Raw genomic sequence first — 72,089 nt, 5'->3', positions numbered from 1 at the left:
TCGAAGCGAACAGCGCTTCGACATAGGTAAGAGTGCACTTCAGCAATTGTGAAAGAATACGTCTACTTACACAGGCAGTAATCGCAGAGCCTAATCATGAGATATTGAAGTAACTAGATGAATATAAATGGGGTGGAGCACATTTGACAAGCATTCTCAAGTATTTAATAGTAGATTGCCACTATCACTCAAGTGTAACGTGCACAACCCTGGCATCTTACCGGTAATTACCTGGGAGCAGATAGTTCGAGGATTATAAATAGGGCTCAAGTTTATGTGACGACGACGCAGCAAGGAATGGAAAGGAAAATATGAGGTGCAATTTTAAAGAACAAGAACAAAACAGAGTATATCAGGACACGAACGCAAGTTAATGACATTATGTTCGAAATAAAAGAGAATTGATCCTTCGCATGGCACGTAGAGAAAGGCAAGATAAGCGCTATTTATTATGGATCACGGACTCGATTAAAAGAGAAGCAAGCTGGTGAAGGGGAGACTGAAAGTTAGGCAGGCAGGTGAAACAATAAAGTTTGCGGGTATAAAGTGGCAGCAGAAAGTACAGGACCGAGTTCACTGGCGGAATATGCAACGCTACACTGGCGACGATCATTCTACGGCGGTAGCTTCAAATGAAGCGATTCACTGGGGAGCTAATGTTCATCGAGAACCTTCCGCACCCGTTCACCTAGAGATCTTCATGGGAATGCACGTGAAAACATTTGTTTAGTAAAGTTGAGAAACAAGGAAATTCTTTGTGTGATCTCTTTCTGAACCAAGTATGTCGTTTCTTGCTACTAAAAAGCGAGACAGATGATTTTTTGTGTTGTTTATTTCAAGCAACGTTAATTTAATACATGCCTAACTTTTTTTTGCATATACAGAGTAAGGGGAACGACAGTCCTTGTCGCCGTTCTTCCATGAAGTTCCGTTGTCCTATTGATTCCTGAAGGCAGGGCGATCTATTAATTTCTTGTAACGTGAAAAGAAAACGCCTTTGGAAAGATCCAGTTGACATCGTCTTGCCAGTGCCCCTGTAGAGGTTTATGTTTAGAAAAAGCACTTGGCAAATACATTCTAAAACGAATAGAAAACATGAGAATACCGTCTAACAGAAAGACCTTGGTTCTCAAAATACATACAGCAACCGTGTCAGTGTAATTGTGGCAGGAAGACAGATGCGAAAATATACTACGGGTAAATATGTGTTTTTTGTAACAAACAAAAAAATATTGAATATGCATTCATGGATTGTTAGAGTACTACTTTTTCCGGGGCATAATAAAGAAGACTTGAAAAATAGATTTACTTTTTCATCCGCACGGAATACGTTTTTTTGCCCTTTGAAAGTTCTGTTTGCAGCTGGATGCCATCTTTTTATTTCGTAGCCGCTCGGTATGACACCGCTTGCGTGCTTATAGACACTGTAATAATAGAGTGCCATCTGTTCATGAGCGTTCTGTGTAATTGATAGTCGAAGTGCGTGGTGTCTACAGGACGGCTGAATGTCAAAAAGATCTGATATATTTGGATGACGTATTAACGCATATAAAACGGGTATGATGTATATTGTTACACTGTCTTGAGTTTAGGTTAAGAAGGCGATTAAGAAAAAAAAACAAAGTAGCTCGGTGGCAGAGTACTGTGCTGCCGCGCAGACGGCTGGGGTTCGGTTCGCAATCTGTCCTCAGTATAAGTAACATTTGTTCAATTTTTTTACAGCGAAAGCTGTTATGAGATCAGAACATGGTCCACGCGCGGCGCCTTCGTTATCCGCTGCCACTATTGCCACTGCCGTGGGTGTCAGCAACCAGTGTCACAAAAAATAAAAAAAAGTAACTCGGTAAATAAAAACAAAAATAGAGACACAGTTAAACTAGAACATGGGTGCACTGTATTCCAGCGCAGTATTCTACCACTGCGCCACGCTTTTTTTTCTTGGTAGTAAAGTATTTGCGTAATTAAGAGAACATCACCCAAAACAAATGTACAATCACATGGCGACAATAAGCGCTCAGGCGTTACTGCTAAGCACTCAGTGGCTAACACAGCATGCGTTCTTCACACCGAGAGTTCATCACCTCGTGTTATACAAACAAGGAAAGGGTGATGCCAAACACCTCTTCACATACACTAAATTTCGTATAATCATGACACGGAAGTCAAGTGCGGCATCATTTACCTCAACCTCGTAACGTTGTGCTGATTTTAAAGTGGCATATCTACATTTCTCATTCGTGCTTCGCATATCATCGAATCTCAACGTACGTGGCATCTGCCTTTCTTTTTTTGCACTGTTAGCTCGTTCATAAAAGGGTATCGCCAGAGCTCGGGAAGATCCCGAGTTTTGCGAACTCGGGTGAAACTCCGCCGATCCTGCATAGCGCCCCTGGTAGAAAATCGACGACAAGTGCACTCACCAGCATCGCTACCAGGAAAGAACGTGAACCGGATCAAACCAAATCTAATGAAATCCCACCGTTGCCAACCAGTTCATGAGACCGAGGAGCGTGTACAGGTTTTCATTCAGGTGCCAAGGAATAATGAACCGTAAATGATATGACCCCAGCATTGATAAAATGCGAAGCATTTCTTAGTGAACTTTAGCGAGTTTGATCGTATCTATCTATCTATCTATCTATCTATCTATCTATCTATCTATCTATCTATCTATCTATCTATCTATCTATCTATCTATCTATCTATCTATCTATCTATCTATCTATCTATCTATCCATTCGCCTATAACTTTTAGCTTCCTGGCCGGTTGGATAATGGAATCTATACCAATATTGTGTGGCATAACATCACTGTATGAGGAGCAAAAAGGTTACTAGTCATAACATAATAATCACATGTTCTGAATGTCTTGTTTCAGACGTCAAGGTCTTGGTGTTCCTACGATGGTTCCGTTCACATGATATATCGTAAAACTGGTACAGTATGATATTACCAAGGCTAAGCATAAGTGACGGGCCCATGCGAGGGAAATCATGTCATGCCTGTCATCTAAGAACATGACTACATGACACGCTCATGATGCGCCCGCGGTCCTTTCGCTAGCTTCACATACATTCAATTTAGTTCTACGTGACATTAATGGAAAATGATGGTATATGGCTCGTGCGAACATGATATACATGACATGCATGTCATGTCAGAACATGACTACATGCCATGCTCATGATGTGCTCGATGTAGTTTCGATAGCTTTACATATACTAAATTTGGTATTACGTGATGTGAATGGATGCTTAAGGTTATGACGGGGCAAACATGACAATCGTCACATGTGGGTCATGCGAGAACATAACTACATGCCATGCTCTTGATGCCTTCGCGGTCATTTCGCTAGCTTCAGATATGTGAAATTTGATATTGCGGGACGCGAATAGACTTCAAAAATATGTGACATGTCCAAACGTGATAATTATGGCATGCGTGTCCCGTTAAACCTCACTACATGCTACGTTATAGCACGCTCATGGCCGTTTCGCTATCTTCACATATTCTATATTGTGTATCACGTGACGTGAGTGTACGACGATCACAAACCCCAGGTAGAAACATGATAATGAAAATATGAAAGTCATGTTTGGGATAATTTACGTCCGCCTCGTCAAGTTGCGCCGATTTTGATAAGGCGTTTCAAGCTTCCTCATTTACGAATTTTTCACACAATTGCTGAGTGAAGAAGCCGGGCGTGCAACCGCGCCAAGCGTTACTAGATGCTATGTGCGCCTTTAGACAAAAGACGACGGAGCCAGACGAAGGTCCAAGAGGGAGCAGCTGGCGCACACGTGACGGTCCTTTTATATCCACCGGTCCATGCATGCACTTCTTGTCAAACGCCGACTGCGTGTCCCAGCGACAACGATGCGCGTTACTTGCAGGACACACCGACAACGCTCACGTTTCTGCGGGACGCGAACCACGTTTGGACGGTACGCCGATGACCGTCTGTTGTGGGCCAGATCTTTGGATTGCCAGTAATAACGATTCCCAGACAAGGCAAACGGACGGCGAGGAGAAAGTTAAGTGGGCCAATAAAAGTAAAAAATGGCATGTGTATCGCGGCATCAATAAGCAAAAGAGCAAAAAATAGGGTTGTTAGGCCCATCATGGGGAAGACTTTGCCCCGCAGTGGGTGGTTGTGATGGCAAAAACATTTATTCAACAACAACAACAAAAACTGGCAGAACGCACGTACAGTGGCAATCGATGATATGCGAAGCAACGTTACTAGGTAGAGGTAAATGATGCCCTACATGACTTCCGTGTTCTGGTTATCATGTTTGGATGTGTCGTTTACTTTTGTCTTCTTTTCACGTCACGCGATACCCAATTTAGTATATGTAAAGCTAGAGAAACGGCCACGAGCACGCTAAGGGCGTGGTATGTTGTCATTTTATTACATGACACGCGTGTCAAGATTATCGTGTTTGCACTAGTCATATATTGAATGCGAAGCATTTCTTGGCGAACTTCGGCGACTTTGAGCGTGTCTATCTATTGATGTAGCCGCCCACGACTTTTAGTTCTGCTGGCTCTTTCGATAATTGTATCAATACCAAACTTGGTATAGCATAACATGACTGTATGATAACATACTTGAGTAGTCATAACATGAAAATCATGATATGTGTGTCATGAATGTCATGGTCTTGTAGCTCTTGCGGTGGTTTCATTCACATGGCGTGTTGCAAAACTGGTATTGCATGACATCATTGTATGGAGAACACTAGCGAAAGACCCAAACATAAAAATCATAACATGCGTGTCATGTAACAACATGACTACATAACACGCTCATGATGCGCTCGCGGCCGTTTCGCTAGCGTCACATATACCTAATTTAGTATTATGGGACGTAAATGCATGACGAAGGTATGACACCGGTGACAAACATGATGAACATGACATGCGTGTCATGTAAGAACATGAGTACATGCTACGCTCATGATGCGCTCGCGGTCGTTTCACTAGCTTCGCATGTACTAAACTCGGTATTACGCACTGCGAAAGGACAACATAATTTAATGACACCTCCAAACATAAAAATCACGAAATGCGTGTTACGTAACAACATCACTACGTGCCACACTGATGACGAACACGTGGCCGTTTCGCTAGCTTCGCATTTGCCAAATTTGGTATCACGCGACGTCAAAGGATAATGAAGCTATGGGACTGGTGCAAACATGATAATCGTGAGATGCGTGCCGTGTGAGAACATGACTACATTCCAAAGTCAAGGTGCCAATACATTCCGACTTGACGCGGTGCGCGTTCTCACCGGAGTTCGTTTCGTTGCGTCACGCCGGTGGGTCCACACCAGGTGCCATTCCTGCCATACATTACCAGGAGCGTGCCGCGCTGCGTTTCTTCGACGCATACGCGTTTCAGTGCATCCGGCGTCCCACCCTCATTGAAAGAGGGAGACGCAGTGTTGTCTGGGTAACGCATCAGCACTAAATGCAGCATCTCGCATTTTCCGCCGGTTGCTGTCGGGTCGTGCTGGTCGCGCGTGGCGTCAAACTATAGAGTGCTCGCGTGTTGCTAACGTAGCGTTGCTGTGCCCAGCATGGCTGCGCGTCAACGCTACATGGGAGTATCATGGGCCTTTTATGATGCGCTCGCAGCTGCTTTGCTAGCTCTACATATACCAAACTTGGTAATACGTGACGTCAATGCATGACAAAGTATATGACTGGTGCAAACATGATAATTCAGACAAGGGTGACATGTAAGAACATGAAAACATATTACGCTTATAGCGTGCTAGCAGGCGTTTCGCTAGCACCACATATACTAAATTTGGTGTCACACGACATGAACAGATGACGAAGGTAAGCGACCAATCCAAACATGATAATGTTGACAATGAAGTCTTGTACGGCATCATTTACCTCAACCTCTTTATGTTGAGCTTATTTTAAAGTGACATATCAATATTTCTTGTGGTGTCTATTTGTTCGTGAAGATACAAGGAGTTCAACCGGTACAAATATTCCTATTACGAACAAAAATTTCAAATTTTAGGAGCGCAAAACAGTGAGAATCTGTGAAAACAACAACCTTCGGACCACGGGGTTTGTTTTTTTTAAGAGGTATCTTGCAATCAAAATTAAACCTAATCACTGGAAAAGTAAATTTGTAATATCATCTGCGATATGTGTTTCTGAATTGTGGAAAGTTTTTTTTAATGTCTCTGATTATTAAAGCCTGGGTCTGCAATATATTTCATATTTACTTTATTCCGAAATGTCTTAGGCCACTGCATAGTTTGCATTAGCAAGGTAGTCAAGCTCATGTACTGCTAGTGAAATCAAGCTTGATGCTAAGCTAACCATTTTTACACTTGAATTAATTGAGGAATCACTTGTTGTTAATTCAAAATTATGAAATGATATACAGGGTTTTTTTTTAACAAAAAGGTTAAAGGCAAGCTCATATGCATTGAAGAGGTGTTTTTAAGACTTGGTACGCCATTTACTGCAGTGAAACTGCCTTTACAGGGGGTTACATGTGATTATGACATCACCTGCATTGCAGTCATCCTCGTACAAAGTGCGGACTTGGGCTAAATAAGATAGACTGAAGCTTGGAATTGCTGCGATAATAATAATAATATAGTTATCAATATGGTAGCGAGCTTTCAATTGCAGGGTCCTTATTGATTCCATGTTGCAATATCAAACTTTGATGTGCTTTTGGGAGCAAGAAGATTTCTAAACTTGGATAGTTACAAATAAATAAGCCTATCATAAAAATTTGGACTAATAACTATAAAGTCAACTGAACACCGATGTTATCACATCCCCTTGAAGTAAAGTTGTAATAAACATCCATGAACAAATTTTAATTTTATGCGGGAAGTTCGCCTACAATGTTCAACAGTCAATAACTTTAGTTTAGTCATGTTTAAACATACCGCAGGGGTGCCTGCGCAAGTAGGCGTTTGGTGTGTAGCGACACCACGAACCCGCTCTAACGGGGGAGTTTCGACTCTCTCCTACGCCTAGCCGTGCGTGGCTTTGCCGTGTCCGAGGAAAAGGGGATCCTGGGGGTTGAGCCGACGCTGGGTGAATGGACCGTTAAGGCCCCCCGGCAGAGGCAACACACCCCTTTGGCCCCGGCTTCACGTAGACGGCACCCCTGAGCTGACCCACCCAGGGGAATCGGCAGTCGCCTTTTCCTATCTCTCTCTCCCTACATCTTCGTCTTTATCTCTTACTATTTATCTGTCCTGTCTTCTACTCTCTTCCGTTTACTTGCAAACTTCCTGGCGGCTAGGGTTAACCCTGTGCAAATAGCCTACCTTGGTCTAGGCGCATTGGGTTATAGTGGCGTTGTACGGCTGGCGTCTGCAGGTTTCAGCATTTGTAAACTTGTAGCGTCCCCTCGTTGGGCTCCGTGGTGGGTGGCCGCCAACGCTGCTGAACAACAATAAGGAAGACATGCATGGAGCATTCCCACTACTCTCTGATCGTACCGGCTTAAAGCCGGTACGCACCGATGATCTCACCAGAGAAGGATTGGCCACCCTGGTGCAGTATCTGGCCACCCCCTCCCGTAGGCATTCGTCAATTAACTCACGGCCCTCAGTCCCCACCAGCTGCGGAGCAACTGACCACGGCGGCGGTCAGATCTGCAAAGCAGCAGAGGGTGCTAGGAATCTCTGGATACGGACAGGCCACCATTAGAACTTGAACTTAGCAACGTTTAAAGTTGGAACGTTATCTAGTGAGGGAAGTCTAGCTGTATTATTCGAGGAGCTAGAAGGCATTAAATTGGATATAATAGGGCTGAGTGAGGTTAGGAGGACAGATGAGGCCTATACTGTGCTACAGAATGGGCACGTCATTTGCTATCGGGGCTTGGCAGACAGAAGAGAACTGGAAGTAGGGTTTCTAATTCACAGAAACATAGCTGGCAACATAGAGGATTACTACAGCATTAATGAAAGGGTGGTAGGCATTGTAATTAAACTGAATAAAAGATACAAAATGAAGGTAGTACAGGCTTACGCGCCTACATCCAGCCATGATGACGCTTCAGTTGAAAGCTTTTATGAAGACGTGGAATCGGCAATGAGCAAGGTGAAAACACAGTACACTATATTAATGGGCGACTTTAATGCAAAGGTAGGGAAGAAGCAGGCTGGAGACCAGGCAGTAGGAGATTATGGCATCGGCACTAGAAACGCCAGAGGAGAGCTACTAGTAGAATTCGCAGAACGCAATAATCTGCGTATTTTGAATACTTTCTACCGAAAACGAGAAAACCGCAAGTGGACATGGAGGAGCCCTAATGGCGTAAATAAGAACGAAATAGACTTTATAATGACTGCACACCCAGGAGTCGTGCAGGATGTGGAAGTAGTTGGCAAGGTAAGATGCAGTGACCATAGAATGGTACGGGCTCGAATCCGCCTAGACTTGATGAAGGAACGACAGAAACTGATACGCAAGAAGCCAATCAATGAGCTAGCACTGAGAGGGAAAGTACAGAAATTCAGAGTGTCACTGCAGAACAGGTACTCTGCTCTTAGCGAGGAAACCAATCTTAGCGTAGATACAATGAATGATAATCTGACGAGTATCATCACGGAGTGTGCAGTGGAAGTTGGAGGCAGGGTAGCTAGACAGGACACCGGAAAGCTTTCCCAGGAAACGAAGAACGTAATTAAGAAGCGTCAAATCATGAAAGTGTCAAGTACAACAGACAAAATAGAACTGGCAGAGCTTTCGAAGTTGATTAATAGACGTAAAGTATGCGATGTAAGAAGGTATAACATGGAGAGAATTGAGAACGCTCTGAAAAACGGAGGAAGCGTCAAAGCAGTGAAGAGGAAACTTGGGATAGGCAAAAGGCGGATATATGCACTAAGGGACAAAAAAGGCAAAATAACTACCAATATGGATAGGATGGTTAAAATAGCGGAGGAGTTTTACAGAGATCTGTAGAGTAGCAGAGACAACCACAACCTTAATACTATAAGAACTAGCAGTAACCCAGATGACACCCCACCAGTAATGATAGAAGAAGTCAGAAAAGCTTTGGAGAGCATGCACAGAGGCAAAGCTGCTGGTGAGGATCGGATAACATCAGATCTGCTGAAAGATGCAGGACAGATTGTGTTAGAAAAACTATCCACTCTATTTACGAGGTGTCTCCTGACGGGAAAAGTACCAGAGTCTTCGAAGAACGCTAATATCATCTTAATACATAAGAAAGGAGATGACAAAGACTTGAAGAATTACAGGCCGATCAGCTTGCTCTCTGTAGTATACAAGCTATTTACAAAGGTAATTGCTAGCAGAGTAAAGAAAACATTAGAGTTCAATCAACCAAAGGAACAAGCAGGATTTAGAACAGGCTACTCAACAATTGACCACATTCATACTATCAATCAGGTAATAGAGAAATGCTCAGAGTATAACCAACCACTATACATAGCCTTCATAGATTACGAGAAGGCGTTTGATTCAGTAGAAGTATCAGCCGTCATGCAGAAACTGCGGAATCAGGGCGTAGATGAAATATATATATAAACATTCTGGAAGAAATCTACAGGGGATCAACTTCTACCATAGTGCTTCATAAAGAAAGCAACAGAATACCAATAAAGAAGGGTGTAAAGCAGGGGGACACAATCTCCCCAATGCTATTCACTGCGTGCTTACAGGACGTTTTCAGAAGCCTAGAATGGAAACAGTTAGGGATAAGAGTTAATGGAGAGTACCTCAGTAACCTGCGCTTCGCCGATGACATTGCATTGCTGAGTAACTCATGGGACAAATTGGAACTCATGATTACGGAATTAGACAAGGAGAGCAGAAAGGTGGGTCTTAAAATTAATCTGCAGAAAACGAAAGTAATGTACAAAAACCTCGGAAAGGAGCAGCGCTTTGCGATAGGTAATAGTGCACTTGAAGTTGTAAAAGACTATGTCTACTTACGGCAGGTAATAACCGCAGAGCCTAACCACGAGATTTAAGTAACTGGAAGAATAAGAATGGGGTGGAGCACATTCGGCAGGCACTCTCAGATTATGACAAGTAGATTGCCACTGTCCCTCAAGAGGAAGGTATATAACAGCTGTATCTTGCCGGTACTTAGCTACGGAGCAGAAACCTGAAGACTCACAAAGAGGGTTCAACTTAAATTGAGGACCACGCAGCGAGCAATGGAAAGAAAAATGGTAGGTGTAACCTTAAGAGACAAAAAGAGAGCAGAGTGGATTAGGGGACAAACGGGAGTTAAGGATATCATAGCTGCAATAAAGAAGAGTAAATGGACATGGGCCGGGCATGTAGCACGTAGACAGGATAACCGCTGGTCATTAAGGGTCACCAACTGGATTCCCAGAGAAGAAAAGCGGGGTAGGGGGAGACAGAAGGTTAGGTGGGCAGATGAGATTAAGAAGTTTGCGGTGTCACGCAGAAGGCCGAGGAACGCCAGAAGAGCGAGGAACGCCAACAGGCGGAAAATAGAAAACAAACGCAAGCTCGGGTCGCGCGTGCATCAACGCCGTGGCTTGCCGTTTCATGCTGCTTCGTCGTCGTTCGCATAGTTCCCTACATTGGCCCCCGGTGAATAGCGTAGCCAACCTGGCGACTTAAGGCGTAGTCACTATAGCGGGGTCGTAATACGGCTTCAGACGACTCACATGCACAATTTCTCGGCCACGACGGCGTAAGTCATGAGACTGTGTCAATGGCTCAATCTCATAATTGACGGGTGACGTACGGGCGAGAATGCGGTAGGGCCCGTGGTATCGTGCCAGTAATTTCGACGAAAGGCCAGGAAGGCTCGGTGGAACCCAGAGCCAAACGAGAGCACCAGTCTTGAAAGTAGAGAGATGTCGGCCGGTGTCAAGCCGTAGCTTCTGGTGGCCTTGGTCCTCGGTTGTCAGAGAACGGGCCAATCGTCTGCAATCTTCTGCGTACCTGGCAACATCAGAAATTGCAGTGTACTCAGAGGAGTCGGGCGTGTATGGGAGGATAGTGTCCAGCGTGAACGATGGTTTGCGTCCGTACAACAGAAAGAAAGGGGAGAATCCTGTTGTCGCGTGCGTAGCGGTGTTATATGCATACGTGACGAATGGAAGGGCAGTGTCCCAATTAGTCTGGTCTGAAGCTGTGTACGTCGTCAACATATCACCGAGAGTGCGATTAAATCGTTCTGTGAGGCCATTCGTCTGCGGGTGATATGCTGTCGTCAGGCGATGAACCATCTTGCACTGAGCGAGCAACGCTTGAATGGCGTCAGACAAGAAAACACGCCCCCGGTCGCTCAAAAGTTCGCGGGGAGCACCATGGCGAAGAACAAAGTTGCGCAAGATGAAAAACGCAACTTCCCTCGCGGTTGCTGCGGGTAGTGCTGCTGTCTCCCCGTAACGCGTGTGGTGGTCCACGCCGACAATTATCCAACAATTTCCAGAAGACGACGTGGGAAGTGGTCCGTATAAGTCGATACCGACGCGGTCAAACGGACACGCTGGACAAGGCAGAGGCTGAAGTGTACCGGTAGGGCGTTGAGGTGGAACTTTACGTCGCTGGCATGCAGTACAAGCACGTACGTACTTGCTGACAAATGTGTACATGCCGCGCCAGTAGTACCGCTGACGTAGACGGTTGTACGTTTTGAGAGCGCCAGCGTGAGCGCTTTGCGGGTCGTTGTGGAAAGCAGTACAGATCTCCGAGCGCATGTAGTTGGGTATCACTAACAGCCACTTCCTACCTTCAGACGTGTAATTCCGCCGATAGAGTAGGTCGTCTCGAATAGCGAAATGTGTGGCTTGACGGCGGATAGTTCTTGACACTAAATTAGCTAACGGATCAGTCAAAAAGGCGAGGAGTTGGGAAATCCACACATCTTTGCGTTGTTCCGATGCCATGTCTGTGAAGTCGATTGGTGTTATGACAGCTGAAGAAGGTGACTAGGAGGCTGGGTCAGCCGGTAGCGGCGAGCGGGATAGCGCATCAGCGTCGGAGTGGTTGCGGCCGGATCGGTATACAACACGAATGTCGTATTCCTGTAGGCGAAGCGCCCAACGACCAAGGCGCCCCGACGGGTCTTTGAGCGATGATAGCCAGCATAGAGCGTGGTGGTCCGTAACGACTTCGAAAGGGCGGCCATAAAGATATGGGCGGAACTTCGTCAAAGCCCAGACAATTGCGAGGCACTCTTTCTCCGTGATGGAATAATTACACTCGGCTTTCTTGAGGGTTCGACTCGCGTAAGCGACCACGTATTCTTGGTGCCCTGGTTTTCGTTGAGCCAACACAGCATCAAGACCCTGTCACCAAGACCCTGTCAGCAGTGACAGCTGGTGCGCTACCTCTTCGCGGACGAAATCCTTGATTGTCGAAAGCAGCGGCTGCTGGTCGATAAGAGGGCAGCTAGGTGCAAGCTTGCGAGCGTGTCTGGCGTCGTGATGGCTTGACGAGCAATTGCGCGCTGCCAACGCAATTCATCGAAGCTTTGACAGAGGGAAACGAGGACATCAATGGTGGGGGGATTTCTCGCGAGCAACATCTGAAAGGCGCCGTCGTCAATGCCTTTCAATATGTGCCTGATTTTTTCTTCCTCAGGCATGGTAGAGTTGATGCGGTTGCATAGATGCAACACATCTTCAATGTAGCCCGTGTAGGTCTCGCCTGGTTGCTGCGCACGGTGACGTAAACGGTGCTCGGCTTGAAGCTTGCGTGCCGCAGGTCGTCCAAAGACGTCCGTAATAGCCGTCTTGAATGCAGACCACGTAGTAATGTCAGCTGCGTGGTTATTAAACCACAGTTGCGCGGTGTCCGCAAGGTAGAATGTGACGTAGCCAAGCTTACTTGGGTTGTCCCATTTGTTACTTGCGCCGACTTTGTCGTACTTCGCCAACCAATCTTCGACGTCCGACTCAGTGGAGCCCGTGAAGATAGGAGGGTCTCGTTGAGGATACACGGCACCGCAAGTGACATGGACGGTCGAAGGTCCCACCTGGAGAGGCGTCTCGGTGGCCATGTTCGTGTCACGTAGAGGGGGAAGCTTACGGGAGCGAAGTTCCAGGTTTGTACGGGAGTCCACACACCTCCATCAGATGTCACGCAGTTTATTCACGTACAGACCTACTGGAAGGCCGAGGAACGCCAAAAGAGCGAGAAACGCCAACAGGCCGAAAATACAAAACAAACGCAAGCTCGGGTCGCGCGTGCACCAACGCCGTGGCTTGCCGTTTCATGCTGCTTCGTCGTCGTTCGCATAGTTCCCTACAGCGGGTATAAATTGGCAACAGCAAGCACAGGACCGGGTTAACTGGCGGAACATGGGAGAGGCCTTTGTCCTGCAGTGGACGTAGACAGGCTGATGATGATGATGATGATCAATATTTTTTATTCGTGCTTCGCATGTCATCGATTCCCACTGTACGTTGGATCTGCCAATTATTTTTCCTTCCTCTCCTCGCGTTTATTATATACCCGGCGGACCATGCGGACCACCTTGTCGCCCACCTTCTGGAGCGTAGCCGATGGGGTGTCTGACCGTTTGTTTTGATTGATAAAAATTCTCAGCACCTGGACTTCTTTTTGTTCAGAAATTAAAGCGGTCTGCAGTGAGAGTTCAATTATGGCCTTGCACTTGGGAGAGGGGCGTATGTGCACGAATACTGATTTGAATGGCGTGTACTGAAGTCCGCACTGGCGGCATAGCTGTCGACTACGCTTGCGGCTTGCTGCAGGTTCGCCTAAATATCTCTGAGTGCACCCTGCGTGGCCGAGATGTTTATATCAACAGCACACAAAGCATGTGGTATACCGGGAACGTCAGCCATGTGAGCCAGCATGTGAATCATGGCCAGATTGAATAAATAAGGAGACAGCACCCCATCTTGTGGTGTACCCTGATTTACTAAAAGAAAACGGCCATGTTCCTTGTTCTGTATGCGAAAATACGATTGTATGTCGGTTAAAACTGCCGAATGCATTTGAATGCTCCCAAGCCACAACGAATTTGCGAAAGGCTTGTTAAAATTACCTCATGCGTTACATATGAAACGCCTCTTTCAAGTCCAAGATGAGTACAACCTGGTCGTTGCGAGGGCGTTCTACAGGGTTTGGGGTATCCCAATTTAGTTAAATCAGAATGGCTTGCGCAGACCTGTACGGGCGAAATCTGCGCATCAAGCCTGCGAAAATGCGTTGATTTTTTATGAAACCAGCCAAATGATCTCGCATCATCATCTCTATTTGCGCGTACATGAAGTTAGAGAAATGGTGCAGAGGTTGTCTGTGTTCACGGCCTTTCCAAGTTTCGGTAAAAATGTGACCAAAGCAGTCTTTCACTGCATGGAGAGTAGCACTTCTTTGACTAAATTAAGTGAAAATATTCTAAGCGATTCATGAGCTGGGTTCGGAACGTTAGCTAATATTTTCACAGTACTTTAGTCCCGACGTGGAGTGGTGCCACGTTTCATCTTAGTCAGGGCTTTCCGAAGTTCGAAAAGCTTGAATGGGCCATACAGTTCAACGTTCTCAAGTGTGGAGCACAGATATTGGTCCCTGAATTCACGCGCCAGGTTGGTCATATTACCTTCAATGATATGGATTGACATTTCTAAGTGTTTCTAAGTTTCGGTGCGGGTCTGCGTTGGGTCTACTAGTGCGCGAAACAGCCTCCAAGTGTTTTCGCCAGACATCCGGCTGCTGGCGTGGCGTAGTCAGGCTGATAATGATGATGATGTCATCCCCCAGTAAGAACATCTAACTATTCAAGGGATCCCTAAACTTTGCAATACTAAATGGGCTGTACAGTATGTTTCTATTGTGTTGGTCGCCAAGTTATTTGGTTTTGCTATTTCTTCGAGTTTAAAAGCCTCACTGACCAGTTGGTTGAACTCGATAGCAGAGGATAATAAATTATTTATTCAAGCTCATGTGCGTATAGCCTGCAATGCTCTTCTTCTCGTCGTCTTCAGTCACTCTTGATGTCGCAAACTTCATGTCACACAAGCAATAAAACTACCATGGGTAATAGAGTGTTTAAACAAATACTTCTGTGAAATGTATTGTCTCTTCAATTAGAGCCACATTTAAGCAAAATATATTACAAAGCACACGTAGGTACCGTCATCTGTCCTCATGTAGGTATAAATAAGGCAAGGAGCTTTTGCAAAGAGTAGAGTCTTGATTGCTGACAAAATAGTCAAGCTCAATCACAAAGTCGAATGATGGGGTTGCTTACACTGCACGTTATAGTACTCAGTATTTGCAGTTTTTCTAACAACGTTGAACGTTCTTCATGTAGTTCTATGGGACTGAAGACCCCTACCTTGGAAGATCTGACGAAGGTAAAATGCTTCATGAGCGAAACACTGTTTATTTTCTTTTCTGGTGCCGTGGCACCTCTTCTCGAAATGAGGGTCAGAGAAATTGTTTGATATGCAGTCGTCTATGATCCTTTGGCCATTTTCCAATAACACGCTGCGAAACGGCAATCTCATTCGCGGTTTCACTTTCTAAGTCGTTTAGTGTTGTTAAACAAAACAAGTTTCATTGCCATTATATTTACACTACAAGGAAGGAAACTTCCTTGCCTGCTCCAAAGTTCATTGAAAGTTCCATGTGATTTTGATGACAGAGTTAGATCTCTGTTCTCCGTTGGTATTTAAGAGCGTTAAACAGACAAGATACAAGAGACAGATTACGCAAATGAGGACATTATTTTGAAAATACGTTTAGCACTTGTAAATGTCATTATAGATCTGTACACGCACCTAAATATTGGTGCTTCTAAAGCTAGCTCTCATGAAAAAGCCGCCGATATAAATGTGTAAGACAACGCCGGCACCTCTACTAAGCGTGTGGTAATGTGCATGGCATATTCGACTAGTTTGTTTCCTTAAAAACTTGGAGCTACTACTGGTAAAATAACGACGTTTGTGAGTGGGTTTGTTCGAAGCCGTATAACAAATAAGATAAGCCGGCTCATAGTAAATGCTCTATATTCAGCCACATTTCATTACGACAATTTTATTGCACGGGGAGTCCAGAGCGGACACAGCTCCATGCAATCCGTACCAAAGGGTGATGAAACGGGTTAATGAAATATAGGGCCAAGCTATATAGGTTTGCACCCCACCTCCTTTCTAGTTCTCTTACATAGATTGAGGAGAAGGTACATAGTTTGTCATCTGGATAGCGTGGACGACCCCACCGCGATGTTCTAGTGGCTAAGGTACTGGGCTGCTGACCCGCAGGTCACGCGATCGAATCCCGGCTGCGGCGGCTGCATTTCTGATGGAGGCGGAAATGTTGTAGGCCCGTGTGCTCATATTTGGGCGCACGTTCGATTAGGTGGTCAAAATTTCCGGAGCCCCCTACAACAGCGTCTCTCAATCGTATGGTGGTTTCGGGACGTTAAACCCCACATATCAATCAATCAATGGATAGCGTGGACGCTGTCGGTCGGTAAGCATCTAGGGTAAGAATCACCATGCATCTCCTGGAGGTAAAACTAAACAGTCGACCTTACCCGAAAATCCTTTTTAGTCTGCGTCTACACCGGAACACACTGGAAGTGTCTGTTGATGGCACTTTTGCCCAAGCTTTGATCGACACAGGCAATCACGTTTCTTTTATGAGTGCGAAATTTAGTGGTCGCTGAAAGTCGCTAAAACAGATCCTTATGCCACCCTTGACGAGTGCATTACAGGTCGCTGACTGAGGTACCTTTCCCTTCACATAAATGCCCACGGCAGAACTTACCGTTACAGACCATCAAGTCGTCCTCCTGCTTGATATTTCTCTATCTAGCCTCCATGACCTCATATTGGACTGCATTTTGACGCAGCCAACTCTGCGCCTATTGATTGCTCCACCGGTGTGATCCACCTTCATCTGCCCCAGTGACCCGCTCTGCCAGCCTTCATGCTGAATAAATTCCAGCTACTTTATCCCTCTAGCCCCGAAAAAATTCAAGTAATTCAATACGTTATACTTACCAGTTTTATACGGCAAATACTGCTCGGCGTTCCCTCCCGTCTTGCTGCTCACACATTGTATTGCTCCTCTCTATACGCTTCTCAGCATCATGACTATTGCAACCTGGCTATGCGATGTACATTTTTGCTTAACATATATAGACGCCCTACTAGGCTCATCTGTAGGTCACCTCTGTACCTTCTGGATTCTGTGCTCGAACCTTTCTCTCTGAATGCCGTGCCTATGCAATAGCACGAACCACCGAAAACCAACTGTGACAGCGTAAATTTCAAACATGATGATTGCTCCAGACCTTCTACCTAACTGAACATGTTGAGGCCCTCCAGAGTGTTGCTGGGTTCTAGCAGGACATATTCGATTTTCGTGACCGACCTTTAGAGCAGACCTCTATTGTCCAGCATCACAAACACTGGTGAAGCCAACTCTATTCATTACCCCCTATACAGGGATTGTACGTCAGAAGAAGCGCCATCCAGCAAGAGTAAACTTGATCCAATTCAAGCTCATTATAGAGCTGTCTACTAGTTGCTGGGTGTCTCCGGTAGGGTTTTTTTAAAAGGAAGGACGGATAATGGCACTTCAGTGTGCTATATTGCCACCTGAATCAAATTACAAGAAAAAATGCCTACCTTCTACTGTGAAGTCAAATAGCGCTTGATTGTCTGCATAGTGCTGCGTACTTTTCTTCCGTCGACTCTCATTGCGTATATTGGCCGATTGCTGTGCGCATCAACGACCGAGAAAACGTGGCCACTGTAGCACTTGACGGCCCGTACAAGTTCAAGGTCATGCCTCTAGCCCCATGTTACGTATGTCCTAGACACAATCGAACGAATCATGGGCTCTCTGCAACACGGATTTAGTTGGTCCACGTGTTTATCTTATTTATATGACGACATTTTTTAGCCCACGTTCTATACTCCCTTTGAGAGACTCACAGTTATGCTTGATGTGTTCCGTCTTGCCGGAGTTCACCTGAATTTTTCTGAATGCCGTTTCAGCGGGAGCCGCTTTACGATCCCTGGACATATTGTTTGTGCTTCCAACATTCAGCGTCATTCAGAAAAGATTCGAGCCGAGAAGGACTTCCATTCACCGACAACCGCCAAGGACTCTTGCAGCTTTGTTGGGTTCTGCACCTACTTTCAAAGGTTTGCGATAGATTTCGCCGAAAAACAGGACTTGTCACTGACCTGCTCATACAAGGCACCTCCTTTACCTGGGGTCCTCATAAAGAAGCCCCTTTCTCGAAGGTTGTCACTGTGCTCACGTTTTTCCTGCGTTAGCCCATGTTGACTGTTCAGCACCGATTAACGTCCACACTGACGCCTGTGGCTGCGTAATTGGAACTGTGCTGCCCCATTGGCAATGGAGGAGAAATCTGATGATCGCTTGGTACTTGCGAAATTTCGCCCTTACTTATATGTCCGACTATTCACAGTGCTCACCCATTCTTACAGCCCTTTTGTTGGCTCTTCTCTTTGATCTTTGAAAGATCCTACAGGCCGTCTCGCGCATCTGGCACTGCGCGTGCAGGATTCTGCCTACACCGTAATGTATAAAAGTGAAAGACTCCGGTGAGATGTCAATACACTGAAGATTGGCGGCAAAATGTCCCGATGGGTTTCTGCAGTGCCAAAAAACTTCGCAAGCTCTAGGAGCACGGAATCCCTCGAGCGCATGTACTTTATTCTCTACCTGCTTCGCCTTGGCGACGAGCTACGTCCGCATCCGCACCTAAGCGAAATAGTGCAAGGAACGCAACTTTTGCCGCACGTTGCCTCCGTTTGCATGTTTTCACCAATTGATAACGCCTTCTAGTTCCGTAATTTTTCTTCAACTGGTCCCGATCTACTGCTGGCCATACCTGCACTGTTGGCTGCGTTGCCATACATAAATATAGGTGGGGATAAAAAAGTAACACACGAATCGAAAACAGGAGGGCATATAAGTGAAACTCTACTGTAAACAATAGCTCTTGAACAAAGTGGCCTATACGCGTAAATTTTTGGAAGTAACCTCATGACGACATTTGTACAACAGCGTCGGAAATTCATTCTATTTGTTGACTGCTATCTCCTGGAGAAAAAGTGGTTTCATTACAATTGAAATTGGAATACAAGTCGGAAAATAAACATACAGAAGAGGTGCATATATCATGCCGCTGACAATCTCAGGCCGGAAGGCGACGACCAATGGCGTGTTTTCCAGGCGGATGTGGTGTCGAGTGTTGGCTTCAAAGATGTCGTCTTGCAGGGTGGGAAAGCTTCTTGAGCTTTCAAGGGCGGATATTTTAGTGTGTTTAGGGAGCGCCGTAATGGTACGGAGAGTATCCCGATGAAGGCGTCCCAAATTTTGGTTGTCCGTTTGAGTGAACGTGTATATGGGTGCGCCGTACAAAATCTTTCCAACAGCCGCAGCTCTTGCGAGAGTGCGACTGGCTTGTTGTCATGCACCTCCGTATTTGTTGGACAGGCAACGTACCATTTATAGCGTGGCTGGCCATGCCTGCCACAGTCCACGTACTCACTTTTGTGGGCTGTCGCAGCTGGCTGTAGCTAAACCTAAAGCTTTGAATTGTCCGTTTTTGATTGTGTAATGTGTGATCCAATATGGTGTGAGATGCACATTTTCGGGTTGGTGCGATTCTTGCGGTCTATACTTATGAGTTCTGTTTTGTGTGGAGCCAGCTGCAGGCCAACTTCTTTAAAAGTTAACTCCAAACAAGGAGGGCTGCCTGCAGCTCTGTCTGCATTGATTATTTGTCAGAATAATCCACTGCATCTGTCCATATAGTAATATCATCGGCGTAGATGGCGAATCTAGCCGTGGTGTCCCGTTCAAGGTTTTCTGCTACCCTGCTCATGGCAAGATTAAACAGCGTCGGTCCTAAAATAGATCCCTGTGGAACACCTCTGTCCAATTCGTAGTCTTTGGGCTCCATCTAGGTGATGCACCGCTTAAGCGAATGGGCTGAGCGGCAAGAAATTTCGAATCCATGTCTGCACATGCTGACTTGGGTAGCGCTTAGCTAGTTCTTCAAGAATAGTGTTATGGTGAACATTATCGAACGCTTTCTGCATGTCAACGGCCAGCAAGTAGTCAGGTAAGATCTTTCTTGAGGTACGATTGATAACGCGCCGTAGCAGCCAAAGGCAGTCATGGGTGCCGAGGTTAGGGCGAAAACCCACCTGGGCTGAAAGGTGTCCCGGTCAGGTTATCTCGAGGTAATGGGACATGCGTGTGTGAATCATGCGTTCAATGAGCTTACATAAAGTAGACGTTAAAGATGTTGGCCGGAGGTTCTCGCAGAGGGTCTTCTGCTTTCAACGTTTCGGAATAGAATAAATGAGACACAGCTTGAGGTTCTCAGGAATGTTTCCTGTGGCCCAGAGGTCATTCATTACCGCCAAAGTGCGTCCTGGGCTTCATCTCCGAGGTTTCGGAGTTCTTGCCATGTGATTCCGTCATGGCCAGGCGCCGATCGAGGACGCTTGTGTTTGATGGCTGGTAGCATTTCTCCCATGCTAAATAGGCGATCGAGATTCAGCTCAGGTTGCGTTAAGGTGCAGGCTTTCGGAGATGTAGGCGGAGTGAGTGAAGCGCGAGGAAAGAAAGTGGTAATAACTTCGTCTTCCACAACTGACGGATCTGCTTTGAGGAACAGCTCGACCAGAGGAGAGTTGCCCTTTTTTTCCCTCTGAGGCTACGAAAAATGTGCCATAGATCCTGCAGGCCCGATACACGGCCAAGGCGTTCGCAAGTAGGTTGCCAGGCTTCACTTTGTAGTTGGAGCTGATATTCATTGATAAGCTGAAATTGTCGCTTAATTTTCATGAGTTCATAGTGTCGTTTGTCGTGCGAGCGGTATCTTTTGACTAAATAGTCTGCTTTTTTCCATGAAGTGCCTTAGTGGTTATCCTTCGGTGGAGCATGGTCTTCGCATGGCACTGTTTCGCGTGCCTGTTCACGGACCTGTTGAACAATGTCCAGAAGACCCTCAACTGTCGAGAAGGATCCAGTAACAATACTACGAAAAGTATTCCAATTAGCCATCGTTGTTTTGTTTTCATCTGGAGGTGTTTTTGATGAAAGGCCATGAATATCGGGAGATGAACACTGCCCCAAGACTGCCTGGAGACTGTCCAGTGCGGTACAAATTGGGGTCTGGAAAGGGTGATATTTGGCATCGTATCTCTCTGCACTCTATGTAGTATTATTCTTGTAGGGGTGTCGGGGGCATTACGAATTTCTACAGAAGAGAGTTTAGTAGCGTCATAAAAATATTTTCCACGTTTATTCGGGCACTCCAGGCAGGGTGATGAGCATTAAACGCACCTCCAATGAGCAGAGGTAGGTTCTTAGATGATTGCTTTAACGTCTCCAGCCATGTGTATGGGCCAATTGAAATATTTCCTGGGCGAAAATACGCAGACACGGCCACGAATGCCTTTTTCCTGGAGGATAAATTTTAACAGCTACTACTTCGCGAGCATTAGAACTGAGATGAGGGATATCTAATTGAGTGGCATGGCAGTCATTACGCACCAAAAGCGCTGCCTGGTCTTTGGGAAGCTGCCGCTTATGTTTTGTGGTTGGTGTCTGAAAAGCACGGTAACTCGAAAACGAGCACGTGCCACGCGTCTCCTGGACAAGAAGGAACAAAGGGCGATGCTTTTGAACATAATTACGTATAGTGGATTACGTTTGGCTAAAACTACGACAATTCCACTGCACCCCTTGAGCGAAAGAGCTCATAGGGAAGGCTGTAGTTTGCGGCGCTTACTGTCATCAGCGAGGACATTGCGCTGCAGTTCATCAAACATATATTGAAACCGAGTTTGCATGATATCAAGGGCTTGTGTTAGAGTGTTAAGCATCTCCGACCAAGTCCCATTCTCCAGCAATTCTTGAGCCCATTCTTGTCGCAGGAGCCCAATTATGTGAGAATATGCGGAATCATTGTGTGTGACTGGTCGTGTTGGAGAACGGCTTTTTCTTTTATTCCGAGACTGACTGCGGCTTGGCGTTAGTGACCAATCCCCCTTTTTTTGGTCCAGCATGAGGTCACGAAGTCGCTGATTTTCCTGCCGTAATTTCTGTACTACTGAGTGAAGGCTGTTGATAAGTTGGGTAGGATCGCAAGACGCGGCTGTTTGAGCTTAGGTTACTTTCGGAGGTGTCGGACGGGTAGGCTGTGTGGCAGATGTCGTAGATGATGAACCATTAGTGTTTTCAAGGAAGCGATGATTCAGATATATTTCGTTCAGGACAATGAGGGCTGCATGAAAGGTGTAGGGACGCTCCGCAAGCCACGCAATGAGGAAACTGCTTACAGTTTGGGTCGACCTCATGCGAAGCTTTGCCACAATCCCGGCGTACTGGCGGGAAGGAAGAGTATTTGGCAACATGGCCCAAACGATGACAGTTGTAGCATGCGACCAGGCGAGGCCGATATTCGTGAACACGGATGACTTCATATTCAAACACTAAGCGTTTCAGTAAGGAGTTTCTATCAAATGTCAAAAGCAGCAGCTGTGTTTTACCGAGCATGCACACATCGGTGATTGTTGCCTGTTCACAGTGCAGATGCACTTTGATGTACTCGCTTGTTAGGTCGGGTCTGATCTTTATTACACCACGAGAGCTGCCAACTGCGTGTGGCTGAAGAGGCGATGTGTCGACATCAATTACTCGCACGCTACCATTGACTGTTGCCAATAAGCGCGAGAGCGTACATAGTTTGCGAAATGACTTTCGTAATGAAGTGTGATCCGTACGCAGTTACTGGTTATGTCAAAGCGGAGAATCGGCCTTTCTGCGATAAAGGTTGACGGAGCGCTTTGCTATACGGCATCTGTAAGGGCTTGTGGGCTGATCAAAACAGTATAGCGGGGCCGACTCACCCGTTAGGCGTGCAGTCTGTTCAGTGACACTTGGCGTCAGTAGTACACGGCGTTATTCTTTTGTACCCCGTTGTCGAGAAGTCCGGTGGTGCCGGTAGAAGAGCCCGCTGCCATAACGTGGACACGAGGTCTGGTAGACGATTCTGATGACAACGTAGACTGCGTTGCATCCATCGTCTCGTTTTCGTCAGATAGCGTTGGGAAATCGCTTGAGTTCACTGGAACGCTTGTGAATGCCGTGGTCGCTTTCATAGTAGGCGTCTTGAGATTCGGAGTGAAACGCGCCTGGCGTAACAGGTTCACCAGGCACGACAAGGCCGCGCGGACGCGGTGCGAAGGCGGTGCGAACCCGACCGCCGGCAGCTGTGCCCTAGGCCAGTCTAAAGCTGCTCATTAGGCTTAGGGTGGTCAGTTCACAAAACACAGTGAAAAAGGTTCTGCAAAAACGCTGTATGTGCGACACAGGCTCACCGTGTAACTGGCATTCACTTCTGCAGTAACGAACCATCGTCTATCAGCGGAAAAAACTAGTCAAACTCACAAGAAAACAAGGAGCCAAGGTCAGGCACGTCTGCCATCGTGGGCGCTCAGTAGCGCCCCCCCCCCCCTTTTTGAAGAGAGGCACTTTTTACAAATACGACACAGCGCTGGTCATGACATGGACAATGTCTCAATCTAATCACGTACCTTGTAGAACACTTTCCAACAAGCAGTGGCGCATAGATACCCAGGGACGAGTATTCGCCACTGCTGGTAGGTGCCACAGGTGAGAGATTCTTTATATCTACCCAGGAAAGGCGTGAACACACATGCGAAACTTTAACGCTGGAGCGTTAGGAAAAAGCTGCCATAGGCGGCGTTGACCAGACAAATGCAAGCAAGAAATGTCACTGTTGAAGCAGAAATCAAACCATAGCAATCTGTGTGGCAATGAAGTACTCTACCACAAAGCCACGCTAGGCCTAGAATATATTTTTTCAAAAAAAAACCCCTAATGTTCTTGTAACGTGAATCGCGGTTGCAGTACTAGCTATGGAACTTTATAAATATTACATATGTACTCCTATGATACAGCCGTCGTGTTAGGTCAACGTGAATTGTAGTTTTTTTTTATTTTGAATGTCTGCCCCTTGGCATAATAGTTTTTGATTCAAAAATACACATACAAGTTTCCTTCATGTATAAAGTCTAGTAGAGAACGGTGGTGTGATCCACGAAGCCAGTGGTCAAAGCCGGGTAGTTGGCCAGGCCAGAGGCCTGTTGCATGGAGGTGACGGCGAGGACTTAGTTGTGAACCAGTACAGGTGCACAGTAAGTGTGAGGCAGTTACATCTTAAATTGGAGCGTCTCGAAATGGGCGTGATGTGCCACAGGGGCCTCGGTACTTTTCACCCGAAGGGTGGTCACGGGTGGGGTAAGCGCAACCCCAACCCGAAGTCTTCGCAGCGTAACCTCCTCTCGGCGGGTTAAAGCACCAGGGAGGCCTGATCCACACGGACCTATTAGAGCTCGTGTGGCACGTCGCAGGTCAGGGGCTTTCTTTTTTCCGGAGCATCCGGCCTTGAGCGTGAGCGTCCTCAGAAAAATGCGGTTGCGGTTATGGATTAACTTGAAGGTGGGTTGCCAAATCAGCCTTTACAAATATGTCAAAACAGCCCTTGGAATGCACTGAACACATATTCGCACAGATGCGGATGCAGCAAGAACACGAATAGTATTCGAGAAGGACGTAGAGTGATGTACTCGTCGGATATCGTCACTAGCTTGCGTCGAGTTCGTACGAATGATGAGCTGGGAGCATTTGCCTGGTTATGGAAAAGGTAGCAGCACTGCTAGCCCTTCACGTATGGGGGCAAGCTCAGCAAGGTAAGCCGGTGGTGCAGGATCCGCAAAATATCAGCAAGTCTGGCCAGCCTCAGGTAATAATGAACACACAAGCGCGGAACGAATAGTGGTGCCACTCACACTGGCATCCGTATAAGCGACGACAGCAGCAGCATATAGGTTATCTGTACAAAGCAGGCGGGATACTTGGGTGCTAGCCTGGCGTGGAATTGTGCTGTAAAGGCGACCAGGGTTTTTTTTTTTCAGTCAGTAGCACTTTCTTTAATGGGGCAATAGTGGTCGTCTCTGAAGGTGTGTGGAGAACTTCCTTGCCTATGTACTACGCATATGCAGCAGCCGAACAGAACGTTGATGGCTTTAGGTTGCGCGCACAGCGACGCTGATGTGAGATCCTCATCAATTGTGTTGTGTTTCATCAATTGTCACTCATCAATTGTGTTTATTTGAGACTCTTGTTGAAGTACTGTTATCGGAGTGATGCCTGGCATTCTAGTTATAGCGCGCATTGCATCGTTGTAGATCACCTCTAGACGTGCCTACTCTGCCAGCGTGAGGTGATAAAACTGAGAACAGTTAACGAGCCTTGGCTGGAATATCGCACGGACAATGAGGCGAGCCATGTTGGAAGTTGCACTACCAGATTTCTTAGCTATTTTTCGCATGAGATGTATTGTTTCTAATGCCTGCTGCTTCGCACGCTTGACCCAAGGTCCTGCTGATCTGGTGGCTTGAATTTTCAGGCCAAGCACGCGGAGATCTGAGGCTTCGAGTTGTGGCTGCTGATTCAAAATTAACTGCAGAGGCCCGACTTCCGGTTTACGACGTCCATACGTGTTCGATACCGACATGAACATTGTTTTCTCTTTGAAAAATTCAAACCAATCTGGGTCCAGCAGTTGTGGATTAGGTCGAGTTCCTCTTGCAATGATTGTTCTTGACAGCGGATTTCTGGGTGCACTGTCCAAAGAGAAATGTAGTTTGCATGCATTAGATATTTTGCGTAGTGTATTACCGCCAGCTCCCATGCCAGTCGGAGGAGGGCTACGTTAAAAAGAACCGGTGTGAGCACGGATTCTTTTGGGACAGCTCAATTTGAAACAAACTTTCCAACTTGCTGACTAGCTAGGCGATTAAAGAAGATGCGATCGTGAAGAAAGGCTTTAACGAACACGCACGCTTTACTGAGAAACTTCACCTAGTGGAGAATTTCCACAATAGCATCATGACTCATATTATCATACGCTATACAGATGTCCATAGACAGAATGGTGCGCATGCGTCGAAATCGACCTTCAACGAGAACCATAGATGAGAGGTAGGCAAGGTCATCCTCAGTGCCCAGATGCGAAAGGGACCCATTTGGCCAGGATGATACCAGGAGTATCTGTCGAGCCACCACGTAATGCGTGTCGCGAGCATACGTTTTGTCAGTCTGCTCATTGTTGACGTGGGAGCTATCGGACGCATCTGTGGGATATTTCGTGTAGGTTTTCCAGCTTTAGGAATGGCAACCATTTCTGCATGCAGCCAAGAGTCAGTAATAGTTTCAGTAGCCCAACCATTGTTTATGACCTCTAACAGGACAAGTAGAACCCTGCCTTCTGTGTTTTTGTAAAGTTCATAAGGTATGCCATCTAGTCTCGGTGCTTTGCTCGGTTTTGATATGTCTAATGCTGACGAGAATTCGGTCATAGTGAAATCAGCCTGTATTTCCTCTACATTCGTAAGCTTGGGAAGCATACTTGCATACGCTGGCAGGCAGTTCTGAGCCGCGAATAAATTTTGAGCCATATATAACGCAGGAAAGAATGTGTTGGTGATACTGTTGGCGAATAAGGCTGGAGTCTGGCCAGAGGCTAATAGGGCGCACGCTGCGGGGTTAGAATGCACCATCCGCGAAGTTGATTTGTGTAGAAGTGTAGAGCCATAACCGCATGCACGCGATTCCCTCGCGACAGCGAGAAACGACAGCGACGAGCGACAAAATTTTTCTTTGCGGAGGGCCATCCTTCACCGCCCCTTGTCTCGTCGTGGGCTTCTGGAAAGCTAGAAAACGGGTGTAATACTCACCGTGGACGGCTAAATAGACACCTAAATGAATGGCGGATATCTAAAGTACCATTCGAATTTTTACGTATCCGGCAAAAGAGACAGCTCCGAGAAGACCGCATCGTGGACAAATACGATGCAGGGTACTTTGTTGTTTAAACAAGATGGCGGCTCAACGAATCGCTCAGATAGATCGGATCTCGCCGTAATGGTAGTCTGCACACAAGCTGACGCTTTCCCAGAAGCTCAATATGAGTAACGTTCCATTTTTTCATATTTTAACACGAAATGAGCCAGCTATAATTTTCAACTCACCTGATCATCGTGATGATCAGGTGAAGTTGAGTAATTCAATAAACAAAATAGCTCAGTGGTGCGCTGATTGGCAAATGACTATAAACATTGACAAAACTGTATTATTGTCTATTACCAACAAGGTGTTTACCTTAATTTTTAATACCATTTTAATATTGTGCCAATACGAAGGGTTGACCAGTACAATCACCTTGGTATCACAATTTCATCTGACCTTAGTTGGACAGAGCACGTGCGTCAAGTGTCCAAAAAAGCGATGAGCAAATTATTTTTTATTAAACGGGCCCTGTCATTCGCCACACATGAAACGAAGCTTCTTGCTTACGTCACATTTTTCTGCCCAGGCTTAGAATATGCTAATATTGTGTGGTTCACTCACACTGTGAATAATATCGCTATACTGGAAAGGGTTCGGCGGAAAGCAGTGCGCTTTATCTTCAACAGATGCGGGCGCAACGACTCACCCACTGCTCTACTACATCGCGCTGGTCTAGCCACCCTTGAAAGTCGTGCAAAGGTTTCCGGCTCAAATTTCTTTATCTACTTCTACACAGATCATTCCGCAGAAACCCAGATCTTGACTTGAGTTTTCGAGATACAAGACCGACGAGGCGAAGCCATGCATAGGATCTCGAAGAATATCACTTTAGTAATAATACTTTTTCCTATTCGTTCTTCTCGCGCGTAATTCGAGAATGGAACACACTGAATCTATTCTTTACACAGCAGCCAACATAAGAAAACTTTATGGAACTAATTAAAGGCATTGATCTATTCTACCCTACTTAGCATGTACAGTGATCACCTGTTTTTTTCGCGCAGTCCTTTCTGTTTCCAATTGTCATAATAAAACACTTGTCTGCATGTATTTATTGTTTATTAGGGTTCCTTGATAACAATACTCGATCTGCGCTTTCTTCTTTCTGTGCTTCGTTCAATCTTGACTCCAGTTTTTTGTTGGTGCATCATTGGTGCACTTCGTACTTGGTTATCGTTCAAATAACTATGTATGATTGTTTTATGCCGTACTGCTGTGTTCAGTGATTATGTGTTCTTTATTATTCCGTTTTTTCTTGTTTCAAACGTCAGAAGTTGTGACAGTGATGCTCAACCCTGTTATAATCCCCATAGGGGATTGACAGTATTCTGCAAATAAATAAATAAATAACTGTCACGTTTGTTTTGTTTTTTTTGCTTTCCTTTCTCGACGCAAGGTGGCGCATTGTCGCGTAAAAGCACTGGGGTTTAGGGACAGTGAGGGTAAAATAGTCTTCAAGCGGGTAGAATTAGGTAGAAGGAGGTTATCTGATTGGTGGTTAAAGTCATGGCATGAGTGAAAATCGAACCCTTCACTGCAAAGTATGAATCCTCAACCTCGTTATTTAAGGGGAAAAAATAAATCTAGTTTTGGTTCATCAAGTATTACGGCTTGGTGGCGCTAGGCACCGCGCGATATAAAGGGTACAGCCATATCCATCCATCCATCCATCCAGTCGTCCAGACGTGTTCCGGTTCCCAAAAAGCATGAGCTCAGTGCTGAATTCTAAGCAGTCTACGTAGACTGTCTAGGTATTGTATAAGAATTGGAACACAGCCAAGACCGCTTGTCGCCAGGAAGCCAGCGTGTCATTTCTGGCAACATGGCTGCGCCCTTCGTCCCCACTTCGGTTGCAATTCGCTCTCGATGCTTGTTATCCACGCTTACTTCGTAGAGCGCAAGGTATCGACTACCTTTTTTGCGTTCTCATTGCACGCGGAGAGTGAGAGAGCAACGGTATTTCGTTTTAAATCACGTTACCGAAGGTTTGTTTTGATGTCTTGACGCATAGTAGTAAGCGGCAATTTGGTCGCTTGCCACCATACAAATTTGTCGAGCGAAGTGCATTGATTGATTGATTTGTGGTGTTTAACGTCCCAAAACTACCATATGATTATGAGAGACGCCGTAGTGGAGGGCTCCGGAAATTTTGACCACCTGGGGTTCTTTAACGTGCACCCAAATCTGAGCACACGGGCCTCGACATTTCCGCCTCTATCGGAAATGCAGCCGCCGCAGCCGGGATTTGAACCCGCGACCTGCGGGTCAGCAGCCGAGTACCTTAGCCACTAGACCACCGCGGCGGGGCGAAGTGCATTGTAGCTGTCATAGCGTACGCTTCAGAACAGCCAGCCGTGGTTAAACCAAAGATTGCGAAAAATAGAAGGTCGTGAAAAGCTTTTGTGGTTTCCTTATGTCACACGAAACAGTAATAAATTTTGCCTGTTGTCATTGACGAATTTTAAGAATTCTATTCGCACTTGATGGGTATGCACGTGATAGTTTTCATTCAAGCAACAATGACACTTTGTCTGCCACATGCGGTAGCAGCCGTCGCGACGCAACGCTGCGAATATGCAAGTTTGTCACTGGCGCTAGGAAATCGCGTGCATGCGCTTAGGGCTTTAAAGGTTACCATCCTCGCACGGACCAGCGCAAACACCAGCGCTTCATAGCAGCTTACTGCTTCGGGTGTTGCTAATATCCACAATGCTGTTGACAGCATTGCGCAACTGTAAACTACTGCTAATATAAATCTTACGCAACTGTTAAGCGTAGGTGTGTGCGCAATTTGAACATATATTTAGCGCCGCTTGATACCATCTAGCTAAAGCGTTGAACACATTCACCCTCCATTCACATGCTTACATGCTTGGCGTAACAGCGATACCTAAGGTACGTTGGTTCTGCCGAATATTTATTATACAGGACACAAGCATGTGCTCACAATTGTCTAGGTGCTGTAATATTGTAGGGCATATCGTTATTGAAAACTCGAAAAGCAGCGTAGCTGACACACTACCTCCCGATAGCACCTTTGAAGGATAACAACAAAGTGTGCAAGCGAAACATCCTGTTCTTTTTTTTTAGTTGAACAATGAAAAACGATTTAGTAACCAACTGGTTTTTTCAATTTTATCGATCTGGAGAAGCAGTTCTGGGTGGAAAACTATATCAAAAGCTTTGGCAAAGTCAAGGAATATTATGTCTACTTTCATTTGTCTTCGTTTGAGGCACTTTAAAGATCATGTGTTAACTCAACCAACTGAGTTACTGTCGAGTTTTGCTAGTGAAAACCATGCTGACAGCATTAGAAGATATTGAAATGATGCAGGCTTAGCAAGAACTGCTTTTTGCAATGTTTTCAAGCAATTGGGAACATATACTAATTAAGAAAATAACTCTAGTTACTAACAGTACACTTATTGACACTTAATAATACACCTTAATAGTACACTTATTAATAGAAATAGTATTAGTACACTTATTAATAGAAAGAGGCACAATTTTCGCCCTTTTCTAAGGCAATGAAAGCAACGGGAAGCATATGAAGTCTGCTTTATCACGTTAAGGTGTTTAGGTGGCCACTCTGCATTTATGTATTAAAAAACGTTAGGAGAGCTATCGGCACTAGAACTCTTTATGCTATCAATTTCCACTAAGAGAGTAAATACCCGTGTTCATTTAGCCCACTATTATTCATGGGAGGTTGATTCATTAAAATTACGTCAACCTTAGGTGCGGAACCACCATCTTAGTATAAAGTATAGTAAAAAATAGTTGAGTGCCTTGTCCAATATTCTTGATAATGCTAAAGTATGTTGCCTAATACGTCTCTAATGACTATAAACTGATAATTCGGGGCACCGTCAATATTTTTGTACTGTATCAGGTAATTTGGAATATCACAATTCCTATAAAGAGCCGCCAAAACCAAAAAGACGCTCACGCAACTGCCACAACGTCCCACATTTTCTGATCCCACTACACCAGTTGCTTCTTTCTTATGTGCGCTCATGAATTTTTGCTTTTTCTGCACATACAGGTGATGAGCACTCGAGAAAAAATCTGGTTGACGATGCGCACATACGAAGATCCATGGCGGGACTGCGTCTACTGGGTGAACAACGGGCTTAACAGCACTGATTACGACTTCTTTTACTGGGAGCGAAGGAAGCCGAGAGCAGGTCGCTCGAGCAGAGGAGTAATGTAAGTGGCATGCAGCATTAATGAAATCAAAATGATGCAGCACAGCTTATAAATTCAGTCGGAATTTTTTAAATGCTGGCGACACTGGAACGTTATGCCACGCTCGATTTACGTCATTAGAACAAACATGATGCCTAAAACCTGGGGTCAGATTCAGTTTTGAAAACAATACACTTAACAAGGCCATGACGCCTAATTTCTATTCATATACTCTGTCATGTGGTTTGATCTTTGCGTGTTCACAAACAAGCTTGCGAAACAACAGCGCGACAGAATCGACACTTTGACTGGTTGGTTGACGTACATGGTATAACCATTGTTTTAGCACACTAAGAGACACAAACACACGACAAGCTCTTGGCCGGTGTCCCTTCGTGTCTCTTCGTGTGCTGAAACCACATTGCCCCTGAAATATCAGCGCATTTTGTCGAGTAGTTATTCCGTAACCAATATTTTTGTAAAGTTGCGAGCAGCACGAGTGTCTGACCACACTGGTGCTCTCGCGACCCGTGATGGAAGAAGCCACTTGGCTGTGCGAGCGTCTGTGTTTTGCCCACCGATTTTGTTTCGTGGTCCAGTGCGCGTACCACGGCGACATTTTGGCTATCTTCAACTTGGTATTGAGAACTGAAAGATGATGAGGTGTCTGAAACTGAAGTGGCAAACTCCAAGGCTTACACTCCAAGGATACAATGACTTCACACGCGCCATGGCGACATGACGATTGCCGGCAGTGAGCGGAGCTTATTGGCGGCGACTTCTAGTGAACTCAGTGTGATGCAATATCCTTGTCGTTGTCGAGTTTTATGTGTGTACAGGCAGAATAAACGTTGCGCTCCTATGTTTCGCTGAAAACCACAATTTCTTCGGTGACTGTGCAATCGCTCCTTTGACAATTGATATACGCTAGATATAGTCTAATACACCTAGGCCCCACAATACTAAAAAAAGAGTTCCTTAACAGTTGGTGAACACATGTATTTACTTGTTTCTCGTTTATTTTACTGTTGTTACATGCTTGCTGCGGCCCGCCGGCTTAAAGGCTCCCAGAGGCAGTGCTCGGAGCCAGACTTCCTGAAATCTGCCGCACGACTGGCCTGAAGTAACGTGTAGAATGTGTTTCGCGTCGTGCTATAGGCACGCGACAGTTCCCCAGAGGGCGCAACGAAGCTCCTCGGGCCACCTCAGCATCATTGGTACCGGCGGCCAAGGATACTAAAAAAATGGAACGCTTGGTGGACACAGTGACACGCTGAAGAGTCCGCGCCCTTTTTGGCACATTTGCGAAGAATGCCTCCTGGGCGCCTACATAATCAGCCGTGACCGCTTTCTCACAACTAAAAAAGAAAATGATATGCACGTGCAAGTTCAGTTTTGCTGCGTCTACTCGCTAGGCTGTGCATTGCGAGACTCGGTTGTGCGGCGCCTACCCGCTAGGCTGTGTGTTCTGGCGCTACCATCAGATCTCGTAAACTGCATTGCCGGGTGCCTGAGCTCTCGCCTTCATGCTGGCCTTTTTCCAAGAAACACTAGAGACGTTTCAGAGAGACGCTGAACGCATCTCAACGGCAGTGGTACACCCTCCTCTTCGAGCATCTCGGTGCCTATAAAAGGCTAGTGGGCCTGGCGTCCGCTGTTTATTTGTTCACACTTTGTACATATGTTGTAGGCACAACGCCTGATCGTTGGTCGGTTCTTTTATTATCTGCCTTTATCTTCCCCTGCTTCACAGTCTAGCTTCACTAGCGCACCCGAGCTCCAGCGGTGGTCTCATCTTCACACTCAGCCATGACTGTGACGAAACGTTCCTGGTGGGCGGTACACCCTGTGCCTGGGAGGTCGCTGTTTTAAACGCCATGATGTCCCTTAAATAAGTGCGAAGGACGCAGTGGCCGGAACTTACAGCCCCGTTCTGGCCGCAGGTCTCGCCCATGCGGCGATTTGGTCCGGGTATCTGCCAGAAATAGATGTGGAGGTCGATACTGACTACATCTTGAAGGTCGGCCTCACCTCGCTGCAAGTGGCTGCCGGAGTCTGCCACAAGCCTATCAGGAGGTCGAGACTGGCTACATCGTTGTGGTTGGTCTGAGCCATGCAGAGACTCTTTGTGGGCAGCTGCTAAGCATGCACCTGACAGCGGGCTTCGGACGGGCCGTGAAATTAGCGGCAGACGTAAAACGTCAGGGGAGGAGAGTTCCTGAAACAGTGACCCAAAGGGCGCACTGGGTGTCTTAGCTGGTGTCGAGAGTGTGCACGCAACTTGTGCGACGTTTGGCAGAGGATATAATTCACAGCCGGCCTTCGCATCTGCAGCGGGACGTTCTGTGAAGCTGTTGTCATATTATTTGTTGTTTTTACCTTGAGCACCAAGTTTCTCCTCATGAACAGGGTTAGTGAGAGAAGCAGATGGAACCTTGGGCTCTACCAGCGCCATCACTATAGGCGGTATCAAGCTTAGGCGATGCTGGTGTCTCCACTTGTCTTAATAAAGATGATGATGTGACTGGCTTCATTAATTGAGCCGTATGGAGAAACGTCGCAGCCGCTTCCACTGACGTAATGGCGTCGGGTACTGCCGTGGGTACTTAGAGCAGCAGTGGAGTGTCGCAGCTGTGTTTGACGTCATTTGTAGGCCAGTGGAGAAGCTTTCTGTCACAGGGCTGGAGGGCTCCGAAGAACGTTCGAGCTGTTGGTCCACATCAGCTCGCTGTCCAAAAGTGGGCGCGTTTTCTATGGGCAGTGCAGGACAGTCAAGATTAATGTCTGCGGCTGTATTGTTGGAGCAACGCCCTTCACGAGGTCTGTCTTTGGTAGCGGCCTCTGGCCGCAGTGAGCTTACTTCAAGTATCGACGACGTGTAATTGCTCGAGTAGTAAACTGCAGTGCACAGCTGCAGCCTCGAGGTGGAAAGCCTCTGGAGCTTCCTCCTTGATACTGGCCAGGTTAAACTGAGGGCGGCACAGTGTCGAGGAGCCACGTCTACGTTCTGCGGCTTTCCTTGCTCATCAACGGTGTGAGCAAGTTGGCGTTGGGGGCAGCACTGGCATGAGGAAGTGGTCGAAAAACTACAGTCAGCCTAGAATATTACTGAGGCCATGATTGTTGTTGCACACCTTCATTGTTCTGCCAGGCTTTGGGAGCACCTCGAAGGCGGTTGATGGCCACGTGCAATTTACAATGTTCTGGGCAGGCGTTGCGGCTACCGAGAGCGTTTACCGTTTCGACCCAACCGAACGGCATCCTCCTTAAATCCTCGGATCTGCGCTAGTTCTGATGTAACCACTGATGGTAATGTGGAATACAAGGATCCGGTTGTTCGCAAAGCATAATGGTTCAGCTCCTGAGCAAGCAAGAAAGTCGCTTGCATGATGTCAGCGAGTAAGACGAGCAAAAAGCTTAAAAAGCAGGAGCGATGGCCACAGAGTATACATGGGTCCCGATACTTTCAGTGTTGGTTGACATCCCGCCTTTTGGAGGCACCAAGCTATGTTGCTGTTGGGACAAGCGTGCAGTTTCACGTATGATCTTCGCAGAGTCGTCGAACGAGCCACCTGGCGAACCCCTGGCGGTGGCCTAACAATATAGTGTTGCCGCAGCAATCAGCGCGGCGATGTCCAGGATCACCAAACCAGGGTCAACCCATTGAGTGAAAGCGTTGGAATAATACCGTTGAGCCGCCGAGGAGGCCTGGCTGCCTTCCCCGAATGGTGCTTGTAGCGCCAGCAGCTCAGTGGGCACCTAGGAAGCCTGCACGCCGCCCCCGAACTGGGCTTTCTGCGGCAGCAAGCTTGTGATTGCTATGGCCTAGGAAGCGTGGATGGCGTTCCTGGAATAGCAGGCCCACAATGCCGAAAATGCTGAAGCACAGGTGGCTTTGTTCATGACGACTGCGCCATTGTAATGCGAGAGACATACGCAACGCCTGATCGTTGACCGCTTGTTCTAATATCGGCCTTCGTCTTCGTCTGCTGCGCAGTTTAGCCTCTCCAGCACTGCCGCGCTCGAGCAGCGCTCTCATCCTTACAGTATACAGGCTTTGTTCCCTTCTGGCTGTGTTTTGCCTTGCCATTCCCTGGATATTTTCTGCCCGGCGTCGGCCCACGCGATGAGCTACACAAGAGACCCATGGGGCCGCTTGGTAAATACTGGTGGCCGAGGTGGGATAGCAGTGAACCTTGAAACGTGTGTCAACTGGAACGTGCAAAACGCAATGGAACCCATAACTGCAGTGACGTGACTGTCACATTTTTCCGCTTTGAGATTTGCTAGACGTTCAGAATAGCTTTGAAGTTTGAAGCTGGTAGGTTTTCTTTATCAATACTCAGCTCCTTCGTGGAATTGCACTTGGTGATGTTGGGGGTCGTGGTAAAAAAACTTTATTTATTGTCTGGCAAATTCATGGCCCGGGCCAAGGTCTCCCATGTCGGAAGGTTAAGGTCCTTTCTCTCCGCCACTTCACGGGCCTGCTAGACTGCCCTGAGGTGGTCGGTGAGCTTGGAGTTTGGCAGAGCTGCTTCTCACCTCACCGAAAGGACATTGAGAGTAATAAGCTTTTCTTTGGCCTCGGATTCCCAGGACATGTGTGTAGGCGTAGCTTTGTCTGTCTGGCAGACCTTACAGATGCTGACGGATAATGAATAGGGAGAAAAGTTCCACGACTGTACTTGTGGTCATTGATATCAACTTGCTGAGCAAGCCTGATTTGTTATCGCTATGCGCGCAATTAGGAGCGAACGTCGGGAACGCCGTACAAAAGTTACACATCATTCAGACATTACTTGCCTCAGGATTAGCAGGTACTGAGTTTTACGAATCTCAGAAAAGCGAACAGCAAAAGCAAAACAGCGAGACGCAAATGAAAAAAAAGGCGTGCCGAAGAAATAGAAAGACTTTTGCTTCAAGTTGAACTAAAGCAGCTTGAGGTTCAAACTGTGCTGGCAAAACATGTCATGATTAGGGTGCAGTATATGTACAAACTCAGAATACACGTGGTCCGAGAAACTTTGAATGTGTGGCTGATAGATAGTGAGAGCAGTGTCAATGGCGAATTGTAGATAACAGGCATCACATGCCTGGTTGTAAATCGAAAGTATTTATTTCTCAACGCACGGCGGATGCGGTATCTTCAGATCAGCAGAAAAAGAGCGCAGACACTGTCCAAGCAGCGATAATACATTCGGAGGTACTGCCGTTAGCGTGCACTGATCGGAATTGGCAAGATGTCCGAAAAAAAACGGTTGTTTATGGAGTATAGCTATAACGCTGCATAATATGGCAAAAGATACGGTAAGACGTTGCTATGACACAGATCCTTCAGCGGTAAGGATACTGACGCATTTATGATGTGGCGGCGGTTGCAAAAGGCACTGCTTCAGAGGAATTTCGTCTGGGGGATTTTGAGCCAGTGGACGTTCACGTGCGGGCAACTCTTCGACGTGCCTGTCTCTATGCGAACGGCCACAAATGCATCAGATGGAAGCTACTCTTGGCCACCTCGAGTACAGATATTATCGAAAAGGTCCGGGTGGTTTATTGTGAATTTCGACACTTGCATCTCGAAGAAGTCTCTCAAGAAGGCATTTATGCGTCAGGTTGCTTGAAACTGTGAAGGGTTTTCACCACCTGGTTGGTGACGCAATCATTTGAGTGGGCGATCATTTGAGTGGCTAGCAGCCGAGTACAATAGACACTAGACCACCGCGGCGGGGCTAAATTTATTTGTAATACTTCGACACAAATGTTTAATCGCATAGTATATGCATGGTGGTAATGAAGAAAAACGCATTTAGCACTAATATTTTCTTAGCATTGATTTCGTCAAGTACGTGCATTTGCGAAGACCAGTAATGTCTCGCTGTCATGCATCTTCATTTTCAAAGTGGACCCATATCCACACCCTATGCAGATTACTTGACTTTTAGCAGCACAAATACCTTTACTCAGTAGCTTTACTAATAGACTACTCAGAATCGAGATCACAACCGTATCGCTGAAGAGCGCGTACACCGCGGGTTCGGAAAGAGGCGACTTTCGGCATGCGTCGGTTGCGGAGCAGGCGTGCCCGTGCCGTGACGTCACTTCGCCGTGACTGCAGCGACGCCAGTGTTTGTTCTTGGGATTAATGCTCAGCGACAACTTTACTTGGCACTAAGTATTCCGACCCCAACTGTGACTACTGCCACGAGCCAGCAACGACGGAGCATATCCTCTGGGAATGCCCCGTTCACAAATCAAGCCGAGCTGCTTTTATGAAAAAGCCCAAAGTACCCTGCCTCAGCTACAGCAAGACATGGAAGGGACTACTAACTGGATACTTGAAGACCCACTCATCAGAGCCAGGCTGAACCTGTGGTGTGCTGCCTTGCGCACGATTGCCATCCCCTGCGCTGCAGTAACAAGCTGACCAATATGAGGTCACCCGAGTTTTTTTTCATGGTGCTGAAGCTAACAAACAAGAGCACATTGTAAATATTCCAATAAAGTTTTCAATCAATCAATCAATTTACTTGGCATTGATGGGAAAGCTACAGAGGCAGAGCGTTCGCAAATGTAGCCCTACATGTAGCACATGTAGCACATGTAGCACATGTAGCACATGTAGCACATGTAGCACATGTAGCACATGTAGCACATGCAGTTTGGTGCGCGTCTTGTAACGCTATAGAAAGGGTTGGAGGCACACCATCAGCGTTTCATGTGGAAGAAAACACCGCTATGTTGGCAGTAACGCCGCTTAGCTTGTGAGGTGCACAAAAATGGCGGGGCTTTCTCTAGTGTTGAAAAATGCAAAGCAACAACGAATAAATTGAATACAATCTCTCAATGCTAGGATCTGTGTCCTGTCTCAAAAAACTCCACGTAGAAAATAAAAGGGAACTTCTACATTTCACGGTGAAAATACGGACGCTGTGTGAAACTGCCTTCACTGGTGGTAAGATGCCCAAAATTTGCCTCTGTAGCCGTCGCTCTAATGCCAAGAAAAGTTGTTGCCGAGTATAGTCGCAGGTTCGCGCCAACCTTGAAGCAGCACTGACATCAAATTTCAGATTGGAGATATGGTCTTCCTGCGATTGCTCGGTGTGAAGGTAGTCTTGTCCAAATTTGAATCGGATCTGTCGCGTGGAAGTTATTTTTTGACGGCAAACAGCGTACGATAGTTTAATGAGTATAGAATGCCCTGCGACATCGACACTAGTGGTACGTGTTTGATGTGACACATTCCACACATACAATCCTGAGTCACGATGCGCTAGTAGCGATGACGTCTATGATCCGAGTTGATTTATGGTGGCACGGACTAGCGCCAAAGCCTGGAAACGCAGTCGATCATCACGTATGAGCTTCGTCGCGCCAATTTGAATGATTTCATAAAATTTCCAAGATACAAACAACCTCTGAACAGAAGGCGAAAGAAAAGGGAATGATTCAACGTGTGCTTGTCGGCCAGCATGTCGGGGAATCGTTGTGAGTTGCAGTCGTTTCGTTCGAAGCACGGAAAAAGCGCACTGAGGGTGTCTTTTCATGTCATGTATATGCTACACGCCAACAAGACCTCAAGCTATCAAAGATTTTATGTCACGTATATGTTGCACGCAAACAAGACCTCAAGCTATCAAAGTGGAGCAGCGTCGATACTATCGCTAGCAAGTAACGAGCAGGTATGCTTGAAATTTAGTTAGTCTATAGACTTCTTCATCCACGTAATATCGGGTTACTGCAGCCACAACCGCAAGAGGCTGGATAGGTGGGGCTACCTGAAGGCTCAAAGAAGAACCCACCAAGGAGGGAATGTAATATATTTGTCCGACGGTGCTCAATCCCTGTAGCAATTCCATCGACCCCTCTGTCTATACCCGAAAGCCGTCCACGCCAAAACACACCAATATAGCTAACACAGACACACGAGCGAACATGGCATACTCGGGTACCTCCTCAGTGCTGCTTTGAACGGCGTCCACTTTGGAAGCGCTGTTCTGCAAAGAGTCGATCGGAGCAAAAATAATTTGCGACGTCTTGAATCACGGAGATTCCAACCTTCAGACTATCGTATTCAACCCGAGTCGACACTTTGTACAGCGACTACGGCAATGCAGTGGACAAGGCATGACAGAATGCGTCTGCCTAGCAGACGAAATAATTGCGGAGCAACGAGCTTGACGTCACTCTTTTCCATGAAGAAGTGGTCAGCTGAGGTGCGATCTTGAGGTCACCGCGAGGTCGTGCCACTGGTAGTGCTGCCAGCGCTAAAAATAAGAAAATTGCTGGCCGTTTTGATTGGTAATAGATACCAGTAATACAAATCTATAAAAGTAATCGTGTTGTTCATCCCTAAGTCGCGTTTTAGGTCACGAAGCACTGCTACGGCGACTATATCTACTCGTTGACGCTAAAATCTTGGCACGAGTAAATTTGATGTCAGTGCTGCACGCGCTCAACAGCCGAGCTGTGTCCTCCTCTTCAAGCGTCTGTGTTCAGTCGAGTTTTCCAGTCTAACTGCAGCGCCAGAATACATAGCCTAGCGGATAAAAAAGCAGCCTTCAGGCGGCGTCTGCGAAAAAAAACGGCAGCATATCCACGGAGTGAACGATGGATAGTGGGGCGAAGCAAGCGTCCGTTCATTCGTTCTTGCTTCCTTGCATCCATGCGTGCGTCTATGTGGCCACCCGTGCGTCTATCCACCCGCCCGTGCGTGCGTCTGTTCGTGCGTCCGCACGTTCATCTGTGCGTCCGTCCTTGCTTTCATCCATGCACCCGCTCCTGCGTCCTTCCATGCATCCATCTGTCCGTGCCGCCATCCGTGCGTCCGCCGATGCATCTGTCTGTGTGTCCGTTCGGCCACCAATTCAACTCTCCAAGTGCCACCATCTCGAGTCTTTTTATCATTTATTCCCCATATAGAGGCACCGCCATCCAGCGGACATTCGAAGAATTGAACGAGAGGAGGCACACGCACACTTTCTTACAGCTTGCCCTTTGTGTCTACTTCCCACGTTTAACGCCACTGAGTTCATAATATATACTATTTAATTGTATTCATGGCACTGCGACCCAACGCTCGCTAAACCTTTTTAAAACCTAGGAGGTTACGCCTAGCGAGTATAACCTAGCAACCCTTTCTTGACTTCTGTACCTTGTTGAACAATAAAATTTTGCAGCGTGCGCGTTAACTAAAAGCCCAATTCTCCTGTCTCTCATTCATCCTTTGCAACCATTGGCATGTACATTGAGTACTACCTTTTACTTTTCAACAACGCACAGAAGAAATCTCTCACCAGCACCGCCTTGGAGGTCAATATGTTATACTTGTTACACACTACTACAACGGCTACGAGGGCTGAACGGGTTCCGCTATAAAAAGTTTCGCCCCTAAAAAGTCACAGCTTTGCCACAAAGGCGAAGCAATGAACGCAATAACAACAAATTGGAAGGTAAATTGGACCTTGGAACAAATTGGAAGAATAACAAGCAGATCGAGACATGCCTCGCGTTTTTCACGCACAAATGACGCATGAAGTGCACTCACAGGAACAGATGAATGCAAATAAGCGTCTCGGTGGTTACTTCGCTGTGTCTGAAAAGCGCGCCCTTTTCGCTAGCAGAGGCTGTGCAACGACTGCAGTTACCTTTGTGCACCCGGTAACTACAACAGAATCTTTCCGGCAAAACCCAATGGCTAGTCAATACGTACGACCCTCCCCACCGAAAGAATAGGGCGTGCGATTGAGCGTACACACCCTTATTCTCTAAGTGGGCCAAAGTACGCATGACAGATGAGAATCACCGCGCGCTCACTGCGCAATGTTGCTGACAATGCTGAAAATACGATAATCCTCCCCCCCCCCTCTCCCGAGATGCTCGCCAGCAGCGGTAAGTGGTAGTTTCTGGCCGTTTGAACATCGATGGAGGTACCTTTCGGTGGCTCATTTTTTCGCCCGCACTCGCGCGCGTAGGACGCAAGAATCATGGTCTCCCGTGGAGCAGCAAAGGCTGTTCTTGGTAGCAGCGGAAATAGGATTACACACGAAAGTGACAAGGATATTGAGATCCTCTTGCCAAATTCGCCAACAGGACATGTTATTTTCAACACGGTGTTTTTGCACGGCGATAATGAAGTAAGGCCTTTCAAGGTCGAAGATTTTCGGAAAGTCCTGGACAAGGAACGACTGATTCCCCACGTATTAACAATGGGCGCCTACCAGGTCAAACATGTGTGGGCCGTCAGATTTAATAGCAAAGAAGCGACGAAGGGGTTGACTGAGCAGAAAGAACGCCAGGCGAAGGGACGCCACTGCCTCGTTATCGACCTTCAGGAGCATCATATGAGGCTGTGGCTCCACTGGTTGTACACGGCATTGCGGACAAAGAGGTCCACAAGGCATTAGCGGTGTTTGGAGAAGCACAGCCATGACCCGGCAAATATGGCGTGTAGAAGGAGTAAGTGACAAGAATTTGACTACACGCATTGTTTTTATTAAGCTGAAAAGCGGCATGAAAGATGAGGACCTGCCTCATCAGATATGAGTCACCGGTGAATTAGCCCTAGTGTTTGCCCCTGGTCGGCCTATACCACGCCTACGTTGTAGCGGAGCAGGATATGTGCGTTGCGAGTGTTAGGTGCCACGGTGCTCACGACGCCGGCGTTTCGGGCACGGGGATGCAGAACGCGTCTGCTCGTACGCCTCAGTGACCGCGTCAACGGAGGTCGCAGACGCGACAGAATACATTATGAACGTGACGAAAGTGGAGGTCGTGGCTTTAGGTTGCGCAGATAAATTCGCAGCGAATTTGAACTTCGAATATGCAACATCAGTAGACGAATATACACTGGCACCTGTGGACACACTACCAGGTTCTACAGCTGTATCGACCGAAGCAGCTGACAATTCAGTGTCATACGCAAGTTGGGAAGTCACCGGAGCGTCTGCCCCTGCATCGGAAAAAGGTCAAGTAGTCGATTGTGCCTCTCACAGCGGCAGTTTTGACATGAAGATGAACGGATACACGCGCAATGCCAGCTGCATCTCTGGGTTTAGCGGTGCCGTTCGAGCCAATAAGGGACCATTGGAAAATCCTGCGAAGAAGGAGACAAGAAAAGCGCATTAGCGTGGGAGAACCACCGGCTAAGACGCCGACTGGCAGACCCACCAGCATTGAAGCAAGAGGTGGTGGCACCGTGGACAAGAAAGCTGTGAACAAATCGATTCCACTGTGCAGTGAAACCAAGCGGTCGGCCGGTCCCGCAGGCGTCCGGCATAGCACTAGACGTGCAAGGTAAGTGCCATGCTACAGACCTAACTCCTCCTTATGGTTGAAATAGAGCCTCAAGTATCATTTAGCTTCACCACTCTGATAGAGCATCAGCTTCAAAGAAGAAGCAAAGCCAAGTGTATCGATTGCTGTTGAAATAAAATCTGGATGTACTTGCACCGCATGAGACGAAAGTTGAAGGAGAAGAGAAGACTGGGAGCATGATGATTAAGTTTACATCAAGGTATTTGGCGAGTTTGAAACATGCCATAGGTATATCTGGGGGATGTGTTCTTTTTGTTAGAAAACTTCCATGATTGGTCATAATAGTGTCTCTTCGTGCTAGTCAGGCCGAGTACTATGGTGTGATATTGTTTATTGATAGTGTTTGTTGGGACACTGAAGGGTGCATAATTTGTGTTTACGCTCCAGCTATTGGCAAGAAAAGAGCGAAATTTTTTTCCAATTTACGACAACACATGTGCACTTGTAGGAAACTCTTATTGGTGGTGGATTTCAACTGTGTCCTGAATGAAAGTGATAGATCAAGCAGTCACAACGTTAAAGACAAAAGCAGCGATGGCTTGGCTCAGGTGATTATTGAATACGAATTAGTAGATGTAGCGGAGTGTCTGTATCGCTCCCGATATGTGAAGTATACCCACTTTCAGAGCACAAGTAATGCCCGATTGGATGAACTTTACCTTACTGCGGATGCAATAGCCCGATGTAGTAGTTAAAACGTTGTCCCTGTTTCCTTTTCTGATAACTGTCTTGTAAAATGCAATATCTGGCTAAAAAAAGAAAGAAACGCCATTTCTTGGGAACAGTCGAAAATGAACTATAACATCTTATGTGATGTGTCATTTAGCGCACCAGTTATAAAAGACATAATGATGCTAACATGTAGTGTATGAAAAAAATAGGAGAAGAATGGGAGCTATTCAAGCAGCAAAACAAAATGAAAGTAATAAAGAGATCTAGCGTTTTATCTTTTCAATCTGAAAAGAAGGAGAAAGAGCTTAGGCAGACACTTGAGAGGCTAAGAGCTCTTGAATATAAAAAAAACTGGAGTATATGCTGACGACTTTCGGAGTATCAAACAGAGGATAGGGGTATATGAGGACAAACGCTATCGCGGAGCTCTAGCGCGAGCCAGAGCAGCATCAATGACTGTGGATGATCGCCAGACAAAGCAAGCGCTTGTATTATAGAAGAGTCATGCCAGATGAAATTATATATATGTCATCAATGTAAACGGTATCGAAGTTCCAGACAATAAGCGCATAGAACGAGAATTTGGCAAACCCTATGAAGCAATCTTCGCTGCCACGCCCATTGATGCCGAGGCACTTAGGTAAGAGTTCCTTAGCCGAGTGCCGAAGTTGTCTGGTGACACCAAATCAGCTTTCCAGCTCTCTCTAACGCCAACGGATGTAGAAAGGTCTACAGATAAAATGAATCCTGCTGAATAACCCGGGCCAGACGGCCTTTGTGCTTCGTTTTATACGGAGTTTAAAAATGAATTCTCCAAAGTACTCGCAGGTGTCTTCAATCAGGCTAATAAACTTGATGGCCTCCCTAGGTCCTTTAGTGAAGCACATACAGTTTTGATACCTTAGACAGAGCACCCAGAGAAGTTAAAATTAGTTTCTTCGTATAGACCCATGTCATTAATTGTAATCACAGAATTTTAATGAAAGTACTAGCTCGGCGACTTCAAGGGGTCATCAAAGATTCGGTAGGGCCCCACCAGACAAGCGGGATAATGGGACGCTTCATTGTGACCAATATACACAAGATGCGCTACGTAATCGAGTGCTGCGATGCCAATCGAGGAGGAGTAGCCATTCTACAGACTGATCTTGAGAAATCTTTTGATTGTGTTTCCCACAACCTTCGGCTTGCCAATCTTGACCATGTCAACGTTGGTTTTGTAATCAGAGATGGGGTATCTATGGCATACTGTAACTGCACGACCCGTCTGGTAATCAGACGGGTCGTGCAGAATTACGACGAGAAATGCGAAAATCAGACGGGTCGTAAAGGAATACAAAGCCAGCAAGATCAAATAAGTTTGAACAATGATTTCGCCTTGTTTGCACAACGGTGCGAGAGTTGGCAAATGGTCATCAACTTCGATAAAATATTTGCAATGACTGTAAAAAAAAGAAATCCAAACTTACTTTCCCGTTTGGCTATGATAGCATCAACCTTAAAACAGTCACTCAATACAAGTACTTGGGCGTCGTCATATCGTCAGACCTCAGATGGTCGGCGCATGTAGATCACGTGACTAGCAAGGCGATGCGGAAGCTAACGTTTTTAAAGCAGGCCTTGCGATACTCGACAAGAGAAGCCAAGCTCTTGGCCTATGCGACGATTATACGCCCTACCTTAGAATATGCGAGCGTGGCATGGTTCCCATCTACCCAAAAACACATAGCCACTATTGAGGCCATCCAGCGCAAAGCCGCGCGTTTTATCTGTAACAGATATAGGCGCACCGACTCGCCTACGCAAATGCTGACAGATATTGGCCTTCACACGCTAGCCAGTCGTGTGATGCTATCCCGACTCAAATTTATGTACCTAATCCTACACAACAAACTTAAAGTAGATTCGAACACCTACATTTTTTTCAACACTTCTAGAAAAACCCGTCACAAGCATCACCTTACAATGCAAGAATATTTATACACCAACAATACTTTTAGCTCTTCGTTTTTTCCGCGGGCAGTGCGAGAGTAGAATGCTTTACCCGAGACCGTGGTTGTTCAGCCCACTGTCAACAAATTTTACGAACTTGCCGGCCAAGCCGTTCTATCAGCTACATGATAGCGACGCTATCAGGATTGTACTGATCATTGTCCTTGCTGCCAGTACATTTTTGGTTTAAAAAGATGGAAGTCGGTACTGACTTTGTATGTTGCATGCTTATTTTTTTCTTTCTTTTCCGTGTTTTTTTTTCAGTGTGTGCACATGTGACTGAGACATGTGCCTCGTTAATAATGTAGGTCCCTAATTGTTATCATTTTATACCATGTTTCTTGTACCCATACATTTGTATAAGTATGTAAATATAGAATGTTTGTTGACACTTTCCAACCCACTCCTGTGAAATACCTGACGGGATTGACAGTATTGGTAAATAAAATAAATAAAAAAACAAGACGCTAGGAGATACAATTAACATAAAGCGTTTTGTCCATTAGGGCAGCCCGCTTAATTCCCTACTGTTCAGTTTATATGTTGAATTATTGCGTTTAGGAATAACTCAAAACAGAAGCATTCATGGCTTTAGATTACAGAAATCCAAAGATAGAATTCTGGCGTATGCCGACGATGTGCTTGTTTGTTGTACTGATCAAAATAGCGTTACCACTACCAATCACTGTATATAAAAGGTTCGGCAATGCAACTAGCAGTGTAGTAAACTGGGGAAAGTGTCTGCGCTTCTGGCATGGAGAGTGGTCGTCAAGACCAGACTATTTTGCCTATGTTAAGTGGGTGACCATACCTGTCAAGTTGCATGTGGTGCTACTGAAATATTATAAAGATATTGAGAACTACTGGCAAGAACAAGCGAAAGAAATTCGGACGAAAGCCAAGAGATGCAACGGTAATCATCTGTCAGTGTTTTCATGGGGGACATTCTGTAGTATTTTCTTTGCCTTAAAACTTTCGTACGTGATGCAAGTATTGCATTGTTCAAGGGCAAACACACAGAAGCTCCATCGCATCTTTGCAGTGTTCGTCTGGGACTCGATCAGGGTGAGATGCAGTCAAACTAACCTGTTTAACAGAGTGAAGCATGATAGGCTGGGTTGACCACATCTGTTTATACGGGAAATCTTAAATAGTTTCTTTTTTTTCGCTACACAAGGTATTCTTTCTTACGTACGGTGTGCCAATTGAGACTGATGCGGGCTTTACATGGACATGTGGTTATCACGAATGACATGACTGGGGCTGTCCGTGGGCATCTTCACATAATCCGCTTTGTTCCTTGCGAATTGCGTTAGTGAGTAGAGTTTATAAATTTCCGTTGTTTATCAGTTGCACAAACAAGAGATGTTCACTTTTCAAGAATGTCGAGCCCTCACAGACTCATTTTCGTTCCTTGTTATCTTGATTCATGATTCGAATATAAAGATTACACAGTGTTAAAACCTTATTTTTGTGTATACTCTACAAGTGCTCCATAACTTACCACCCCTGTCACCCAGTAAGTAGTGCTGAAGTAAATAAAACCATGTACACCTTCAACTGCCTTAAAACAACCAAGCCTCAGTTAATTGCAGAAATACTGACACGAGGTTCGCCTTGGCGGATTAGTTCCAGAACTAATACGAGACCACCACTGTATGCAGGAAGATTGTCTCGTGACCCTCCTCTTTACACCGCTTCTTCCTTTCCCACAATAGCCAAAATTTTGCTTTTCTTCTGTCCACTCTGCCTCATCCTCTCTACGTCGATGCATTTTATAAACTGTGCTGAATTCGCTACGCTAGATTCTTTCTTTCGAACTGAAGCTTACGCACGCTCTCCCTGTTGTCAGGCTTCACTCTTGTAGCTGGGCTAAAATGTCTGGCTGACGAATCGTCAGGAGTTCATCTGTGCCTTAACAAGCAACGCTACTAAAACTACTTGACCTTAGCAGTAATTTGATGTTTTAGTAAGCTCGAATCGTTTTGCGTGTGTAAATCCTTAGTTGTTCTAAATCATAAGTGAAATCTGTATATTCCATTTTCAGAGCGAAGACACATAAACATGCGAAGTTAGAATCCTCAGAAGGTGCTCCAGCACTGAACATCAGAGCCCACTGGGAGAAAGGTAGGAAAGAAACAGAGCACTTTGTTGGGTGCATAATTGCGATTACGTTACAAAAGGCTGGAAATGTTTCGTCAGTTTACGCACTTTTCTCCGTTTCTCTTTGCGAGCTTCGTTCCAGTAGTGCGAGCTGTTCGACTACAGGTTTTCCTGATCACCTTATATCATGTGCCAGCTTAAATAATCTGCACTCAATAAATTATCTGAGCGCCATGCTATTTATTCCATGTGACAAACATTTCACCGAAGCGCCAACATATTAAACTAAGCGTCAACTCATTTAGGCCACTTGCCAGTGAGTTTATTCCAAGTGCTACCAAGTTTACTCCTAAGGCAACAGCTTTAATTTAAGTGCCAGTCAGTTTATTCCTGCACAAAATGCTCAATACGGGGCGTAAACACGACAGCACTAATGAAATGTACCTCCTACATTATATAACATGATAATTGCAAAGTAGAACACAATAATATTACTTGTACTCTCCGATTGGCCGCTACTATTTGCAAAAAAATTACTGCCATTGTTCGCATGAGCGATGGCTGCACTTTGCCATGTGCAAGTTTGTAGATGTGGGCTTAGCCCACGGTGCATTCATTTTATTGGCAACGAAAGAAAAAGCAGAAACATGTTTACGAATACTCTGTGTTCGTTGCCAAAGCTTATACGCAGATTTGTCCGGAATAGGTCCGGGACAGGTTATGTCCGGACCTGTGCAGGACATGTCCGGGACAGGTCATGAAGTGCGAAGGACGGAGCATGGTTATCGGAGTGGTGGAATGCATACCAAGATATGGGAAACCTGGCCGCACGCAGTGATGGGTCAAAAGCAGGTCCATGATCAAGAAATTAGGAGGCCGTCACACAGCAGCGCGATTTAGAGATAATTCGAAAAGGTTTTTGTCCTGCAGTGCACATACGACGTAAGCTTTATATACTGATGTGGAGCACGGAAGTCAGTTTACTTTCATATTAGCAGTTATCTTTTTATTCAAACAAAATTGTGTGTATCCGATGAAACACGTGTATCAAGCAAACACGCTTCAGCAACGCTAACGCCATCTTGTACATGAAAACAGCAGTATCTCCTCCAATGATTTCATAAAAAACTTATTTCCACGTGAACCCAAATAAATGCAAGTTTATAAATAAATTTCAAATGGTTCTTTCAGATTCAAAGAACGAATGAATATCATTCGTCACTTCCCATCGTTCTAACCCGGCTGAGCAGACGACTACGAACGCCTCGGCCACCTCAGCGAATGCCAAATGCCGTCTGCTGAGCAGACGACATGAGTCTTTGCATGTACGATGGGGTATGCCGGAATAGTCGGAATAATGCAGTAGCAGTAAAGCATAGACTATCATGAACTCTATGAGCAAATACATTTAGTACTCGTAAATTCAATCAATACACACCGTTTTTTTTAATTTCAACCTATGAAACTAGAACGTTTGGGGTATATAGCATTGCACCTCATTTCATAAGCGGTGGCATGTTTAGGTGGGCAAAAATTTCTTCCTGTTCCTCCATGTTTGCATTATTCTGACAATTTGACTGTATGAAGTGGCAGACCATGTGTTTCTGGTGCATGAAATAAACTGACTGGCACCTTAATTTAAGCCGTTCGCACTTAAATGATACTCACTGGCATGTGGTCCAACTGAGCTGGCGCTTGGATTAAATGTGTTGGTGCTGGGAATTAATGTTTTGCAAATGAATTAAAAAGATTGGCGCTCAAATTATTTCAATGATGTTTAGAATATTTAGGCTGGCACTTGAATGAAAGCGAACGAGAAACCCTGTAGTTGCTGTATATATGGATTCAATCGTCATGAACCAAAATCACACTCACACAGAACTACGAAGAAGCTCATAGACAAGACGGGTGCTGTCTTCCAACTCCTTATTTCTTGAGGAATGCAGGCTAATAGAACGGACGTATTGTCTGAAAAATACAGAGAACTCAGAAATGCAGTGGCCGTCCGGTCTGGTGGCTGTACGTGCGTTAGGGTGGTCAAGGATGTTAGTTCCTGTAATAGTATACAAAGTTGGGCGAGTTGGTTGTGAGGACATTCTTTAAAAGATTCTGGCGTGCACACAGTTCACGGTAAAACAAAAGCCAAGAATAGAACTAGGCGCCAAATCACAACTCAGTTTATTGAAATAAGTACATGAAATTTATACCCTAAGGTAGCTCATGAGCGCATGCACGTAGAAACCACCATAAAAAGAAAACGTTTTGTCATCTACTGTGTGCGCCCCGTATTGTTTCCAACAGTGTTAGTGCTTCCAACATTATATCTCACCAGGCCATGCCTGAAGGATGTGCGAAAAATGAAAAGGTGCCGAGACGCCCATTGACTGCAGTTTCTCCCGTGCAGTCTCCCCAATCAAGTCAGGTAGGTTCCGGTCCGTCGCAGAACGTTGTTCACCAGTACTCGGTTGTAGGCGAAGAAGAAAAGGTCATTAAAGCGCTTACACTTGGTGGCGATGTGAGCGATAATAAAAGCATTATGAACAGTGAGGGCACTGGAGTCACTTGTACTGATGCCATTTAGAATGTGGCGTAGTTTCGCTGTCTTGGGCACCAATAACATCACACCCTGGAAGCGAAAGAAAATCCTCAATGGACGATGTGGACTTTTCGCCAGGATGTTGTGTGAGAGCACCGAGGGTCCTCCTCGGCAGAGCAGATTGTATATAAGGTGCGCGAAATACTTGGCAACGCTGCTACTTGAAGCCAGGTAAGTCGGTGAGCTCAATGTCATGGTTAAAGAAACATGTCACGGCTACCCCTGTGCGAATGATGGTTAGGTGACAGAGCTTGTAATGATAAACCCTCAGATTAGTAGCTCTTACTCGCTGGTGGTTGTCAAGCCAGTCCTCCGCATCTTTTTCGCAGACACCGGCGAAGAGTGGGGGGGTCATGCTGTTGGATAATGACATCAAGAGGCGAAGCTGACCGTGAGGCGATCGGCATGGTACGCGCTGCTTTCGCCTACTCGTCCTAGGATATATTGGATGACATAGAGTGCTAGCGCCGTCCCCAAAGGAGCTCCAGCGAGTAGACGGGTCGATTAGAGGACCGGTATTGTAAATCCACCTTCACCAATTATGATGTTTCGGCTTTCATAACATTGTTCTGGCCGCGAACTTGAGAGTGAATGAGAGCACGGACCTTGTGATAAAGTGCCCATACGCACACATACGAAGGCGACGATGACTATCAGTCAAACAGGCTATGATGACTCTCCAATGCGAAAAATTGGTGGACCCTTAAGCTTCAACTCCAAGAGTCGAACGTGATAGAATACGTTGTCCTCATTGCGTACTTCAAAGAACTACTTCATATTTTAAGTTCTACCATTGTAATCAAGTTATATATAAAAAATTCGAAAACACATTTTTCTTCTGTACACCCAAATAACTTTCTGCGACTTTTTTTTACTATCTTGTGCAGCGATAGCAAATATATGGACACTTTAGGTGGACAGGTATTTCAGCGGCTGAAGGTAAAAAGTTTGGGTCAGTATAGGCGTCATTTTGTTGTCGCTGTCATGCTCTGTATACAAATCAGACCAATAACATCGTCCGATAAATCATACGTTCCAAGTCAACTGTGCGTGTGATGGGGATGGATGTGGCTGAACTAGAGATGAAGTCAGCCAACTTTTCATTCATACAAATGACACTAAGGATAAGAGCACCCCACGTGCCACGTCGACGACTCGTTCAGCAGTGTAGAAGTGCTCCACAAAGAACCGTTATGAGGCGCCTATGGGGAGGAGTGGGTGGCAATCCCTCAAGCAGCACTAGCGAATTTTGAACGCAAGAGCATGGTTGCCAGCCCAGATGCGTGCTGTCTCAACAGGCATTACGAGAAGGCTCGCAAAGTCTTTATTTTTACGCTTGCTTCATGTGCAGAAGACTGACAACACACAAAAAAAGGTTTTTGATTCCATGGCAGCCTTCAACCCGCATTTGTAGGCATTTGATGCAAAAGAGTAAGCTTCAGGCTTACTTCATATAATATTTCATTTGAATCTACCATATCGTAGCTTATGGCGCGAAAACAAACACGAGAGAAGGACCTTCTCTCGTATTTTTTTTCGCGCCATGATCTATGGTAACAGTGAACCAACTCAGCCAACAAGCCACTCTGCTGAGTTCACTATTCTATACCTTTTATTCATTCACATTTTCGTCAAAAGTAAGATATATATTGTTCATTCGGAAAGTAGTTTTCCGTTTGCACCTCTAATGAATTATGAATTACATCAATGAATACTGGATTTGTTTTATATCTTCCACTAAGCGCTTCCTTCAATGGTCTATCTGTATTGATCTATCTGTATCAATGGTCTATCTATAGACAAATAAGGTGTGTATCATGGGTGTTTTCCCAATTCTAGTCTCTCGTAACCTTTTAAAGCTTTGATGGCTTGTTCACCAGAATGTGCGCGAGCGTTATCAAGCGGCAGGAAGACAGCTTTTGCAGTTTCCCGCGATGTTTATTTGTAAGTGTATGTCTCAGTTTATTATTTCGCAACACATCCTAATAGTCGTCAGTGTTCACTTTAACGCCTTTCAGGGTGAAATGAGCTCAAGAACAGTTTTAATGTCCCGAATATGGTAATATTATTATTACTAGCTGGGAATGAACACAATTGTTTCTTAACTTTTAGTAGTGCTCAGTGTTTCCAAATCATGCTGGCAGCATTACTTACCACTTTGTAAAAATTTTCTTCAGTGACAATTTTTTCCAGCAAGAATAAACCGTGAGGATTTGCCCAGAAATTCAAAAGACATCCCTGGTGGTTATGTGTGTTTAGACTTCTCTTGATCAACTTATGTGCCTTAGGTTGATGAGAGATGTTCGACATTTTGGCCTTATACTATGGTCATCGTTTTGTTTTTTTCAATGTCAGTTTGCACAATCTTGCCGAACATTTAGCCTGTCGTGTAAGATACAAGAATAATAAGAATGTGATAGAAAAACTCAGAAGTACCTTGGAGGGCATGCAAAGAAGCAAAGCTGCTGGCGAGAATCAGGTAACATGAGATCTTCTGAAAGATGGAAGACAGATTGTGTTGAAAATACTAGCTACCGTGTTTGCGAGGTGTGTCCTGACGGGAAGAGTACCTGAATCTTGAAAGAATGCTAACATCATCTAATTACGTAAGAAAGGGGATGACAAGGACTTGAAGATGTACAGGCCGATCAGCTTGCTCTTCGTAGTGTACAAGCTATCTACCGAGGTTATTGCTAACAGAATTAAAACAACATTAGAATTAAATCAACCAAAGCAACATGCAGGATTTCGAACAGGCTTCTCAATAATCGACCATGTTCATACTATCAAGCAGGTAATAGAGAAATGCTCAGAATATAGCCAACCACTCTACATAGCCTTCATAGATTACGAGCAGACGTTTGATTCAGTAGAAATATCAGCCGTCATGCAGACACGGTGGAATCAAGGTATCGATCATGCATACATACAAATTCTGGAAGAAATCTGCAGGGAATCAACTGCTACCCTAGTGCTAGAAAGCAACTTAACACTAACCAAGAAGGGTGTAAGGCAGGTGGACACAATCTCCCCAATGCTATTTACTACGTGCTTACAGAAGGTCTTTAGAAGCCTAGAATGGGAACAGTTAGAGATAAGAGTTAATGGAAAGTATCTTAAACCAACACTTCGCCGATGACATTGCATGGCTGAGAAACGCGGGGAATGAATTGCAACTCATGATTACGGAGTTAGACAATAAGAGCAGAAAGGTAGATCTTAAAGTCAATCTGCAGAAAACGAAAGTAATGTACAACAACTTCAGAAGAGAGCACCGCTTCGAAATCGGTAATAATGCACTTGAAGTTTTTAATAAAAACTATGTCTACTTAGGACAGGTAATAACCGCGGAGACGAACCACGAGATTGAAGGAACTAGAAGAATAAGAATGGGGTGGAGCACAATTGGTAAGCACTCTCAAATCATGACAGTTAGATTGCCGCTATCCCTCAAGAGAAAGGTATATAACAGCAGCATCTTGCCGGTACTTAGCTACGGGGCAGAAACCTGGACTTACAAAGAGGGTTCAGCATAAAAATATTGAGGACTGCGCAGCAAGCAATGGAAAAGAAAGTGGTAGGTGTAACTTTAAGAGACAAGAAGAAAGCAGAGTGATTTAGAGAAAACACTTGGGTTAAGGATATCGTAGTTGAAATCAAGAAGAAGAAATGGACATAAGCCGGACAAGTAGCGCGAGGACACGATAACCGCTGGTGATTAGGGAAACTAATTGGATTCCTAGAGAATGTAAGCGGGTTAGGGGGAGACAGAAGGTTAGGTAGGCAGATGAAATTGAGAAGTTTGCGGGTATAAACTGGCAGCAGCAAGAACAGGACCAAGTTGACTGGCATAACATAGGAGAGGCCTTTGTCCTGCAGGGGACGTAGTCAGGCTGCTGCTGATGATGATGTAAGATACAATATATTTAGGCATAACACGTATTTAGACTACTGGTTATAACTTGCAGTTTGATTCATTCATGCGCGAACTACATGGGTGCCCTTCACGGCATTGGAGCTAATGAGACTTTTTCTTTTCAGCCGCCTCATAAACGTTTTATACGTCGACATCCGTGACATAGTAAATGAAGGAAAAACAAAATTGCTGTGGGGGCTGTTTTTTATTTGCTGATCTAGAATATCTGTGTTCTGCGAAGAATTCTCTTTCCCTATGTCATTATTTTCGCGGTTGTTTCTTTATTTTATGCACTTGACATGTGGTCTCTTTTATAGCAAAAGAAGCGAAAACTTATCTTCTGTTGTACTGGTCAGCGTCTGAAAAATGTTTTATTCTAAAGCGCCACCCAGGTAGGTGTCACATGAAGCTCTTTGTTTTACTATAAAATATTCTATACTGTAAATCTTTAATAGAACTTTCATTGATCTAATGAAGTACACAATGCAGTAACGTGTCATCATAATTGTTTTTTGCCCAGCGCATGCATATAGCCTTACATTATGGATATGTATTATAATAATATCAAGGCAAGATTTTATTGTTGTACCAAGGAAAAATATTTCATGTTGTTTTTCGACAACGACAATAGCGTGGTTGAAACATAATTAAATAAGAGAGAAACATTGAGAGCATGCAACTGCTATTTCTCTGACATAATTAAAAACTATTTTAAAATGCACTTGGGCAACTCAGAAAGTTTGCAAGTTATTAATAATCGATATATAAAAAACGACTACAAACATGTCATTCATACCCTCGCTCGATTCGAACAGTCATGTTGGCATGGCAACCTGCCAGAGTGGTTTAGAGGTTAATGTCTTCGAATGGTGATCCGAGAGTTGTTTCATCTGCCGGCCGTAGTGGCCACATTTTCGGAAACTGCCAAAAGGACTGAGGAGCATGAGTTTACGATGAGGAGAATGTTCAAGATTGCCAGGTGGTCGAAATTTCTAGACTGATACACTATGGCATCCGTCATTATCATATGATAGTTTCAAAGCCTTGAACCGGCATAAATGTTACTATGTTGCAATGGCAAATAGCGTTTTTATGTCTAAGTAGTAGCAGTACTAGACTTCAATTTCAGTCATAAACTAAAGGCTTAGTATTTCTATTTGCACCCGCGACTAGTCTATGCTGTTCTCAACACGATGCACTAGACCAGTAAATTTATACACTCGGAAGCAGGGGTCGTTCGCATATATTTCATCATCTTTTGTGGACATAGTCCATCCTACTAGCACGTCACAGACCTTTTCTGATCATTCACCGAGTGTCTTGAAGCAATCGGTGGGCGATTACACCATATTGCAATTTCGTCCTATATAAAATAATCATAACGATCACAGCCGCGCCGAAACAGTGCGGCGCTCCCGATATTGCTTCCTGGTTTACGCTCACGGAACACAAACTGTTCTAAATGCTCTATAGTATGAGCACATTCACTAGTTCAAGATGCCTGGGAGTTAAACAATAGGTACCGTAGTGGTATGCCGCTGCTATTGTACAAAAAATAGAAACGATGAAATTGGCTGCGTATCCTCGTGCTTCACTGCAAAGGACGTTGAAAAACGATAGTATTCTGTCTGAAGGCACTGCGTAGAATATGGTGCCATCTGGAAATAATGCAACGAAGCATTTTTTATAACACTGAGCCAGTAGTAAATGACAGCACTGGGTTATTCTGTCAAAGCCCTTAAGTTTAGAGCGAAGCGTAGAAACCACCCGCTATTTGATTCAGAGCGTCGCATTGTTATTGCAGCGTAATAAGCCCTCTGGTGCAATCCCATGATGAACCTCATCCGGATTTGGAAGGATGTACGACGTGTCGCATAACCTCACATCAGCGATTCTGCTTTTCTGCGCCTCGTCCGCGTAACTCACGAATGGGTCAGCCTAACCTGTTTTTCGCATCGAGAATGTGGCGGCGGTCCACCGCAGCCTTAGCGGGAAAATGCGCGGGCAACGGTTACAATTTTCTTCAGATCTATCCTGTACGGCTATCCTCGATGTTAATTTCAACTTTGCTTGCCCCGGAAGTTGACTTCTGGGGCCCTATTCAGCAACGGTCACCTTTTTGATACCTGTCGCTTGTACTGCGTGCTGTTCGGAAGGTTTGAGAGTATAGAGGGTAAGTTACCGCTTTAATCATTGCACACAGGAGATTTCGCGGCAGGCAAAGTGGCACTGCTGCCGAAAGCGGTAGTCTCAGAAGTCGGTTCATGTTTTACACTGATTTCAACGTGAAAATTCAAACCAACAGAAGGAAAACTCAAGAACTGCAGTGCAATGTTTGCCGTTTGTATCTGTTATCCAGTAGAGATAGATGTAAAAAAAAGTTGCCATCCAGCTATACTCTGCCCAGTAGGTTTTGCTTGCCAACCAGACATTCCACTACAACGACATCTTAACTGAAACAAACTGAAGACCTCGACAATGCTCTTCATTGAAACAGCTTTACGTTCTGCCAGCCTCATGTTATGTAATACCATCCAACCGGTCTGCTAGCAGTAAGTGCAGGTAACCTCAAAGTATCCGGCTCTTCTCTCAAAGACCCTGCCCCTGGTGTGAGTGCGCCTGCAGGCGGATCATACGCAGATTAGCCCTCCGCATCTACGACGGATTCAGACTATCAACAGATTCCGTCGATAGCCTTAATACACCATAAGCGGAGCGAGAATATTTTGACGACGCGAGATTGACGAGCACACAAAGCGCCTCAAACAAATACGATTTATCGATCGCAGGAAACAGACTGCAACGACTTCTTTGTCTTTTGCCCTCGGCCAAAGACACTCGCGCTCCTTCGTTGTCCTCACCACTGGCACATACGCGCGTCATTATTCCCCCTTTAAAAAAACATCGTCCCGATGTTAAACGTTTGAGAAGCAAGGCGAAACCAAAACTGCACAGTTAGTCACTGAAAGTAAGGCTTCATCCGAAGCACGTGGACAATTTCTGGTGAATGTCTGCGCCGCTTTGAACACTGCACGCCGTCCGGAACAACCTCGTAGTTGACGTCACTAATGCATCGCAGAACCTTGTAGGGTACGAAGTATCTTCGCAACAGCTTTTCGGAAAGCCCACGCTGACGAACAGGTGTCCATACCCATACTTTTTCGTCTACGTTGTTTATGACGGGTCTGTGCCGGAGGTTGGAATACTTGGCATCGTCGTCTTGCTGTTTGGTGATTCGCAACCTGGCAAGTTGTCTGGCTTCTTCTGCTAGCTGGGTAAACTCTTCGGCGTCTGTCTCATTGCCATCATTTTCATGAGGGAGCATTGCGTCTAACGTTGTAACCTCGCGTCCGTAAAGGAGACTAAAGGGTGTCTTCCGAGTGGTCTCTTGACGAGCCGTGTTGTACGCGAACGTGACGTAGGGCAAAATGATGTCCCAGTTCTTGTGCTCTACATCTACGTACATGCTTATCATGTCAGCCAGGGTCTTGTTAGGGCGTTCGGTGAGCCCGTTGGTCTGGGGATGATACGCCGTTGTCTTCCTGTGAGCTGTACCACTTAGTCGGAAAATGGTGTCCAAAAGCTCGGCCATGAACGCAGTACCTCTGTCGGTGATGACTACTGCGGGGGCACCGTGTCTTAAGACGATGGCTTCGATGAAAAATTGCGCCGCTTCAGCTGCCGTTGCCCGTGGCAGAGCGCCTGTCTCCGCGTATCGGGTCAGGTAATCCGTGGCGACGATTATCTACCTGTTTACAGTGGCAGACTTTGAGAAGGGGCCCAGAAAATCCATGCCAATTTGTGCAAACGGTGTAGCCGGCACTCGAACAGGCTGCAGCAGGCCAGCTGGTTTGATGGATGGTGGCTTGTTGCGCTGGCAATCTAGACATGCCTGCACGTAAGTTTTGACAACTTCGGCAAGTCTTGGCCAGTAATAGTTCTGCCTTATCCTCGCCAATGTTCTTGCGTAACCCAAGTGACCAGCGGTAGGTTCGTCGTGACAGGCTTGCAGTACTTCACGGCGAAGCGAAGAAGGAACGACGAGCAAGTAGCTGCTACCGGTGGGTGAAAAGTTCCTCTTATAAAGAACGTCATTTCGCAAGCAGTACGACGGCAGCCCTCTCGCAAATAACTTCGGAACGCTGTTCGCTCGCCCTTGTAGGTAATCTATAAGTGGTAGCAGCTCAGCATCGCCACGCTGCTGTTGAGAAAAGGTGGCAGTGTCCACAATTTCGAGAAAGGCCGTGTCGTCATCGTCGTTGTCCGGGGATGCCGTCTCAACAGGAGACCGAAAAAGACAGTCGGCATCGGTGTGTCGTTTTCCCGACTTGTAGGCAACAGTGAAGTCAAACTCTTGGAGCCGAAGACTCCATCGTGCAAGGCGGCCAGACGGATTTTTCAAGTTGACTAACCAACAGAGAGAGTGGTGATCGCTGATAACAGTGAATGGGCGGCCGTACAAGTAAGGACGAAACTTCAGGACTGCCTATACCATCGCAAGACATTTTTTTCCGTCGTAGTGTAATTAGCTTCAGCTCGGGACAGCGTCCTGCTGGCATAGGCGATCACGTTTTCATTGTTGTCCTTCGACTTCACGAGCACTGCTCGAAGACCCACATTACTAGCGTCTGTATGAAGTATTGTCGGTGCGTCTTCATCGAAGTGGGCCAGCACGGGGGGTGTTTGCATTCGCTGACGAAGCTCGTGAAATGCCTGCTGTTGGTCTTCGCCCCATCTGAAGGGAGTATCTTCCCGAGTAAGCTGTGTCATTGGTCATGCGATGCATGAAACATTAGCAATAAACCGCCGGTAATAAACAGAGAGTCCTAAAAAACGTCTCACTGATTTTTTGTCTAATGGCGTCGGGAAGTTTGCCACGGCAGCAATTTTATTCGGGTCGGGTCGGATCCCTTGGCTGCTTACGTTGTGACCGAGGAATTGAAGTTCGTGGAAGCCGAAGTGACACTTTTCTGGTTTTAGAGTAAGACCAGCGAAGCGTATTGCTTCAAAAACTGCTTCGAGCCTTCGTAAGTGTTCCTTGAAAGTTGCCGAAAAGACAATCACGTCGTCGAGGTACACCAAGCAGGTTTGCCACTTAAGTCTCGACAGAACTGTGTCCATTAGACGCTGGAATTTTGCTGGCGCCGAACACAAACCAAAAGGAAAAACCTGAAATTCATAAAGTCCATCGGGCATAACAAAGGTGGTCTTCTCACGATCTCTCTCATCCAGTTCAATTTGCCAGTAGCCGCTTTTAAAGTCCATAGACGAAAAGTAGCGTGCGTTTCGTAGTCTATTCAATGAATCATCAATACGCGGCAGAGGGTAGACGTCCTTCTTTGTGATCTGATTAAGCTTACGGTAGTCGACGCAGAAACGCAAGCTACCGTCCTTTTTTGACGAGTACTACAGGTGATACCCAAGGACTGTTAGATGACCGAATAACACCATCTTCTAGCACCGTTTTCACCTGTTTTTGAATTGCCTCACGCTCCTTTGGGGCGACTCGATAAGGATTTTGCCGGATGGGTCTGGCGTCTGTATCCGTGATGATGCGGTGTTTCGTCAGTGCCGTTTGACCAACTATTGATGTGGATGAGAAGCAGCTGTGGAACTTGTTGATCAGCGTGAGAAGGCAGTCTCGCTCAATGGGAGATGACATTGGACCAACGTCGACAGGTGTCGGTGTAGTGATAGTAGACGCTGCTGCTTCCTCCACTAAATGACAATCTTCTGTTTGCGAGAGTTCGTCAAACTAGGCAATAGCCGTGCCTTTAACTATGTGTCTGCGTTCTCTGCTGAAATTTGTCAATAGTAGTTCAGCGCATCCGTCAATAACAGTGATGACAGCCCTGGCAACAGAGATGCCGCTAGTGAATGCGAGCTCCTTGATGTGTTTAGTGATGCCAGCACCGTTTTGTAACTTGTCACAGTGCACGGATACGAGGGAACAGCTTCGTGGTGGCAGTATGATGTCGTCATCGGCAATACGGAAGCGAGGTGGCTGGTGTTCCTCATCTGTAGCAGTCTTCCAGCTTACAGTGAACGTTACGCTTCTGTCACGGATGTCAATCACAGCCCCGTATTCGCGCAAGAAATCCATTCCCAATATGAGCTGTTTACAGCACTCGTGGAGAATGACGAGGGTGGCGACAAAGGTGGAACCAGCAATGAAGAGTCGGGCCGTGCACTTTCCAACCGGTGTCATCAACTGTGCTCCTGCAGTTCTTATATTGGGTGTCTGCCATGGCATTTTCACCTTCCTTAGCCTTTCGGCTAGCTGTGGGCTTATTATAGAAAAGTGGGAGCCAGTGTTCACAAGTGCCGTCACTTGGTGGCCGTCAATGTGAACGACGAGGTCAGCGCTAATAACGTCGGTTACGTCAGCAGTTGTCTCATTCGTCGAATTAGTCGTTGCTGTCGTCTTCTTCTGTATCGATGGCTTCGAGCTGTCACTTGTCTGCAATGGGGGCTGTTCGGAATTTCGAATATTGGCAACCCCACCTCCCGAGGTCACTGCGTCTTGTTTCCCCGTCGCGGGCTAGGGGACCTGCCCCTGCTGACGTCGGCAAAACTTCGACGATTAGGTGGACTGGGCCGCGCAGGAGATGAAGAACGTGATCTGGGCATTACTAGATTCTGCGGCGGTGTGTTCACATGGGCGTAGTTGTACATGCGTTGATCGTCGTACGCAGTGTAATCAAGGTAGCGAGGAAATCTCGAGTACTGAGCGTCGCGATAACGGCAAACTCTGTAGAAGTGCCCAGCTTTGCCACAATGAAAGCATACCGGTCGACGGTCAGCGGTACGCCAAAAATCGGTTTTCCGACGCTGGTAGGTAAGTGGAGACTCACTATTGTGCCACGTTGTGGGGCTACGTTGTGGGGCATGTTGGTTATACGGCATTCGTCTTGTCGGAGGAATCGGTGAGGTTGCGAAAGTGGTCGGTGCTGACAGTGGCTGTGTTTGCAGGGTTGGTGGTGGTCCAGTCATTGGGGTCTGCTGTGCTGAAGGAGCGACGACGGGGCGTCGGTCTGCATCAGCATAAGTAAAATGTCGTCGCACACCATTATAGCCGGATGAAAAGAGAGCATGGCGGACCTCATCCTGGACAACATCAGCGACAAAAGACAATGCCGGCGTCGGTTCAGTTGCTGGAATCAAACCAAGCTGCCGAAGCTCCTCCCTCAAAATCTCCCGGATGACTTCCAGCAGAGGCCTGTCGTTGTCGCAGAGGCTCGCCGCAGTCGTGCCAGGGCTACTCGCTCGAACGTTGACCGGGTTCTGCTGGCGGTACCGCTGCTGTAGGGCCCGTTCAATAGCTGTGGCTTCTTTCGTGAACTCAGCTACTGTTGTTGGCGGATTTCTCACAAGCCCAGCAAACAGTTGCTCCTTCACGCCTCGCATTAGATACCGCAGCTTCCTGTCGTCCGGCATCTCGGGATCCGCCCTGCCAAAAAGACGGGTCATGTCCTCGGCGAACATAGCGACGCTCTCGTTTGGTTTTTGAATTCGAGCTTCCAAGAGACGTTGCGCATTCTCCTTTCTGTCAAGACTACTAAAGGTGTCAATCAGCTGGTTGCGGAAGTCATCCCACGTAGCCATGCTTCTTTCCCTGTTGATGTACCACGTCTTGGCGTTGTCTTTCAGGTAGAAGTACACATTCGCGAGCTTGTCTTCTGGGGTGGCCCACTGGTTGTACTTCGCGCAGCGTTCGAACTGGTCTAGCCAGTCTTGTGCATCTTCATAGGTCTCACCATGAAAGCAGTCAGGAATCATGGGATTCTGAAGTGTCATGTGCGATGTAGCTGCAGTGGCCATGGTGGTTGAAGGAGGCAAGAGATTGCTGGCAGTTTCTGGAAAGGGATTAAGCTCGGGAGCTAGGCCTCGCAGACGGCGGCTGGAACGGTGGACTGGTGTGTCGACGGGTGGTAGTGATTCCGGGCTTGAATGTCGGGTCCGCGAAGGGGTGCCAAGCATGAAGACGTACCCAGCACCTCCACCAGTGTGACGACGCGAGATTGACGAGCACACAACGCGCCTCAAACAAATACGATTTATCGATCGCAGGAAACGGACTGCAACGACGTCTTCGTCTTTTGCCCTCGGCCAAAGACACTCGCGCTCCTTCGTTGTTCTCACCACTGGCACATACGCGCGTCAATATGCGGCCGCTACACCACCTTGTCGGCGTCACCACTTTATTACTCCATGCGGTGGTGCCATTCCAACAGACTCAACCAACACGTCACCCGAATGCTACCGACCACTTCCTGAAAATTTCGGAAAGGTTCAAACGTGCCTTGCAATTCTCTTAATAATAACGATGGATAATTGAGAAAGCACGCGAGCGCATGTATGGCAGTCTTTGTGTTGGGCTGAATATGGACAATGTTGCCCATAAAAAATAAATAAAAAATATCATAGAAGGTTTTGGCGTCCAAACTTATTGTATAAAGAAAGAAAGCTTTCATTAACGATGAACCACTTCATATTGCCAACCAAGCGAGTGGCCGGCTCTTATTTCAATAGCTCGTTATCTATTTGTCGACTACTTTCGCAGCAAACAACGAGCGCCTTTAAGGACGTTAGGGAACGGTGCTCTGAAACCATACAAAGTGTATAAGAAATAGGCGTAATTGAAGTGTACAAAGTCAAGCTTAATTTCGTCTTCTTTTTTTTGCAGAAGGTGGTTGTGAACAATTCACCTGGAACTCAATGGTATCGAAAAGGAACGAGTGTGACAAAGTGTTGCAGGATACATGTGGCACTAGAAAGCACTTGGTTTTCAAACCAAGCTGTATTGATCCAAATGCAATCTGTATTGGTTTCAGGAGCAAGTGCTGATGCAAGTATGTGGAAGTAAATAAATTTGCAATTGTTGATGATTCTAGAGAAGCATTGATTGATATGTAGGACTTAAAGTCCCAAAACTACCATATAGCTATGAGAAACGCCGTAATGACGGGCTTCGAAAATTTTGACCCCCTGTGGTTCTTTCATGTGTACCCATATTTGAGCACTTGGACCTACAGCATTTTTGCCTCCATCGAAAATGCAGCCGCCGCAGCAGGGATTCGATCGCGCGACCTTCGGGTCAGCAGCCGAGAACCCTAGCCACTGGACCACTGCGGTGGCCCTCAATCACACGGGGAAGGCTTGTTTCCAGAGGTGGACGTGGCCCGCTTTTTTTCTGCGCAGTGCGGCGCTTCTTCGTATGGTCGAAAAGGCTGCTACTCTTTTGTGTAAGCTTGCAATTGGCGAGCTAAAACTAGTTTTGCGCTTTATTGTAACTTCGCACTCACTTGATAATGTCGAGTCAAAGTGTCTGAGAGGGAAAGTCAATGCTTCGGCTTATAAAATCTCAGACTTTTTTCCTCTGTATTTGCGCCGCCCATATTAGAGAACTTAGAATTGCATTGCCTCTGCGTGAGATTCGGATGTGTTGGAAACTTACTTTTCTTAAAAGTTTGCAGGCTGCCTATTATGAAGGGTATGGCTGAAGAAAAAAAAAGTAACAGTCTGATCAATAGTGAAACTACAAGAGTGCCGCGTTTTATGATCACGAATACACTCATTAAAGGGGTTGCTTTTTTTTCTTTCCTTTCGTAAAACTAGCGGTGTTTTTTATTGTAACGCTGTTACAAGAATCGTCTCATTGAGTAGTAGTAGTAATAAACAACTTTGTTAAGGCAGCTGACGGTTTTCTAAGTAGCGAGGGCTGTTAGGCCATGCCTGGTCGCCACCTCGTCAGCGCGTTCGATGGTCCGCAGCTGTGTGTGCCGGCTTGTAGTCGTGAGGATTTTCTCCGAGGACTCACTTGAAGGTGACTCTCCCAGAAGTTTTGGTAGGAACGGGTTTTTGCTGCATCCCCAGATGATGTGGTCCAAGTTTGCGGCTGGTCTATTTCACAGGGTGCACGTAGATGTGAATAAGGCTGGGTATATGTGTCTGTATAGGTACGGAGAAGGGAATGAGTACGTTTGAAGCCGCCGCCAAGTGATTTGTTGATCTTTGTATAGTTGCGGGTGCGGGAGTGGTCTGGTTTGCCTTGATAGCTTGTAGTACTGCGTGATGTCGTGAAAGGTGACGAGTGGTTCGGTTGGTTGGGGATTGTGGTCCGAAGTCTGGCCCACCGCTCGGGGCACCAGTCCTCGAGCTTGTCTGTGGACGGCTTCGTTACCCGGGTTTCCTGCGTGCGCTGGGACCCAGATGAGTTGAATTAAACAGGGATCGTTATCGTCGCTGCTGCTGAAAGCAGTGTCGTTTAAGGCGCTGCGTGCTGTTTGGAGCAGAGGATAGAGTATTCGCGCCGTGGTTGCGGAAACAGTGCCACGGGCAAATTGAGTGATGGCAGATTTGGTGTCTCTAATGAATGTTTCAAATCCGGCAATTGCGTCTAGTGCTAAGGCAGCTTTTACGGCCTCGGTTGGGTCCTGTGCGCGTATGGAGCAGGCACACAATGTGGTATGCTATCGACTGGAGTAGGTTTTGATGAGACATTGACAACATGCCTGTTTGGGGGCTGGGTATCTTGCCATGTCGACGTGAGCCGCCTGTGTGTTCGTACCGTAGGTACTGTGAAGGTTTATGGCGCGGGCCGATTGTCAACCGTCATGAATGCCGGCCAGCATGTTCTTCTGCAACGGCTGCACAATGAAGCGCTGTCTGATGAGGGGTGGTAGCGAGACCAAATCTTGTCCGCTTGGGTAACAAGAGAATGCCGATACGTCGGAGTATCACTCTTCTGGTCTTACTAACACGCAATTGTTCGGTTTGTGCAGTTCAGTGGGCTTCGATAAGTTCTTGTATTTATTGTGAATTCCAAGGCTGAGGAGGTGCTTGGTCGATGTAGTGCGGGAGAAGCCCAAGACGAGCATATGGATTGTGCGAATAAGTCTGTCAACTTTTTTCTTTTTCAGCCTTGAGGAGTTGTAGGTACGGTAAGATGTACGTGGTTTTTCTGGCCACGAAGGCATTTACCAGCTGCAAAAGTTCATTTTCTTTCATGCGATCGATTTCAGCAGTCGTTGAAATATTCAGCGAGGGATGTTACAGACCTTGCGTCAAGGTTGCAGATTGTTTTGTTGCAGACGCCGTCTGGACCTGGTGCCGAAGTTGTGCGAAGCTTTAAATTGGCTGCATACACTTCGACTTCTGTGATGTCGGCATCAAGAGTTGGATTTGGTTTACCTTTATAGGGTGGTAGTGGTGTCGCTTGTTGGTGGGCGCGGTCGATGTACTTGACGCTAGGTCGGTTAGTAGATTTTCGTCTGATCTGAATTGTTGGTGGACAAGTCGCTTAAGTCTGTGCCGTGCGGCTGCTTACGAGTCGTCGGGATTCAGTAAATGGCGTAACAAGTGCCACGTCTTCTTGTTGTCTAGCTGTCCATCGAGTTCGCTGCACAGCTGGCCGCATTGTTGGCGGGCGAGGTAGGTACTGTGTCGCTCAATTTCTTCGGAGAGGGTCTCTATGAGGCGACGCACTTTCTTGTTGTAGCTTTCCTTGTGCCATGTGCGCAGCAGGCTGGCATGTGCAGCCCACATGTGGAGAAGACGAGAGTCTGTGGTAGGCGTTTCCTCTGCTGCTTTACTTTCGCGCGTTGCGCGTCGCACGTGCTCGTTTAGTGAGGCTGTCGTGTAGTGAGGTTTGTTATGCGTTCCGGGGCTTCACTTTTGTGGACGTCTCCAAATTTGGGCCACTTCGTGATTCGAACGAGTGCTTTTTGTACTCTCTTGGCAGCGGACGTCTGTACCTGGATGGAAATAATGTAGTGGTCACTACCAGCGAGTTGACAGGTGATCTCCCATCTGGTCTGCGCAATACTCTTGCAGTATGCGAGATCGTGTGACGTGTGCCTACACACGCTGTTACCTATGCGTGTTGGTGACTGCTGCGGGTCATTTAGTAGAGTGAGACAGAGGTCCTGAGTAGCCATAGCTTCTTGCCTCAATTGTTTGCCTGCAGGTAGCCCCAGTCAGGGTGACTGGAGTTGAAATCTCCTAGCATAAGCAGTTGTGCGCCTTGCGATAGCGATGTGGTTTTCTGGAAGAGCAGGTTGAAGTGGTCGGCGCGTGCCCGGGGTGCGCAATATACGTTGAGGATAAAGACTGACCGATGAGAGCGTTTTCGCGGAAGAATTTTCACAACCTTGTGTGGAATGTCCGGCAATTCTAAGACGTGTTGTTTTTCCATGAGGCTCTTGTTGACGAGCGTACCTGTACTTGAGGCTTCTTATTTATTTATTTATTTATTTAATGCATACTGCAGACCTTCACAGGTCCAAGCAGGTGGGCACGGTACAAGTAGTAAGTACATGTTAGGCACTCAAGTCACATAGAAAAGGAAAAAGAAAAGAATTCAACATACAAATACAGGTTTACACACCCAACACACAGTTTACACACAGTAAATCAACCAAAGTGAATCTTTACACAGAGTTTAGAAGGTTCCATTCTTCCACTGTTCGTGGAAAAAAAGAAAATTTAAATACATCTGTCCGTGCAAAATAAGGTGTTAGGGTTCCGGGGTGATGCTGTCTCGTATGCCTTGTCGATATGGGTGTCAGGTACTGTGTAGGGTCTAGTGCTGTTTGTCTTTGAAGAAGTTGGGAAAGAAATTTAAGCCTAAATGTCTTCCGTCGTGACTCAAGGAGTTCAATGCCATTAGCTCTAATTAACTCAGAAGGTGAATCAGTGTGACGAAACTTAGAGTATATATACCTTACAGCTTTCCTTTGGATTCTTTCTAGTTTGTTGACGTTTTTCTGTGTGAACGGGTTCCATATTATGCATGCATATTCTAACTTTGGTCGGAGTATTGATTGGTAGGCCAGGAGTTTGACATCAGGAGGAGCTTGGTTGTGCAGGTCGGTGAATCGTTGGAAAACGATATGACCCGGGAGTGTAATAGCAGCTGCTATTTCCTGTAGTGCGATGACGTTTGGAGGCGTTTGGCAATTCGGCAGTTGTCTTTTTTGTACGAGTAGGTGCAGGTGGACTCTCTTTCTACGGAAGCCCCTGCAGTTCTACTGCCATATAGTCAATTGGGCGCTGGCCATGATGCATCAGCTGGAGCATTACATGAGGTCATCGTGGGTTCGCTGGGCGGGGTGGAAGAGTGAGAAGACACTCTGTTGCGTATGAGAGCTCGCGCTCTGGCCATTTTTTGTTCAATTACTGCAAAATGTGTGTCTGTGGCAGCTATGAGTGTTAGTAATCTGGCTACGGTGTTGTTTACGGTGGCTTCTTTTTTTGAAAATTGTGGCTTTATGTTCTTTAGGCGCAAGTCTACGGTTGCGAAGGTTTTCTGTAACGGCGGCGCGAACGGCGTCGACGACCGTGGCAAGGACTGTCGCGCGGAAAGCTTCAGCAACGGATGCGTTGGCTCCTTGAATAATTCTCGCCGTCACGTTTTCTTCGGATTGCAGCGCCTCCGTGAAAGTCGTTGCTTTACGTTTGGCTGCTGCAGCTGGTTGAGTCTGTGTAGTTGAATTATGCACGGATTGGCTGACCTTTGCCCGTCCGCTTTCTAGAGAGCGGTTCTGCGCAAGTAGCGTTTTGATATGAGCTTGTTGCATCACCATTTGAGATTTCAACGCACAGATTGTTTGCGTAAATTCCCTGACGGGCGGGTCATGCGTCGTGGAGCACGATTTCTATGTCTGCGGGTGAGATTACGGTAGTGGAGACGCTGGGCTTCGAGCCCATGCCAAACTAGGGTTGCTTGGTAATGCTTTTGATAAATAGGCATGCCAAATGTGACTTGATGATCGAGGGTGGCATGTTGCTTGACCCTGACGAGATTGTGATCTCAATCGGCTGTCTCGTTTCGTCAGCGTTTGTGATGTTGTGAGAATAGGGTAGTTACAAATGTTCAAGGCAGGCGGGCTCGTCATTTAAGGTTGGCTGTGTCGCTGGTGACTCAGTTTGTAGCGTTTTTTCTGCTGGTGCTGCGTTAAGTGGTTCAGGCTTTTGGCGAAGCGGTACTGGCGTCTTGAGCTGTTAGTCATGTGTCCTCCTTGACAGACGATACAGCGTGCTGGGCATGTTGGTGGCGTTCCTTGCGGTGGTGGATCGTGGTCTTTTCCGCAACGCGGGCAGCGTCGGTGTCTAGGTTGAGGGCACACATCGGAGGGGTGCTCAGTCTTCCGGCAGTCGAAGCATGCGTCTACTTTAAAATAGAACGGGTATACTCAGATGAGACCTCCACGATGTAGAAGCCATCTAGGTAGGTGGTCCCCGAGAAGCGTTATGAGTAAATTCTTCGTTATTCCCATTCGTCTGCCACCTAATATTTGGTAGTCAGGGTTGCTTTCTTGAAGGTCCTAAAACTTCTCATCATCGGTGGAGAACGTGTGGGCGTAGAAAGTGATGTCTCGTATCGCGCCGTCGGGTGGTGGGGCGTACATGCGTAACTCAATCTGCCGCTTTTCTCCGCGAAGGATTGACGTGATCCGTTGGTACGCGATTGCTCGGTCAGTAGTAGCCACACTAACATGAAAGTGTTATTCCTTGGGTGTATGCGTATTTGGTCACGCTTGGCGGGGTCAAGGTCACACAAAGCCGCTTTAAGCAGTGCTCTTTGCAAGTCTCCGGGTGATGTGCGCGTGAAGTTGATGGGTGTCTTGGGGCGTCCCACGATGTGGTACGTGTGCGATGGCAGTCTTGGCATGGGATGGTGTTTCAGTTCCGGTGGAGGCCGGGGATATTGTGCAGATTTTGGGGCTTTGCTTGCTTGGGCGTTGTTCATTTGGGCTTGTTGCTTCAGTGCATGGTGGCGTTTCGCCTGGGCCAGAAACATTGAGGTGGTGTCAAGGAATCGTCTGACCATTCCTCGAGAGAGATTTCGACGCCGTGTACCTCGATTTCCATGTCAGCTAGTCTATGTCCATTCCATGGATTTCCATGTCCCGGTGGCCGCGAGAGTGGCGTCCGGTGCAGCGTCGCTAGGCCTAGGCGCCCAGTGCTTGGGCTTGCCGGTTTTGCGTGAATAGATGAAAAGCTTACTTGAAAGTTATGACCAATATCTATCGGGAAATTGAATTCTCGGGACCGGTATGACTTGCGAAAACCATTCGTGCAAGAGACATTGAGCTATGGGCACGTCTTCCCACTGAAGCACCGGAAAACACCGGAGCTCGGTGCAGACAAGTCCGATCACTTCCAGCGCTCGCCGCGTCCTCATATCCTCGAGCCACGGAAGCAGCATACAAGGAGCACGGTGCAGGGGGTCGCCATGTGTCTAGACTAAGTCTGGACTGGATGTCGTTCTGTGACGACTACGGGCGGGTTACAGGCACGTTTTCGTCACTCATGGTCACCATTCGCACTGAGAGTTTTACTGTGTTCAATGAATACGTTGGACAATTTAAGAAGGAAAGTTGAAATGATTTGCTTGTTCAAGAAGTGCGCAACACGCGTTTCGAGTTCTATTTACCATGTACAAAACATTGTGGTGTTACATAGCTGTGAAAATTTGCACTTTTCTTTTTTTAGTAATCTGCCTCAGCGAATACTTAGTTTTCATTAGAAGGACGCAGTTATGATCCACGTGCGACGCTTTCATTTGGGTGCAGTTGAACGAAAAACGCAGTAAATAAACACAGCAATGATATTGCCATTCTGCTACCAAAACATAATGGAAACTTTTATATCTTTAGAAGGAAGACAATGAGAACTCATGAACTTTCACTGTGAAAGTCGCAAGAAGCTAAATTGGTCGGCTAATTAAAGCCTTCTACAATGTCTGTGATATTTCGGCAAAATTACTATCTCGCGTAGCCTATTTCAATGACATGATTAGGGGACTCAGTTATTCATAGCGTAAGTGTGGTTCAGTTGACCACCACCTATGTATTCATATGCGATGGAACAATAAACTTACGAATCAGGATGAGAAAATAATATGATTCATGGATGATAATTGGTCCAGCTTTCCGCCATAAAGTCTCTAGAAATGAAGAATGCTAAAATGTGTCTTTATTTTTCAAATTGAGGTATTTAGCGCCGAGACAAAACACATTGCAATAAAAAAGTTAGGCTACCATAAACAAATTGATACATCCTTACAATCACCTATCAGAAAAATGCAGCGGTTGTTGCCATTTTTTTCTTCGTAAGTTGTACCAAAATGAGTGCAGTAACAGATAAAAATACTTTCCTTCAGTTCGGCGAGATCATTCTGACAGTAATTTTTGCTCTTTTGCTGACAAAATAAACAAACAAATTGTCAGAACGCACGTATGTGGGAGTCGATGATTTGCAAAAAATGAGTGAGAAATGTTAACATGTCCCTTCAAAATCAGCACAACGTTGCGAGGGGGAAGTACATGACTTTCATGATTTAATATGTCGTTTACCTTCGTCATCTATTCACCTCACGTGATACCCAATTTATATATGTGGAGCTAGCGAAACGGCCGCGAGCACGCTATGAGCGTGGTATGTTGTCATGTTCTTACATGGCCCGCGTGTCAGGTTTATCATGTTTGCATCAGTCATATATTTCGTCATCAATTGACGTCCCGTAACACCAACATTGGTATATGCAGAGCTGGCAAAACGGCTGCGAGTGCAGTATGAAGGGCTTCATATACTCCAGTGTAGCGTTGACATGGACGTACGCTGGCCACAGTGACGCTACTCTAGCAAAATGCGAGCACTCCATAGTCTGCGACATGCTGCATTTTGCGCCCTTGCCATAGAGTAACATTACTTTATGCCGATGCGTTACCCAGACAACACTGCGTCTCTCTCTTTTAGTAACGGAGAGATGCCGGGCGTGCTGAAACGTGCATGTGTCGAAGCAAAGCAGTGCGGCGCGTGCCTGGGAGTATATGGCAAGACTGCTCCTGGCGTGGCAACGCCAGCGTGACGCGACGAAATGGACAACGGCGAGCACGCACACTGCGTCACGCGGAAATGTATTGGCTCCTTGACTGTAGCATGTTGGCACGTTCTCACTTGACACACATCTCTCGATAATTATGTTTGCACCAGTCACCTTCATTACCTATTGGCATCACGTAATACTAAATTTGGCATATGTGAAGCTAGCTAAACGGCCGCGAGCGCATCATGAGTGTGGCATGTAGTGATGTTGTTACATGACACGCATGTTATGATTATCGTGTATGGAGGTGTCATTTAAATATGTCCCTTATTGAGAACCCTAGGTAGGTTTAGGCTGGAATTGGTGGTGAATATTGTGTAAACAATAGTGGATACGGTTGAAACTGTAGTGGGCATAATGGCTGATGACGGCGAGAGTAGAAAAAATGATGGCAGATGGTGGTGGTTGTGGTGAGTCAATGGTGGTGATGGTGGAAAATGCCGGCTGATGGAGGCTAGAGTGAAAAAAATGGTGGAAGATGGTGGTGATGGTGGAAAATGCCGGCTGATGGCGGCTACAGTGAAAACAAAAGGTGGCAGATGGTGGTGATGGTGGGAAATTTCGGCTGATGGTGGCGAGGCAAGACTTGTTCGGTGGAAGGCTCGGTGAGCAAGGCGGATGACGGTGGCGTAATGAAAGCTTGGTGGATGGTGATGGCTCGATGAAAAAGCATATGACAGTATGTGAAATCACTTATTGGTAGCGTTTCATTCTTGAATGCACTGATATATATGTTAACCATCAAAAGAAACCAACGTTGGTCATTACGCTTTCTAGCACGTTTATTTTTTAATTCCTGTGTCAACAACCCGTCAATTCTTGTGGAGCGCAGAATATGCGGCCATGAATACGTTTTTATTTCGCGAACATACTTACATCGGTTTGACATCCGCGATGTGTTTATTTGTTGTGATGTTTGGAAAACTAGAGGTGTCACTGTGAACAGTGACCATAATTGTTTTTTATTCGCACGCAGTTGTCAATAAATAAATAAGCTCCAGTTCGCAATGACCCCTTTCGATGCTAGAGAAGAACACAGCAGTCACCTGACATCGCCAGGCTATAGAAACGCAACTCTGGCAGTTCTTGCACTCTCTATTGCTTGAGCAGTACTTTTAAGTTAACAAAGTGCGTGCAAGTATGCATAAACTTTCACTTTCGACATGTGTCGAGATGAGCCACAGCAAATTTGGTCTTCACTCTTCTGTTCTATCACCATGATTTTCACCAAAGGTTAGTCCTACCGATCGAGCCCGTGAATGTGTTATCGGCACTTCTGGGTTTCAAAATACTGGATTTTGACAAGTAATACTGTCAATACAGCACAACTGTGGCATCATTTAGCCTAAATGAAGCCTTTTTTAGTGCATAGGGTGTCCGCGCAAGAAGTGACAAACATCGATGCGACGCGCTTGCAGCACTTCAACGAAATGTACGCCTCCCCTCACCGACAGCCGCCGGTCCCACTCACCGGCACTTAACTGG

At 46.2% G+C, this 72,089-nt stretch overlaps 1 protein-coding gene across 1 annotated transcript; it reads left to right on the top strand.

The window, feature by feature from the left end:
- The first annotated feature begins 15,188 nt into the window (after positions 1–15,188).
- LOC142774480 (uncharacterized) lies at positions 15,189–62,598 on the top strand. The gene is made up of 5 exons (XM_075874821.1): positions 15,189–15,343; positions 30,976–31,139; positions 47,143–47,222; positions 54,028–54,102; positions 62,397–62,598. Exons 1-5 carry the CDS (start codon positions 15,221–15,223, stop codon positions 62,555–62,557), a joined length of 603 nt encoding a protein of 200 aa, XP_075730936.1. The 5' UTR covers positions 15,189–15,220; the 3' UTR covers positions 62,558–62,598.
- Positions 62,599–72,089: the final 9,491 nt, after the last annotated feature.

The sequence above is a fragment of the Rhipicephalus microplus genome, chromosome 10, assembly GCF_043290135.1.
Source record: "Rhipicephalus microplus isolate Deutch F79 chromosome 10, USDA_Rmic, whole genome shotgun sequence".
NCBI classification, from domain to species: domain Eukaryota; kingdom Metazoa; phylum Arthropoda; class Arachnida; order Ixodida; family Ixodidae; genus Rhipicephalus; species Rhipicephalus microplus.
The sequence above is the reverse complement of the archived record's forward strand: the minus strand, read 5'-3'. Positions and strand labels throughout refer to the sequence as shown.

What these genes read in the sequence shown, in the direction of transcription:
- LOC142774480 (XM_075874821.1), top strand. Translation starts at nt 15,221, where the DNA reads ATGATGGGGTTGCTTACACTGCACGTTATAGTACTCAGTATTTGCAGT. An exon ending in CCTTGGAAGATCTGACGAAG is followed by an intron (nt 15,344 to 30,975) that starts GTAAAATGCTTC and finishes CTGCACATACAG; the next exon opens with GTGATGAGCACTCGAGAAAA. An exon ending in CGCTCGAGCAGAGGAGTAAT is followed by an intron (nt 31,140 to 47,142) that starts GTAAGTGGCATG and finishes TTCCATTTTCAG; the next exon opens with AGCGAAGACACATAAACATG.